Consider the following 71,150-nt stretch of genomic DNA (forward strand, 5'->3'; position numbering starts at 1 on the left):
GAGAGAATGTGCGCTGCACGGCGCAGGAAGCCCAGGCGTTGTTTGGCTCGAGTGGCAACCTTCCGGAGATGAGTGCTGAATGACAATGTGCATAAAAAGTGTTTTGTCTTCACGCTGGATCTAGGCAGGCAGGCAGGCACCACATTATTATTATTATTATTATTTTAATAACGAAGGTACGTGTTAGGTCGTAAGTATCCACGCAAACACACATCCAGTCAAAATAAGGCACTTGTCAAAGTATCCGAACGTTTTCGGTCCCTTCTCATCAAGGATTATACAGGGAATGGCTCAAGTTGGAAAGACTAAAACTTATATAGCGTAAAGATATGAGATAACAACACTCGTGACAAGGTGAAAAAAGTATCAAGTTCAGCACGACACAAAACTCGAAGGACATAATAATAGCGACAAGAACATAGTGAGCAAATTAAGTTACATTGTTAACACCTCGACGAGGAGTAACACCAAACAATTGTAGCGACAACACATTTTCTTTTTGTACGCAAAGTTCAGGATCTAACTTACGGATATACAAAGCTTCTAACACAGCCAGATGCAACGCACATCTACCACGTGACAATATTGAGAACACATTATCACTGTACAACTCACGACAATTGGTACGGGCTGACAGATGTTGCTTGATGGACGAAGTGCGATTCTTAGCTCCGTTGGGTGTAGGCTCCTCCAATGTCCCGTCATCTCGCCTCTTCGCGGCATCACCACTATCCGTCTCTTTGCTTTTCCGCGGCCTTCCACGTTTTCTGACACTAGCCGTTGTGTGCGCGATGCCCAGTGTCCTTTCAGCTACGTCTCCTCCATTGCGGATTTCTATTGATCTTCTTACTCCAACTTGTCCGGTGTTCGATATTGAGGTTCGTTTTCGCGGTCTACCACGTTTTCGAATATTGACTGTTGTTGTCACTTCCGTTGTCGTTGTACGTGCGTCCTCACCAGTCCGTATTTTTACTTGGCTTCGCGTAACCCTTCCCGACGCAGACAGATCCTTTGTCAATTTCGGTGGTTTACGTGTCGGTCTTTCACCATCTTTCACGCTGTTCTCAGCTGGACCCTGCGCTATACACGCGGAGGAGGACGGGCATGCAGCCAAGCCAAGTAAAAATACGGACTGGTGAGGACGCACGTACAACGACAACGGAAGTGACAACAACAGTCAATATTCGAAAACGTGGTAGACCGCGAAAACGAACCTCAATATCGAACACCGGACAAGTTGGAGTAAGAAGATCAATAGAAATCCGCAATGGAGGAGACGTAGCTGAAAGGACACTGGGCATCGCGCACACAACGGCTAGTGTCAGAAAACGTGGAAGGCCGCGGAAAAGCAAAGAGACGGATAGTGGTGATGCCGCGAAGAGGCGAGATGACGGGACATTGGAGGAGCCTACACCCAACGGAGCTAAGAATCGCACTTCGTCCATCAAGCAACATCTGTCAGCCCGTACCAATTGTCGTGAGTTGTACAGTGATAATGTGTTCTCAATATTGTCCCGTGGTAGATGTGCGTTGCATCTGGCTGTGTTAGAAGCTTTGTATATCCGTAAGTTAGATCCTGAACTTTGCGTACAAAAAGAAAATGTGTTGTCGCTACAATTGTTTGGTGTTACTCCTCGTCGAGGTGTTAACAATGTAACTTAATTTGCTCACTATGTTCTTGTCGCTATTATTATGTCCTTCGAGTTTTGTGTCGTGCTGAACTTGATACTTTTTTCACCTTGTCACGAGTGTTGTTATCTCATATCTTTACGCTATATAAGTTTTAGTCTTTCCAACTTGAGCCATTCCCTGTATAATCCTTGATGAGAAGGGACCGAAAACGTTCGGATACTTTGACAAGTGCCTTATTTTGACTGGATGTGTGTTTGCGTGGATACTTACGACCTAACACGTACCTTCGTTATTAAAGTATTATCCGCCTCCGACTTCTTGTAAAATTATTATTATTATTATTATTATATGCATTCCCGCGGCAGCGTCAACAGTGCAAGTGCAAGTCGCCCATGCACAAACACAGTCCACACGTTCGCTTATGCTGGACATGGTAAGAGAAGCAGTTGTGATAGGAGACATAAAGACAAACAAGCACAAACGTAGCTGTAAATCCCTTGTGTTGTGTATAGAATGTTTAAAACATGTATTGAGCGATATTTCCGTGATCTGGGAAAAAGGTGACGGCGCGGTTTCATCGCCGCAACCTCTACTTGCAGATCATATCCAGTAGCTGCCTCCATTCGCTTCGAACTGCAGCTACGTCTGATAGGCGCTCCAGATCTTCCAGGCTCTGCAATCGCCTGCACGCAGCTCGGTGGAGGTCGTCGTCGAGCTTCACCGGCAGGGTGATGCGAGGGCGGCCTCTCCACTTGTGGTCATCACATTGAAAGTAGCTGACCATGCTTAGGACGGCGGGGGCATCACTGGGAAGTCGAAGGATATGGCCAAATAGCCTCCACCGAGCTCTGGTGATGATGCGGCTGATCAGCTCTGCCTTGCACCTGTCGTAGAGTGCTGTTGTTGCGATCTTCTGCGGCCAGACAAAGCCGATCAGTGAACGGAGCTGGCCGCGGTGGAATGCGTCGAGTCCACCCTCGGCAGCTGCCGTGAGTCCCCATGTGCCGGCGTTGTATGCCAGCACTGGTAGTACAAACGCATTGTAGAGACGAAGCCTCAGTTCTTCTCCAACGGTACTGCGCCGTAAGGCATCACCTTACACACAACACAACAAACCGTCTCTAAACTCTAGCACATCTTGGAATGCACACTCCAACAGCCAACAGTGTTGGAAGGTTTTACTTAAAAGAATCAACTAAGGAGGGGAAGGAAGTGCTATTCAACTTACCAAGGAACACAATGATTACATTGCACTGAGTACATATCCCCAGTCTCTCCATTCAGGGCAAGAAACACGTCCAATGGAGTGGAGGACAGTGAGCCAGCCACTCCGTGATTCTGCACAAAGCCATCAGCGAAAAACCTGTACGCCTTGAGTGACTTGTACGCCTTCATTGCATGCATGTGAAACATTTTGCTGCGACCATACACAAGGACGATGTATGCCAATAAATTCATAAAATGTAAAATCTGCCAGAATGTTCTTCGTTGTTTTACTCCACACGTCAACAGAAGAAAAATTTGGGAAGAGACTTCAGCACTGCTTTCACTTCCTCGCTGATGCAATCGAGAGCAAGTTCCACGTCGCCGTCGTCGTCATTTTGGGACCCATTCCGAAGGCTTCCCAGTTTTGCCACGGCTAAAATTGGTTGCACCATATCGGATTTTTTCGTTGCAGCTGACAATCGAACTCTAGTGCCCTTGGCCAGCCTGTGAAGCTCCGACACAAGCAGGAAGGAGAGCTGTTTCTCCATTTGGGCAGAGCATTCTTATGAGCAGCCTTTGGCGGACAGTAGAGCGTCCTTCAAGTCGGCAGCCGTCTCAATCGACTTACGAACAAAACGAAAACTAAATAATACTTACAACCGTTGACATTTCATCTGACTAGCTGATCCGTACGCAGACCAGCATAGAAGCGCAAATACCCAGGGAAACTCTGACCGGAAGAGGGACGTAAAGTAGGATAGGTAGAACACAGAATGAATGCTGCAGCAGGCACCTATCAAACTGTCAACAACAACGCAAAAGTACCAACTGTCATTATTTGAAGTACAAAGAATCAGTACATTCCTGAAGTTTCCGAATGCTAATACCTACCAAACAAGTATTGCGTGCTTTCGAAACCATGGTGACGAAGCGCCATAAACGGCGAGGGCGAGGTCAGGGTGACATAGAGTAAATTCCAGGAGTCGTAAAATACCGGTATTTTACGACTCTCTTTTAAATACTTCATACAACTTGCCACTTTGATTTTCTATAGTTTATCACGAGATGACATTGTATATCCGGTGCATCACTAATTTCACCATACTAGCAGATTTGCATGTACTACATGTTGTTTGTTTGTTTGTTTGTATTCTTTTTTTAGGGTGGGAAGTCCAAAACAGGCCCTAGCCTAATAACAATGGTCCCACTAGTGAGGGAATGCTGTATATCTGTGCATAAGTATCAGTGAGTGTACAAGTCATGTACAAGTCATGAACATGTACGTGTACATGTACATGTACACGTACATGTACATGTATGACTGACACATGGCACATGACTGCGCATGAAAATGATGTGTACACTACTGTCACTAGCCGTTGGCGGACTATGCTCGGCCAATCGTCAAAATCTCAAATTATGCTTTTGATTATGCCACAATTACATGTATGCCAACTAGGCCTCGACCAAATATGCTTGCGCATATTTCCGCATATTTTCTGAGACAGTTCATATATGGCATATTGAGCAACAAAGGGAATATTGGAATGAAGCCAGCATATAATTCAAATATTCTGAAGAAAATAAGGACAAAACATTCATATTATGGACAAAATACGTTCAGAAATGCCTTTTATGGATGAATTTGGAATGGTTGAGGCGTTTGCTACATTTCCTCATGGATGCACACTATCGCTACGGTTGCTGGGGACACACACAAGCCATACTATTCCGCACGTGTTTTGATTTGCACCATAAGCATGATAGCCGTGAAGCCAATGAATATTGCAAGGTTGTAATTTTACTGAAATGATCTACACTTTCTGCTTATGTCGAGCATATTTTGGCATGTTTTGGCATATCTTTTTGCATATCTTGCTAAGCCTTTGGCATATTACGGACGTTTTCCCTGATATGCGACGAGCATAATATGCTTTTTTTTAGCATATTTGGTCGAGGCCTAATGCCAACAAATATTCTGAATTATGCTGAATTATGCTCGGTTCTTCCGGTGCCATACATTGACGACGTCGGTTAATGTTTGCGATAAGGTCCAAAGCGCACAATTATACAGCAAGGCAGGCAATATCAGGCAGGAAACATAAACAGCCTGGAATTCAGGTTGTGGCGTTTCCATGGAATGCTTGCAAATGCCCGATTTGCAGCAGACACTCTGGCTGGTATGTCTTCTGCTGTGCCTAGCATACTCCCCAGCAGCTTCACCCATCATTGGTATCACGTACCCACAACGAATCTCGAACACAGCGCTGTATGCCAGAACCGAGCAGACCCCACTATCCCAAGTCTGCAGGCAACGGAGACTGCTGTGGTTCGGCCATGTAGTGAGGGAAGGCGAAGAATCGTCCTCTTTCCAAGCCTTCCTAATGTAAATCAACACAACAGACATACGACGACCCCGAGGACGACCACGTCTGAGACGGATCGACGTTGTCAAGAAAGACTTACAATGCATTAATCTGTCGCTTCTGGATGCTGTGCAATCTGCTTCTGATAGAGCTGCTTGGCTCGAAATTGTTAACAGATGCGTTGACCTCATGCAATGAGTGAAATGCGAACTGTCATTATTATTATTATTATCATTATGCTCGGTTCCACTATGTATTCACGCTGTACATAGAGGATTGAGAAACCACGCATACACACACGGCCATGCCCTATTAAAGCATATTTTTTTTCTAAACCGAAAGATTATGCCGACCTTACACGTTGGAATCCGTATATTATGCCGGAGCATAATTTTTTGACGAAATCCCAAGATTATGCCAAATATTATGCCGGTATAATCCGCCAAGGGCTAGTGTACACACTGGAAAAAGCATGCTGAAGTTGCATGCATGCTCCGCCGCGGAGTGTGTAGCTTTGACAATGATACATGTACATGTGTCTGCTCAACAGCATACAGAGACACCTGTCAAAAATCGAGAAATTTCGCTCAGCCACATCTGCTGCCAGATGCATCCAACACTGGTTCAGTTTTGGGAAGAAGTGGACTTTATTGGAGGAGCATTTGTTTTGTCATCATCACTCTAGTCTCGATCATTACTAGGTGCATGTACATGTACATTAGGCCTTGACGGATTATGCTAGCATAATTTTTCGCATAATTCCTACCAAAATCGAATAATCGCATAATTCGAGGCAAATTGCATACGAATCGCATAAAATTGGAATATACTGCCTGCTCCCATCAAATTCCATACAGTTGTACATGTTCTACAAGTACAAGTACAAGTAGATGCACTAGGAAGTTGTAGGTTTACGACTCCCTTGATAACATGTCCAGTCCGCTACAATCGGTGATGGTCGTAGCTAGGTCGGACAGTGTGTTCACCCCGTTGAACTTTTGCTGCTACAGTACAACGCCCTCTACAAAAAAATTCCCCTGTTATTTTGCACAGAACCACTATGCATTAGCAGCGTATGTGAGCATAATGCGGCATAATATGATACTTTTTAGCATAAAAATAGCATATTTCTGCATTTTTTTCAGCAATGCGAAAAGCATAATTTCACGAAAATATTAGCATAATCCGTCAAGGCCTAATGTACATGTACATGTACATGTACATGCGATATTTCCCTGTAAATTTGGTGTGGTTTGCTTCCTGAAGCCCTCGCGTAATACTAAGTACATGTATATCATTAGTAGACATTACACCCACTTAACTTTACAGTATAAACGATACATGTACTCACTGTATACTGCGTCCCGTACATGTACATGTATGCCACCAAGGACACGGATCCAGACGTTCCGCACTTCGGAGTTCGGACTGCGCTGGGTTACAGTCACGTGACGATTGTACTAAAGTAGCTCAAGTACACCCTCAAAACGCGCAGTGTCTTTGCGTGGGTGTCGGCGCATTTCACTGTATGTAGTAAAGTGGTTCGCTCATGCCGGGCACAGCATTAGCTAGCACAGTACACGCTCCCTGCTCCTGACCTAAGCCAGCGCGCGCGGGTCTCGTACTCAGGACATTGTGAATGTGATTTGCAGGCAAGCCCACAAGGCACAACCACTCGGTCAAAGCGCTGGTCTTGGGGCGAGTGTGTGGAATCTATCATTCAACCTAAAACTACATAACAACATTAGGTAGGAGCAGGCTCGAGAGGATGCGAGCGAAGAGCTTTGAAATTCCTAGGTTCAAAAAGTAGGTAGCTTGTTACGTCAGCCCGTACTCGTGGCTCCACGCCAGGCGGAGGAGGGGTTTAGCGGAGAATGTTTCTTGCTGCACAGCAGAAGTGTCGTGCGTTGGTGCCACTGTGCATTGGCCTCACGTTGCTGCTTTTCTTCAGCTCTAATCCGTTTTCAACGAGGCAATCCAGTCGAGTCCAAGACGAAAACCGAGTTAGGGAACATCCTGAAGAGGAAAAGATCAGCCCGCAGGTACAGAAAGTGCTGAACGTTCGCGTACTATGCTGGGTAATGACTGGAAGTAGTACGATCGCCAGGAAAGGTCCGGCAATCTTGGCGACCTGGGGCAGGCGATGCGACAGACTCCTGTTCATGACTAGTGGCGAAGACAGGACAAACCTTTCAGGTCGAGTATCGCTGCCGGGTGTGACAGAGGGACGTCCTGCTCTGGTGGCGAAGTCTCGCGAAGCGTGGAAGTACGTGCACGAGAAGTACCGATGGTCATATGACTGGTTCTATAAGTGTGATGACGACACCTATACGGTGGTGGAGAATCTCAAGTTCATGCTGTACACAACAAATACCACGCAGCCACGTTACTTGGGCAAACATCTACAGAGTGGAGGTATTGAGTGGCTATCTGGCGGTGCTGGTTATGTCCTCAACAGAGCAGCCCTGGGCAAACTGAACGAGCAAATTGGAAAAGGCTGTATGACGAACGCTCGTATAGAGAACGAGGACATGCTGGTATCTATCTGCCTGAAATCAGCTGGAGTCGCCATCTCAGACAGCCGGGACGCAGCAAGGAGCCGGTTCTTGCCCCTCAGTCCAGAGCTGCACCTCACACCTGGCGCTGTGGCCAGTTCTGCGTACAAATGGGTGCTGCAGTACTCTGTGGGCAAGTCCGAGGAAAACGAGGGACCCGGCTGCTGCTCTGAACTGGCGGTTTCGTTTCATTATATTTCACCGCAATCGCAGTATGCTCTAGACTATCTTATCTATAAGCTGCACACGTTTGGCGCATGGTCCAGCGATCTTCGGCGACTCGAAAATAGCTAGCAGTATCCAGAGTCACGCCCCCCCCCCCCCCTCACACCCCCCCCCCCCCCCCCCCACACACACACACCCACACACCCACACACACACGTACAACAGACGTTACTTGCTAGTAGTTCACCTGCATCTAGAAACATATTTTAAAACGTGGCTGTTTCAACTTCGGGTCTTCTTGCCAGCACCGCACACCACAGGCCAGTATTTTACTAGTACAATGGGTTTTTGTTACGTGGGATGACCTGAACTCCTACTAGTCCTAGGGCTGATCACATTGATCGCAAGTAGAATAACAATCTTAGTACCTTTTGTTGCGTGTGTGTGTGTCTGTCTGTGTGTGTGTCTGTGTGCGTGTGTGTTTGTGTGTGTGTGTGTGTGTGTCTGTGTGTGTCTGTGTGTCTGTGTGTCTGTGCACGAAGGGCATGGCGGTGGGTCAACGAAAATCAGTTGATCCCGTTCAACTCGGTGGTAACAGCAGGATTGACATGGTGGACGGGTTCCGGTACCTTGGCAGTGTGCTCTCTGCTGACGGAACGGTGGATGCGGACCTCGCTGCTCGTTTGGCGTATGCGTCCAGGCCGTTCGGCGTGCTCTGGTCTCCGATATTTCAGTGCGTACATCTCTCGGTCCACACCAAGCGGCTGGTGTATCGTGCTATTGTCCTTTCTGCTCTTCTCTACGGTGCGGAGACATGGCCCATCAAAGTGGGTCATATTCACCGATTCAACACCTTTCACCAACAGTGTATTCGCACAATTCTCGGTATCTCTCGTCGTGAGCAATGGGAGGAGAGATTGTCGTCAGCATCGCTGAGTGAGCTGGCAGAGGTGGAGGAGAGGTTGCCGTCGGCCTCGCTGAGTGAGCTGGCAGGGGTGGACGCCGACATGGCCGATGTGATCATGAAGTAGCGCTTGCGGTGGCTTGGTCATTTTGCACGGATGAAGGAGACCCGGCTACCCAAGCAGATGCTGTTCGGCGAACTGCCCTGCAAACGCCCGCAACATGGTCCCAAGAAGCGCTGGCGGGATGGTGTGTCCTCGGACTTTACTGTCATCGGTTTGTCTGAAGCGGACTGGTATGACACAGCGCAGGAGAGATCCACCTCGTTTCAGTGTTGTCGACAGAGGGTCGAGAAGGAAGCCCCAGACATCCCGTGCCCCAACTACCGCTGTGACAGAGTGTTCCGTCGTCCTGGTGACCTCAAGCGGCATGCGCCATACTGCAGATTTCGAGTTTAGAACCTCAGCGTGAGGAAGCCATCGCTATCATTGCTACGGCAATGGGCGTTCAAGGTTCAAGGTCAAGGTGTGTGTGTGTGTGTGTGTGTGTGTGTGCGTGCACTACCGTATTTAGGCATGTGGTGTTATGGACTGGCCTGTCCATGTACACGTACATGTATGATGCTCTCAGGTCAATCATTTGCATAATTTCAGCATACCGCAATGTAGCATAATAACTGGCATAATTTGGGCATAATGGAAAGCAAAATTCAGCAATTTACGGAGCATAATCCGCCAAGGGCTGGCTTTTGCATTTCCAACACAAAAAAGAGAACATCAGATTCGACAGCATTTTACTAACATAATGACTGTCATTAATGGGCTAGATGTTAGCAAGTGGGCCTACAATGTACATGTACATGTAGATACAAGATTGTATTGGTGTGTCTGTCTGCAGTTTGGGAGTCATTGTGTTTTTTCGTGTTTGTGTTTTTCTACAAAGAACACAAACCCGGCTCGAGACGAAAATAAGAACAAGAAAGGTAACAAAGTTGCATGCAGGGAGAACGAAGAAACGACTAGAACACAGAAGTTGAGGGTTGACAGAACAAACAACTATTGAGTCGGGGATGACTACTAGTATCCACTAGCGCAGCTGTGTAGGTGTGTAGGTGGGGCGTTGTGGACTCCTCTGACCAGAGGTCTCGGTATCCTTGCACACAACGCGCACCAGGGGGGGGGGGGGGTAAAAAAGAAAGAAAGAAGAAAGCGTTAGGCCATCAGGTAGTATGCTAGTCTGTGGTATACACGTCGACAGCAGTCCCACAAGTTTGCTCGAGGAGGTACTTGTACACTGCTACTTTGAAGCCTTGCAGCGCTGCCTTGGATGGGGGAGCGTTCAGGATGGCAGAGGGTAGAGCATTCCATGTTGTTAGTAGGTCGAACGAGAAGGATCGGTGTAGGATGGCAGGACCTGTGGCGGGGAGTGGGTTTGACAACTGGAAGGCATGGGAGTGTTTCACTTGATGTTAGTGGCGTGTTCTGGGGCGGGCGGGCTCAGGGGAGAGCAGGTGGCAGCATGTCTGTCAGCTGGGCTGGACCGGAAATGTAGTGCAGCTTGAACAGGTAGCACACCCCGAGACTTGCCGACGCACTAATAAGCTTGGGAGTATGGTCCCAGCGCCAATGCTGCGCATGCACCGTTGCTGGATGCGGTCAAGATTCGCAAGGTTGGACCGGGCTGCGCCTTGCCAGACTAGGGGAGCATATTCCATGGTTGGGCGGATGAAGCCTTTGTATACGCTGAGGCGACCATTGCGATCGAGTACTGGGCACACCTTCCTGAAGAAGCCAAGGCGCTGGCTGGCTCTGACTTCAACCTGGTGGAGATGGCTCCGGAACAGCAGTTTGCGGTCGAAGGTCACACCAAAAAGCTTAACGGGGACGTTAAGGCTGAAATCAAAATTTCACCAGTTGTAGTCTTCGGGGTGCTGAGTCGAATGGCCTTGGTCCGAGAAAGCTGAGACGCTCCCTTCCTGCTTTTATCCCAATCGAACTCGCGCACTTCCACCGAAACTGGGTGACTGCGCCCTACTAGATGGGGATTTGTATGCAAAATGTAACTAAAAGCACCATTTCGTTCTTATAAAAGCACGGATGACCGCGATTGGCCCATATGTTGTACTCTTTTGGACGCTGGGTCGACTGGTTTTGTTCGAAAAGGCTGCGATGCAGCGTTCTTCCTTTATTCCCAATCGAACATGGTTGAACAAGCGGTCACGTGCTCCTGGGTGCCCAAATCACCTGGTCGCCACGCCAGCAGGCGACAACTTTCACACCAATACAAGGTTCAACTCGAGTTCAATTCGAGTGACAGGACTGCACCCAAAAAAGGTCAAACAGGCTAGTAAGTTGTACCCTGCAGGCACGGTGACCAGGAAACTGGTGTACGCAGGAGCACGTGACCACTTGTTCAACCGTGTTCGATTGGGAATAAAGGAGGAACGCTGCATCGCAGCCTTTTCGGACCAAATCCAGTCGACTCAGCGTCCAAAAGACTACAACATATGGGCCAATCGCGGTCATCCGTGCTTTTATAAGAACGACATGGCGCTTTTAGTGACATTTTGCATACAAATCCCCATCTAGTAGGGCGCAGTCACCCAGTTTTGGTGGAAATGCGCGAGTTCGATTGGGATTAAAGTAGAAAGGGAGCGTCTCAGCTTCCTCGGACCACGACCATTCGACTCAGCACTCCGAAGACTACAACTGGTGAAATTTTGATTTAAGCTTCCCCCTTAACATCGGTTTCCTCTCTGATCACGGTACCATCGAAGCTGAGAGAAGAGGGTGGGAGGGGTGTTGATCGTCGGGTCATCGACATTCCCTGGCACTTTGTCGGCTCCAACTGGACCTTCCATCTCGATCTCACAGCTTGGAGCTCATCGAGGGAGGCTTGCAGTGAGTTAAAAGTGGCGGGGGACACGTCATCGGCACGGATCAGGTAGTACAGTGTTGTGTCGTCTGCGTACGACGCTAGCTGGCACTCAGGGGAGACACCATCAGAGATGTCGTTGACATAATAATATAATAAGGAAGAGCGTTGGTCATAAGATGCTACCTTGCGGAACACCGGCTTGGATTGGGAAGTGCGAGGAGGTCTGACCACCAACAACAGCCCCTATTTTCCTTTCCTGAAGGTAGGAGCGAAGCCAAGACAGAACTGACCCGCCAATACCGGACATTTCAGCTGTATGCAGTATACCAGTGTGCGAAACTTTATCGAAAGCACCAGCTATGTCGACTGCAACAAGCCGAGCGATTCCATTGCGACCCACTATGCCGGACCACTCATGATGGAGGGCAGTGAGGAGGTCGGCAGTTCCAAGTCCACGGCGGAAGCCAAACTGCCTGGGAGATAGGACCATTATGACGTTCAAGGTGATTGACAATTTGCCTGTTGATGATAGTCTCCATAATCTTTGACAAAATGCTCAGAAGGGAAACAGGTCGGTAATGTCTTACTGCTGCTTTGGAAGCGCGCTTGTGGATAGGCACGACGTGTGCCGTCTTCCAGGGGTCAGGATGATGCGAGCAGCGTAGGCAGAGGGCAAAAAGCTTAGTCAGAGGGGGTGCAAGCTCTTTCGCACACGTCCACTTCTCGCTTGGCTGAGGGATTACCTGACTGATCGTCACTTGAGGGTTGCAGTTGGAGGTGAACTTTCCAGTCCGTACCCGACCAAAGCTGGCGTGCCGCAGGGCAGTATCCTTGGCCCCACCCTGTACATCCTCTACACCAATGATGGCGAGGACCACCTCCCACCAGGTATGGAGCTAGCAGCCTACGCTGACGACACCACTCTCTTCCACTGCCTCACATCAAGAGCTGACATTGACTGTGGCTCCGAGCTCCTCCAGCAGGGCATTGATGCGTTTTCCCGTTGGGGACATAAGTGGAGGATCAAATTTGAGCCCTCCAAGACGCAGGCTATGTCTATAGGCCACCATCGCCAGCCCTGGGAGCTCCCTCGAGCAACATTTGACGGCACACCGGTCAGTGAAGAGAGTCGGCTGAAACTCCTGGGAGTCACCTTTGACGACACCCTGAGCTACTCCTTCCACCTCCGCTCCCTAGCTTCCCGTGCTAACCAGCGGATTGGCTTCCTGAAGCGAGCGTCTCCCATTCTGGACGCCGAGAGCCGCCAACGCGTCTACAACGGCTTTGTGCGACCCACACTCGAGTATTGCCCCTTAGTGTGGATGGGCTCACCCTCGTCCCATCTTAAGAAGCTGGACCAGATCCAGCGAAGGGCCCTCCACATCATCGGAGCAGGTACTTGGCTCCCTAGCCTGGCACTCCGTCGCCTGGTAGCTGCACTTGCCTATACCTACAAGCTCTGCTATCTAGATGCATCCAGCCCTCTGAAGCAGATGCTGCCTAAACCAGCCACTCACCGTGCCCCCGAGACAAGACCTACCCGTCAGTCTCTCCAGCTGCAGGATTCCCATCCATACCAGATGACAACTGACCTGCCTGCCAACACCCGGAATAGCTGTCTCCAAGGATTCCCTGCTTGCACCGTTGCAACATGGAATGCCCTGCCACCAGACCTGTTCCACCACCCACCCGCCCAGCCTCACATGCAAAGCTTTAAGAAAAAGGTGTACCGTCACCTTCTTGCTCAGGACTGGCTCTCTGCTACTGATGCACTTTGAATCTGCTCGCCAACGCTTTCCCTGTTCTTATTAGTGTTCAGCTGCTTACCTTATAACCCTGCTGCCATCATCACCAATATTCTGATTCTCATGCACATATCCCAGAACCTGCTATCCTTCGCAGTCCCCATCACCAAGAGCACTGTGCTCTTCTATCTCCCAGCTCTCTCTCTCTCTCTCTCTCTCTCTCTCTCTCTCTCTCGCTCTCACTCTCTCTCTCTCTCTCTCGCTCTCTCGCTCTCTCGCTCTCTCGCTCTCTCGCTCTCTCGCTCTCTCTCTCTCTCTCTCTCTCTCTCTCTCTCTCTCTCTCTCTCTCTCTCTCTCTCTCTCTCTCTCTCTCTCTCTCTCTCTCTCTCTCTCTCTCTCTCTCTCTCTCTCTCTCTCTCTCTCTCTCGCTCTCTCTCTCTCGCCCTCGCTCTCTCGCTCTCTCGCTCTCTCTCTCTCTCTCTCTCTCTCTCTCTCTCTCTCTCTCTCTCTCTCTCTCTCTCTCTCTCTCTCTCTCTCTCTCTCTCTCTCTCTCTCTCTCTCTCTCTCTTCTTCTCTTCTTCCCCCCCCCATCTCCCGATAATTATTAGCCCCCGTTTTCTTTCGACGCGTTTGCTGTGCAGTGAAGCCGAGACCCTAGGTCGGTGGAGCACATCAGACCCCGTCACCACGTCCACGATTCATGCCTGCGATGCTGCACCGCTGCTTTGCATGTCATGATTGGAAGCTGTGGCCTTAGTAAAAAAAAAAAAAAAAAAAAAAAAAAAAACACTCTGGAAGAACCCGTGCTGGGAGATTATCTGGACCAGTGGCTTTGTTGACTGGGAGCTTGCGGAGCTCCCTCTGAACCTCAGCAGTGCGAATTAGGCCTTGGCGGATAATGCCGGCAGAAAAATTGGCAGAATTCGGTACTTTTTCTGGTAAGTTTCATGCATGTTTGGTATGTGGATAAAGAAATGGAGCAGAATTCGAGGAATTGCCCGCCATAAGGTTTGTATGACTCTGCCAATTTCACTGCTTTTCGAGCAGAATCTGCCACCTTTTCGAGCAGAATCCGCCAAGGGCTAGTGCGAAAGCGGATCATGCCAATTGTTGCTGGTGGGTTGTGTTGCTTGGCTCTTGGAATGCTGGACGGGTCAATGTCATTGTCTCCAAGACTGCATTTTTGTGAGAAGAAATTCCCAAAACATTCCAACTTCTCCTTCGCGGTGCGGCGCTCTCTGCTGTTCTCATCAATGAGTGTGGGAATATCAGACTGGTGTCCAAAGCCACCTGCACGCTTAATGGTACTCCACCTTTCCTTGTCTTTGAGACAGCCAGTTGTAAGCTTAGTGCGAAGCACCCTATCTCTGTAGCGCCCCACCATAAACACCTTGGCATTGTCATAGATTCCGCCCTCTCCTGGTCTCACCATGCTGATCATGTGTCGTCCAAAGTATGCCGATCTGTCGGCATAATGTCAAGTCACTTGTCCCATTTGCCCAAAAATTGCCGGATTAATTTTTATAAATCATACATTCTTCCCCTATTCACGTACGGCTTCCCTGCCTGGTCCACCATTAACAAAACCCACATAGGTAAATTAGAAATTCTCCATCGCCGTATACTGCGAATCATATTTCGTACTGATCGTTATACATGTATCTCAAATCTAGACTTGTATGCTGCTGCATCCACTACCACTCTGCAACATTACCTTGATGCTTCCAAGTGCACCCTGGCACATTCAATTTTCCTTGGCCAGCACCCTGCTCATTTACAGTCCCGTAATTGGTTCAATTCAGGTGGCACCACCCGAAGCTGCGTTCGTCTCCCCCTAGCTAGGTCTACCCTATTCGTAAATTCCCCTTTCTTTTCCTCCTACTCCACGTGGCTCCAACTGCCTCCCAGTGTTAGGCAAGCTCCAGATATGCCCAAATTCCGTACCCTCGTCAGACAGCACTTCAGTATCTCCCAGTAAACAAAGTCACAGTCACCACTTCCGCTGCATAGCTCGCTGAGCATCCCATTGCTTTGTAAGTTGCTAATCCCTTCCCACTTTGTGTACGTGCTCTTCATTTTCTTTTTTCTCTTCTTCCGTGGTTGGTCTCACCCTCTCCTCAATTCAATTGGCTGTCTTGACATGCCACGAGGTGCAGAAATAAATAAAATTAATAAATAAAATAAGTGTAATCTGTTCGGCAGCTTGTGCTCTTGCCATTGTGCGAATATTCTGTTCCACGGCATCGGCATACATACATGTACGTTGCAACTGTTGTGAGCCTGGATTCCGCTGCCACGACTTCCAAGCTCGTTGCTTTGCGGCGACAGCAGCATTGCACTCAGGTGTCCACCAAGTCGGATTCGATGGGCGTGCGGTAAGTTTTTTTGCTTGGGATGAACATTGCCATGCCCTGCTGAATTTGCTGAGTCAGGCGTGTGCACTGTGCAGGCCTCCTCTGGGTCATCCTGTAGAAGGGAATCCCAGTCTGAGGTGCGCAGGAATGCTCTCAGGCGGCTCCAGTCAGCAAGGTTGTAGCGCCACACACGCCTAGACGTGGGAAGCTCCCTAGCGGATGCTGCTGAGACAAAGGAACATAGTACAACCTGGTGGTCAGACTTTCCGAGGGGAGGTAACAGGGAGGTACGGGTTTCCGGATAGTCGGAAAGGATTAGATCTAGAGTATTGAGCCCACGAGTGGGAGCGGATACATGCTGGGTGAGCTGGTGCCCAACAGCCACCTCTTCCATGTACTCACCGGCTAAAGTTGTCTTCGTGCTTACAAGCCACCTGGCATTGTGCACATTGAAGTCCCCTGCGAGGATGGTGTGAGCAGCGCCGTGTCGCACAAGGTCGATTGTGGTGTCAAGTGTAAAGGGGATACAGTGAACTTCGCTAATAACGACTGCGGATATAACGACTATTCGCGAATAACGACATAATTTCCATGCCCAGAGCAAAGTCCCATCCAACTGTAATACATAATTATAATGAGACTTCGGGTATAACGACACTTTGTGAATAACGACACTTTTCTGATGCCCCGCCGAGTGTCGTTATAAGCGAAGTTGACTGTACACGTACTGGTAGGGATGGGCGTGCCATGCCCGGCATTGGGTTATTAAAACGTTCTAAAACACATGTACAAATGTACATGTACGTGTACTAGGGGTGTGCGGATAATGCTCGAAAAGCAGTGAAATTGGCAGAACCATACAAACCTTAGCGGGGGGGCTCGAATTCTGCTTCATTTCTTTATCCACATACCAAACATGCATGAAACTTACCAGAAAAAGTACCGAATTCTGCCAATTGTTCTGCCGGCATTATCCGCATATGCCTAACATGTACATCCATCTGAAAGTCTTAGGAAGTGCTTCAAAATGGCGACAATGTCAGTAAAGAAGATCAGGAAATATTGCGTAGATACAAAATGATTATGTACATGTACATGTACATGCATTTCGGGTATGCATGTTGACTGTTGAGTATGTATGTGCAGTATGCACGCCAGGGCGCGAAGTCAACACTTCGTCTCCGATCTCCCCTTGTTGACTGCACGTGACCCTTATACTGCACGTGACCCTTATACTGCACGTGACCCTTATGACAGACTTTATCATGTACAGTAACACACTGAGCTGAGCTCAGAACATCGCATGCTCTATTTATACCACTAAATACTATCAAAGTATCAAGGCTTTAATATCAAGCCCGCATTTTTCTGAGCTACATGTATTCCGTAGACAGACTGTGTGTGTCATTCTCCTTCGCAGCGTGCACGTGTGCCGCGTCGCCGCTTGACGTCTGTGATTTCATTGGTTGCCGAGATGCACTCGTCAACTCCCGGGTTCATGACCCCAAGTGGAAAGTGTCAAAAACCATGATTGTGAAGCTTTCGGTATAGTCTCAGACGGGGACCATGATGGAGATCACATAGGCAGTGATAGATGCGATAGATGCCGATACACAGTCATCATCGGCTGCTGGTGTAGATCTACATCACTTACATGATTGTACGTGTGGGCTCTACCAAGTACCATGATCACGTGTACTTGGTAGCTAGTGAATTTTCAGATACATGTACGAATAGAACACAAGTATTACTCTCTAGTGTTCTCAGTAAGTAGTTGGGAACGCGCCGTTTTGCGCTTGTGTAGATCTACCATACAATGTACAATGTATGCAGTATTGCATCTCGAGCAGGCAACGGCTATCCAATATTTGGCGCTCTCGCCTCTTCCAATGCCCTGTATGATTGCTTATGAGAACACCTTCTAACCAACAAGAGAATTAGGAGCTTGTTTTCGTGAGATCCTAGTGCCCCGTGGCACAACCCTCGTCACAGACACAAGCTCCTAATTCTCTTGTTGGTTAGAAGGTGTTCTTTATTCATCCGTCCCTGTTCTCGGGAGTTGTGTGATTATAGGAAAAATAGTGTGGAAAGTGAGTCGGACATGTATGGAAAAGTGTTGTATCGTGCTCTTTACAGTGGGTGCCCAATCGGGCAAAGCACAAACGAAAAGGGTGCCGTAAGTCAGTGCTGTCATGCAGCAACATTCTCCCCCCTGGTTACGAACCGTGGGAGAGTTAACATAAACATGCAAAAAAGAACAGAAGAAAAGCGAAGAAGACTGTATTAAAACCTAGCAACCATCGTGTTATTCGAGTAGAAATAAGGGTGGACGGTCCATGGACGCACGAAACAAGAAAAAGGAAAACAAGAAAAAAAGAGAAAAAAAAACAGCGCAGCTAGCTGCAGCTCAGAAGTGCGGGAGGCATGACAGCTCTACGACCGCACGTCCAGTACACAAATTTTCGCGGCGGGTCGGCGAAAAACGCTACCTGATGCGGTCTTGACGTCGACAACACGGACAACACCATCGCGGCCTGGATGGACAGCTGAGACGACACCTTTGGGCCAGGAACCCCGTGGTGCGTTGTCATCCGCGATAATGACAATGTCGTTTACGACGAGCTGCTTCGTTTGGCGGTTCCACTTTGTGCGGCGAGCGAGAGTTGGAAGGTACTCGCGAACCCAACGGCGCCAGAACATATCTGCAAGGGCTTGCGCAACGCGCCATTGGCGCCGCAGCGAGACATCTCCTGCCTGCGCGATTCCTTGAAGAATGGCACACGAGGAACCGATCAGGAAGTGGTTCGGAGTCAAGGCCTCGTCATCGGCGGCATCCAGACTGACATGTGTGAGAGGTCGACTGTTCACGAGTGCCTCTGCTTCTGCCAGTGCGGTCAGGAGGGTCTCCTCCTTGGGATGGCGCTCTTTGAGGATGGCGTGAAGTGCGGTCTTGATGGATCCAACGAGCCGCTCCCAGGCTCCGCCCATGTGGGGTGCCGCCGGCGGGTTGAACGACCATGTAATGCCGTCATGAGAAAGCTGGTCCTGGATGCGAGCTTCATTCAGCTCACGAATGGCCTGGCGGAGCTCTTTGGCGGCGCCTTTGAAGTTGGTTCCGTTGTCTGAGTGGATCACCAGTGGACAGCCTCGCCTGCTGATGAATCGCCGGATGGCCATCAGCGTTGAGTCTGTGGACAGGTCGTGCGCCAGCTCCACGTGAACGGCTCGGGTGGCGAGACAAGTGAAGAGAGCGCCGTACCGCTTCTCATGTCTGCGCCCAACAGTGACAGACAGCGGGCCGAAGTAGTCCAGTCCTGTCCGTGTGAAGGGTCGCTGAAAGGCGTCAGTGCGGCACTCTGGCAGGGCCGACATGATTGGTGGCTGCGGCTTGGCACGGAGATTCTTGCAATGCTGGCACTCGCTCCAGGTGCTTCTTACCGCTGTGCGGATACCGGGTACCCAGTACTTCTGACGCAGCTCGTTCACTACGCGATCCTGTCCTTGATGTAACGACCAGACATGGTGTTGCTGTATGAGCAGCCTAGTGAAGGCGTGCTTCGGCGGGAGCAAGACAGGTTGGCGCAGGTTCTTGTTTTCAACCTTTGCGTGCCGTACGCGGCTGTCGGAGCGCATGATGCCATTGTCGTCGATGAAGGGTGTCATCTGGACCAGGCGGCTGTCCTTGTTGACTGGCTTGCCATTGCGGAGCGCGGCGAGTTCTTCTGGGAAGCCTTCCGCTTGTGCAGCTTTCCACCAAAGACTCTCCGCGGCTCGTAGCTCGGGGACTGTCAGCGACGGCTTGGCAGTGTCTCTTCCTCCGTGTCTCAGGTGGCGAGTGAAGCGTAGCACCCAGGCGGTTGCTCTTACCAGGCGACACCAGCTTGAGAAGCGCTCGATCTCTGGTAGTGCTGAGTTCAGGCTGGGTGGCTCTGAGCTGTCTTCGGCTGCTGCGTGGACGCCACTGAACGCACGCTTCAGCTCGAGATCATCCGGGTCCGGCGTACGAGTCTCCTCGGCGGGCCAGTCTGCTTCGCCTTGCCTCAAATAGTCCGGGCCGCCAAACCAGCGATCGTCCGGCTGCAAGCGCTGGGCAGAGATGCCTCTGGAGAGGTCGTCGGCTGGGTTCAGTCTTGTCGGTACCCAGTGCCACTGATCTACTTCTGTTGTGTCTGTTATTTCCGCGATCCGGTGGGCCACAAATGGTTTGAATTGCCGGGCGTCCGAGCGTATCCACAACAGCACCGTTCTGGAGTCTGTCCAGAATATGACCCGTGGAATTGAAATACGCAGCTGCTCCCGTACGGTACAGGATAGGCGCGAGGCGAGGACCGCAGCCTGGAGTTCCAGACGGGGTATCGAGGCCGGTTTCAGTGGAGCAACGCGTGCCTTCGCTGCAACTAGGGACACTGCCAGCTGAGTACCGTGGTTCGCTACTCTCAAGTACGCAGCGGCGCCGTATGCTTTCTCGCTTGCGTCAGCGAACACGTGCAGCTGGATGTCTGTAGCGACTGCAATCAACGGTGTGTAGCACCGTGGCACTTCTACGGTGGCCACCTGATCTAGCTCTGCAGCCCAATCTGTCCATCTCAGTGCAAGAGATGCAGGGAGTTCATCATCCCAGCCTATGCCAGCTCTCCACACGTCTTGGAGAAGCATGCGTGCGATGATGGAGTGGCAGGACACCAGGCCGAGTGGGTCGAATACCGACATTGTGTGTCGCAGGACGCTTCGCTTCGTGACTGGTGCCTTTGGATCTGGCTTCGTGCCGCAGGAGAAGCCAAGAGTGTCCTTCGCAGGGTCCCATCGGAGGCCCAGGGTCTTCTCGATGGGGAGGTCGTGGCTGTGGACGTTCACGATTCTTGGTGACCTCAGATCTGATGGAAGGCTCTCGAGGACCGTCGGAGAGTTGCTCACCCAGTTACGGATCACAAACCCTCCCCCCTCGTGGACGTCCATCACCTTGCGAGTCAGTGCTACAGCTTCCTCGGTTGTTGGGGTGCTGTCGAAATAGTCGTCGACATAGTGGCACTCCTCTATGGCTGTCACGGTTCGCGCATCTCCGGAAGCCAAGTCGTGCGCATTGATGTTCTTCGCAAACTGGGCGGCGGTTGGTGAGCAGACTGCACCGAACGTCATCACGTCCATCTGGTACACATCAGCTGGTCTGCTTGCATCCATGTCGCGCCAGAGGAAGCGTTGTGCATGACGGTCTTCGGGACGCATCTTCACCTGGTGGAACATCTCCTTGATGTCTGCACCAAAGGCAACCTCATACAGTCGGAAGTTGTACAGAACTTGTGTGATCGGCGTCAGGAGGTCGGGGCCGGTGAGGAGGAAGTCGTTTAGAGACTTTCCATGCGACTTTGCCGCGGCGTCAAACACCAGTCGCACCTTGCCTTTCTCTTTGTTGTACACAGCAAAGTGTGGCAGGTACCATGTCCGCTCTGGCTGGTGGGTGGCCTCCTCAGGTGACAGCTTCCGGGCATACCCCTGTTCCAAATAGCTGTCGATCTTGCTCTGGTAGCCTTGTGCAAGCGTGTCATCCTTCCGCAGGCGCCTCTCCAGCTGCTCGAGACGCTGGGCAGCCGTTGCCTTGCTCCGTGGAAGGGTGATGTTGTCCTCCCGCCAGAGAAGCCCCGTTTGCCACCGGCGTCCGGTACGCGTGGTGAGAGTGTCTAGCAGCTGGAGTGCGCGGTCGTCAGCCTTGCTGCGGATTTTCGCAGGCTTGACCCCGAGGGAGTCTAGGGCGAACGACTGCTGGACCAGGTCATGGAGGTCGCTGTCGAGACCCCAGGTGGAGAGGACCACGCCTTCATCGATTCTGCAGCGGTCGGCGATCGTTTTGCCATGAACAACCCACCCTAGCTTGGTCTGTGTAGCTACGGGTGCGTTTGGAGGGCCCTCCGCGATCACCCGTGGTGCGATCAGGCTGTAATTATCCTGTCCGATTAGGAGTCTGGGCTTGGCACAAGACAGCGTTGGTAGTTCAAGTCCCTCCAGGTGGGGGCAGTTTTTCAGCCGTTGAGGGTTGATTGATTGTGTTGGCAGGTTGAACTTGGCATGAGTGTGGACGTTTGTCAAGGTGAAGCTGTCCTGTCTCTGCCTGCCAGCTACGCTGAATGTTACTACCTTGGAGCTGGACTCCTGGTGCTGCTTGCCATCCGTCCATGACAGCCTCAGGGGCCGCGTTGGTCCTGCAAGTCCAAGTTCCTCCGCCAGTTCGCTTTCAATCAAGGACACTGTTGAGCCTTCGTCCAGGAGTGCGTATGTATCAGCCGCTGTGTCTCCGTTTCGTACCGTGACCGGAATCACCCTCAGCAGCACCCTTCCACTGTGTTCCGACACGTGGGTTGCCGAGGTGTATGTCGTCTCTGACATGCGTCCTAGCGGTGCTACACTTCCGCGGCCATCGCGGTGTAGTAGCGGATGGTGGGGTTTGCCACACGAGCAGGCCTTCTCCTCGCATACCCTCGCCAGATGGCCTTCGCCAAGGCAGCGGAAGCACAGCCGTCTGTCACTAACGAACTGCCGACGGGCGTTAAGTGGCTCCGCGGCTAGCTGACGGCAGCTACTTGTGGTGTGCCCAGCTTTGCTGCAGAATAGGCAATGTGGCTTACCGGCGGTGGCCTCCACGACTGTGAACATTTGGCCTGTGCGTGGAGTGGCATGAGTGACGTCACATGGGCTCGGCTGAGCGACTAGGCATGCAGCCTTGGCCCTCTGTTGAAGCCAGGCAGAGAAGGTGTCCAGGTGCGGGTCTGTGCCGGTTTTAAGCACGTACTCTCCCCACTGGATCCGAAGCCCCCCAGACAGCTTGCCAACTAGCTCCTTGACCAATTGAGGGTTGTAGAGATGGCCGGTGCACTTTGTGCTTCGCATAGTGGCCACAAGGTTGCGGCACAGGGCGCTGATTTCAATCAGTACCTCGATGGCCTCCTCCGACTTCATGCCTCTCTGTGATTTCGTCTTCAGAATGAGATTCTGGACAATCTGGTCCGGGCGGCCGAACCTCATCCTCAAGATGGAGATGACCTCCCCTACATTGTCGGGGAGAGTCATCATCCCCTGTACAGCTTCCTTTGCCTTTCCGCGCAGCGCCTTTTGCAGTCGTCCAAGGTTCTCCCCGTTCGAGAATCCGCACTCTCTGGTCGTGTGCTCCAGGGCGAAGATGAATGCTGGCCACTCGTCAGCATGTCCAGAGAACTGAGGCAGGTCCTTGGCAGTGGACTGCCTTGCCATGAAATGGTGGGTGGTGAGATTCATGGGGTGTGACTGCCTTGCACTTGTAGGGGTAGGACGTGTGCCATTGGGCTCGTTCCCTGAAGCCCGCTCACCTTGGACTTGGTGGTCCAGTAACAGATCCTGGATTTGACCATTGGCTTCCTCAAGCGCTGCTCCCATGTTTCTCTCCGCGCGCTCGGCGCGCTGTGCGCGCTCAGCTAGGCTAATGCGATCCGCGCTTGTCAGCTCGGATCCGTTGCCGGTCTCCCGTGATCGACGGGACGAACTTGATCGGACGCTGGCATTACTGCTGCCGCTTGACCGGTTTCTGTTTAACTTCTTCTGGAGTTCTAGCTTCTTGCGGATCAGCTTTCGTTCTACTTCTGCAAGCTCCTCCGCGGCGATACGTTCCGCTTCCGCGTCGAGTTCGTCGATTGAGCGGAGCGAGCGCCGGCTGCTGCAAGACGTTGCTGATGAAGTGGTGAGTGAACGAGCGCTCATCGACCTGCTCCCGTTTTGGTACCCTGCGCTGGCTGCAGCAAGGCCTGCATTTTCGCCGATCTGCGCGTCGTTTGTGTACTGGACACGCTTTTGGTGTGCATGAGGCAAAAAAGGAACAGCGGGGGTCACAGAGCGCGTGTGAGTGTCATGCAAATCGGAACCTAAAAAGGACTGGCCAGCGTACGGCTGGTGAGGTGCTAAATCTACAGCAACATGATGTGGTGCGTGTACGGGATCATTGTTTGCATGCATTTGTGAGGTGCGTGTGTGCGAGTATGAAAACGGCCTACTTGTAGAGGAAGCATTACATGTTTCAAAATTGTTTTCATGACTTTCATGAACAAACTCGTTCGTGGAACTACTAACATTAGTATTACGAACAGCAGAACAAACAGGCATATAATTATTTGGTGTGTGGAGACCAGGACCTAACTGGTTGGTGCTTTCTCCAGCTCCACCTCGAGTGATTTCACTTAGCTCAGCCTCTTGTTCCGTCTTGACGATGTCAGCCATCTGCGTTGACTTGCCGGCGTCGTCCTGGGCTGCCGCTGCTGCTGCTGCGTTGTCGTCGTCTCCGAATCGCGTCGGTGCACGAGACAGACGGCCACTCCGTGTGGTGTACATAGGTTCGCTGTGGCGTCGATCCGCGACGCTCCTCAGCTCTCTGGTTGGTTCGAGTATGGCGATGCCGGACCCTCTCCGCAGAGAATCCGGCTCGAAGGACCAATGTTTTCGTGAGATCCTAGTGCCCCGTGGCACAACCCTCGTCACAGACACAAGCTCCTAATTCTCTTGTTGGTTAGAAGGTGTTCTTTATTCATCCGTCCCTGTTCTCGGGAGTTGTGTGATTATAGGAAAAATAGTGTGGAAAGTGAGTCGGACATGTATGGAAAAGTGTTGTATCGTGCTCTTTACAGTGGGTGCCCAATCGGGCAAAGCACAAACGAAAAGGGTGCCGTAAGTCAGTGCTGTCATGCAGCAACACTGACCTTTCATACAAACTTCCAGTCAACGTGCCCATCATGCTGGCGGTTTATACTGGGCATATAAACCTCATACAAACCCCATATAGACCACCACCATACAAACTCCTTTTTAGAGAGTGAGAATGTATGAAGGTCAGCACAAGTATAATACATCCCACCACTAGTAGTCTACACTTGTACATAATTAATTATATCATACAAACCTCGGCTTCGCCTCGGTTTGTATGTCGGTTTATATTTCACGTACAAGCGTACTGTTGGGGTCATATTGGCGTTTGTGGGATCCAAAGCTGGGGTGCGACACGCAACACACTTTGAAGTGTACAATGATGTACATGTACATTAACTTGATTAAGGTCTGGTTGCGATGGTCGATTCCGATTCGCAGAAGGATCACAACAATTATTGTCAATCCCCTAGTCCTCCCAGAAACCTCTCCGTGGCCTCCGTGTAGATCTACTCTTATCGAAGATGATAACAGTAATTCTCGCTTGAGGATAATACTGATCAATGCTGTGTGTTATACGCATTGGTATTACCCTGTGTGGAACCAGTCAGTGACACAGAACGACACTTTAGCCTGTAGGCATGCGGGTGATCCCAAGCTTACAATACATCTATAATCCTTGAACACCAATGCTTCTTGATTGCATAATGCTGTAGCGGGCCGCAGTCTCTCTCGGAGGCAAATGCACACGGGTCTCAGTGAACACACTGTAACTGGCAATTGAAATGTACTGGCAACGAAATTAACTGACTGGCAACTAAATTAACTAACTGGAAAACTAAATTAACTGACTGGCTACTAAATTAACTGACTGGCAATAAAAGAATCGTGAGCAGCAGCTTTTATGCAAAGGCAGACTCCGTACGCTAATGTACGGGGATACGCTAACGTCTGGGGATACAGTACGGGGATATGCTAACGTACGGGAATACAGTAACGTACGGGGATATGCTAACGTACGGGAATACAGTAACGTACGGGAATATACTAACGTACGGGAATACGCTATACGCTACAATGCCATTATAAATGCTGTCGTTAGATAATACAGTTGTCCCTCCGTACCGTGTGCATAATGAAGTCACAACTGTCATATCTACAATTCACACATGAATGGTTTTGGAGTGTGTGCCGGGTTTTGCTTACCGCAATCGAGCAGGTAGTTTTCCGGCCTCACAATGCACCAGGTCATTTGCCGCCCCCCCCCCCCCCCAAATTCTCACCCTGCTGATCGTGTATCGTACTATCGACATGACTATGACTCTGTGTACAGAGTAATCACGAGTCACGACACAACTTCACAAGTGTTGAATCCTCACACTCTCAGTGCGAAGTAAAAATGTACATGTAACACGACACCAGCGTGTGGTACAAGATGAACCGTGGCAGACTCGAAGAAGATGAAGCCATCCGACAAATTCGTTTATGTGGAATCGCTTATTTGCCATTCGAAGCGTATCCTAAATCATGGTGTGCAGTCTCCACTGCATTGAAGCGTATCACTAGCGTCGATAAGAGTTACATTGCCCAAGGCGAACTAGCTAGTTCCAAAGTTGATAAGTGGTTTACCTGTTTTGGAGCCTGCGGGGCGCGCGATGGCCAGTGTGCGATCGGATATCAGCGAAAATACCAGAGAGACAGAGAGTTTCACTCATGTCATTTGGTGGCCGTGGAGGAGCACGAATTTCGTGTACGAACTCACTAACTGCATGCTATCAGACTGCACGCTGCTATGATAACACGTGTAGATGTATGACAGTTACTTGTTACCTAGCCAGCCTACGGGTGCACAGGGGAAACAAATTGCCTTATGAACATGGCGACAGTGCACTGTGGAGCAGAGGGAAGTCACAGAGTTGAGCACTAAGTGGCCACATCACACACTCAGACACAGTGACAAACCAGGATATGAATCATCTACTGGCTTCAAATTCGAAGACAGAAGAAGAAAACCTCTTCAGCTACTGGCGCAGTGATTTTCACCCCATGCTGACAGATGAATCATAATAATTAACGTCTGCAGGTTTATTGCTCTGGACACTTCTCTTCAAATATTCGAAATTTTATATGATCAATTATGCACTTGGCATGATTCAAAGTATGCAGCATGGAATTCTGCAAATTCAGCGAAGTTTAAAAAAAATTGGACTGTGCCAAAATGAATGGGATGTTTGGACTTGAAAGCGTAGCACTGGCGTGATATTTAAATTGACAAAAGTATCGAGACTCAAAAGTAACAAGAAAATGGTATCGGGTCAATACCATCTAACTTCTCTATTGGAGGATTAAGGTTCATAGTACTCTCTGAAAATAGTCTGGTTGAAACAAAACAATCATCTTTCTTTGTTCATCAAAAACGAATACAGATCACAAATATGTTTTGCATGGTTGGGCATCTGCGTACTTGAAAAAAGGATTCATATCGCACTACATGACACTATTCCGTATGCATAGCCTGGCGAAGAAGGCCTTCAAGTTCAACATTCTCTGAAAGTTCAATAGCGAATTTACCTTCATCGCTGAGCACGGTTGCACTAGCGCCGTGGGATAGGAGTGTACGTGTAATCTCAAGGTTGCCAATAGCCGAAGCAGCATGGAGTGGCGTCCAACCGTCCGCATCCTTAGCATTGATGTCCGATCGGCCATCTTCCAGCAGTTGTAAGAGGATGGTGGTAGCTTCCTCGAGCACTGCTTGATGCACGGCGGTCACCCCACTAATCTCGGCCAGGTTGAGGCCCAGCTCAGTCGAGTCGAAATCACCGAGAAGCTGCTCCACCTCCCGTGAGTTACTGTTCAGTATGGCGTGCCTCAGCAAGATGTTCGGAGAGAAACGTACCGATCGTGATGATGACTTTGGCCCTTCCGCTGTTGAGGGCGCTGCTGTGTCTCCTGGTACTGCTGCTGCTGTGTCTTCTGCTGTTGATGGTGCTGCTGGTTCTTCCACTACTGCTGCTGCTACTGCTACTTCGATGTTTGTCTCTGCTGTTTCTGGTGCCATCGTTGCTGCGGCCGCTACCATTTCCCCTGCACGGACACTCTGATCATTGCTTTCTTGTGCAGGGATGCTGGCGACCTGATGTGCTGCTGCATCACTTTCTGCATCACCTTCTACAAAGTCAACTAGCCCCATGGCAAGGGCCTTCTCCTCATCTGTTGGATTGGCAGTTGGCAAGTCTGCAGCATCGCCACCAGTACTAGCAGCAGTCTCATCATTGTTGTCGTCATCGTCGTCATCATCATCATCAGATGCCTCGTCTTCACTAACCAGTAATGAGCTACTGCGCCTAACTGGTGAGCCGTGGGTTTCATCATCTTCTTCAGTATCAGATTCCTCACCACTTTGGCTTCCACCCTCGCTATCGTCATCGGAAATGTCCGACTCCTCGTCGCAGTCCTCATCCAGGAGTGTTGCGCTTTCCTGCCATGCCCGACGTTGCTTGGCAGCCTTGCTCATGATGTCACGACTGGCATTCTGCAGCACCAGGCGAACGTTAGCATTGCTAGCCAGCATGAGCGGAGTGCGACCATCGTTGGTGGTTGCCAACGGGTTGCTATGGTACTCCAGCAGCAGGTTTGCGATGGGCACGGTGCCTTCCAGAGCGGCAGCGTGCAGCGGTGTCCAATCGTCTGTGTCGCGGCCGTTCACGTCAGCTCCCTGCGCGATGAGAAACTGTACGATGCCACGCTGCCGATTCAACACGGCTAGATGCAGAGGCAACAGTCCTGACGGCAGCATGGTTGTCACAGCTATCCGCGATGACGAGAACAGTCTCTCCACTTCGTCTACATCCCCACGCTGCACTGCATCTTCTAAGACAACATGCGGCACAAACTTAACCTGTCGGCGACGACGAGAGGCCAGTGAGCCTCGCTTCAGAGATCCGGTTGCTGCGACAGGGCCGCCAGTATTGAGAGATGAATGGCGAAGTATTGACCTGTGTGCCGTGTGGTGTTGTGTCCTTCCCTTCGGTAGGACCCAGCCGAAATCAGACTCACTCACCGTATCCCCTCTGGTCACCCCGTGACTGGGTGAGCTAGACCTAGCCTCTGCCGTCCTTGCCGTTGCCTGTGCAACCTTTACACGACATATCACGTCCGAATGGCTCTTGTTCACGATCTGGAAGCCCTTGAAGATGATCCGTCTGTGAGTGTCAGACCAGATATGAATGTCTTCTTCATCCTGCAATGCCACCGCAGTTTGGGACTCGGTCTGATGAAGGTTGCGTGATGTTGACGTACGGTGATCAGGTGGGCATACCGGGGCAAAGCGGAATTCCTGGGAAACGGGACTGCTGGCGTCCTCGCATGATTGTGAGCTCAGGCGCTGCCACATGCGTACACCGTCAGCCAGGCTGAGTGCTGTGGACGACAATGTAAGCACTTCCGTTGGTGAAGGAGTCTCCACAACAAGCCTTCTGTTTCTGCTGCTAGTAGTAGTTGCAGTACTGTTGGTCGCTGCAAGCTTGGCATCTGCACTTTCACTATCCTCACATGCCACTCCAGTTGTGCCACGTGCTGCGGCTGTTGATTCAGCAGTACAAGCAGTGCGGTGATGTAACAGAGTGAGATCATGATCTATGGGGTTGGCATTGTCTGAAGTACACTCTCCGCAGCTTACAGGCACAAGTCTTTCCCTCTGCAGTTCACAGGCTGCGACTTGTGACCGCCAAGTACCCAGACAGGGCATTGGGCAGGAACTGGGCTGCCTTGATGACTCAGCCGCTGCCTCTGCAGAGCTGTCATTTGCATAGGGTAACTGCTGGTCTTTAGGATCAGGAGTAGTAGTACGGCTACTGGCACTGCATTCATCGTCTTCCCAAGTACAGCTCATCAAGGACAAGACACCGTCTTCATCCTCACTGAATGATCCCACAGATGATGTCCCAGTGCCGTAGTCTGAATCTTCCGCTTCCGAAAAATCACATGCCAAACCAGCGCGGTGTTGCGCATACCCTGCCAGCGACATTGCACTCAGTAACAAATCCTCCATGCCACAATCCTCCGTGCGATCGATGGGCAGAAGGCCTTCAGCATCCGTCGCCGTTGGATTTGCACCCTCTTTCAGCAGCCATCCAGCAATCAAGCAGTTTCCAACCATTGCAGCTGTATGCAATAGTGTACAGCCCTCTTCATCACGTGCATTAACGTCCCCACCAGCTTCGATCAGCGCAGACAACACTGGAACGGATTTGGTGAAGATGGCCTGATGCAGCACAGTCAAGCCCTCCGAGTCCAGGGTCGAGAGGATTGATTTTCTGTAGGCCAGCCTGTCCGCGTGTTCCTCTTCCTGCAGAACACTGGGCGTTGAGATAGTACTGCTACTGGGTAAGTCGAGCATGGTTCGAAGGCTTTCCACGCTCTTAGCCAGTACTGCCTGACGCAGACTTTCGAAGCATCCCGCACCACCACCAGAAGCAGGGGCAGCAGCATCCACCTTCGCCTCACCATCGTACTCACTCCCACGGCTAGACGCCGTAGAATCCAAGGACACATTACACTGCTCGTGGCCTTGGCATGACACAGCGCTTGCTACCAAGGCGTTGCGCTGCAGCTGTTGCGGCTCCATTGCCAAAACTTCTCACTGCTGCACACAAACACCCACCAGTCCAACACTCGTTCCGACACACACAACGACCACGAAAGTCGTGCAGTGCAGTGCAACGCTGCAAAAGAAATGAAACTGCTCCTGAGCGTGGCAAGTGTTTTGACGAATTATCACCAGCAACAGTTGTACGGTGTACGATGCTGGTAGCGCAGCCTGTCCAAACTCAACGGAAATCGACGGTTAGCGGTAGAGCCTTGGTACGGCACTTGTTGAAACTGCGCTGCTATCGAGGTGGGGACCGGCAACGATCACTAGCGAGCAGTCCAGCTGACGCCAGCGCAAAACTAACGTATTAGCAGCGGGACTGATTAGCTGAGCAGCGCGAACTAGCGGCCAAGCTGCAGGCTAAAAACATCTAGCCAAGAGCAGAGTGACTAGTGGTACTGATAGTACGTGGACCTACCGCACTTGCGAATTGCCTCACCTTTCTACAGCTACTCGTACAAATGAAAAGGCGCTTGCGAAATCTGCGGCCGCGCAGAGCGTTGCATCAGAGAGAGAGAGAGAGCTAGAGAGGGCAACGCGTTGGTTTTGACTTCCTGGCAGAGTGCGGTAACGGGGTACGCTTGACAGGGTTCTATCCTGGGACTAGAAATGGGCAGCACACTTCACGTTCACAATCATAGCTAGCCTTGGAGCGTTGGAAGCGTTGTACCTCGCTCTAGCTCTGCAAACAGCACTGAACTGACTGAGTATATTATGGCAGGGCTAAAGCGCTGACTTTCAATCTGTAAGTGCGAAATGCGAGCAAGAGGAGGGAGGGCCTCCGCCAACAGATACAGCCACACTGCCACACACCACAGACAGCGAACACTATAGTGTATAGTATACAGTGCTTGTGTCACATTTACTGACTCGCTGGAAACGCTCCTCTTTGGGACTCTCCACACGCGGCGGCCTCACCAAGCCGAGGCTAACAGGGTCCCTGTTCAAGCAATAGTTGCTGGGGCTCGTATCCAAATTTGCAGGTCTGCTTGCCTGGGGAAATCAAATTAGTGGTTTTTGTTTTCGAGCGATACTTGGCAGCGCTGAGAGGCTCTTTTTTTTTTTTTTTTTTTTTTATTTACTTGAAAAAGCACATAACCACCAGGAAGGCTGACAAAGAAAAAAGAGTAAGAAAAGACAGATAAAAAGAGCGCTGAGAGAGAGAGAGTTGGGGTACGGTTAGGGGAGGACTAGACATTGAATGGTGGTCGCCACAGTCACAGATAGTAGCAGTGCTGGTGAGGCTACAGGCACTCCACTGACCATTAGGTCTCAGTATCGCCATGCCGGTAACGCACCAAGAGACAAAAACGGAAGAAAATCTGAAGCGCAATACATGAATGGTAATTACAATATAGGTAATAGGGAGAGTGGTGACCAAGAGAGGACAGTATAGACCGTTAGTACTTGAAACAGAGGAGTATGAGAGGGAAAACGGAGGGCACTCGGCCGTAGGTGTCGGGTTTGTTCAGGGCAGAGTACAGTGCATCGACTACAAAGTACAAACACTATCTCAGAGTCTGCCCAAAGTAAAGACAATACGGTCTGTCTTTATAACCCCACCACCGCATTACCGATCGTAAATAGCGGGTCCTCATAATGGAGATTGCACTGAAGATTCGTATCGCTAAGCACACGCATGGCGCGTGGTCCGTGTATTTGCAGGCGTATGTTGTGTATATGTGCGGAATAGATCTACATGTACATGACATTGTTTACAGTACGGACTGTCACTTTCCGTATCACATGTATCGCAAAGCCATACCCAGGTCTTGGAGTGTCCAGGCACCTAGGCCAGGCGTGTTGGCTTTGTGAAACTGGAAACACATGGTTAAATTGCCACCCTGATCACTTCTCGGTCGAACCCTGTGGCCTAGGATTTTTCTACTCAAACTGTCCTTGCACAAATCATAGCTGAGTAGCGGAATCATCGACTGAGCAACATTCTGGTCACATCCGACCTGCATTATGCACACCCCGGGTCACCCAGGACAGTACAGTGCCGTTTTAAATTCTCATTCATTTTCACCTATCACTCCGCTCTGGGCTAATGCTATCCGTAATAGGACCTTTGTCCGTTCCATGGGGTAATATTCATTCAATTTTACTTCAAACTGCGATTTGGCACTTGTTAGGGTGGTGTATCGACATGTCCAGGTCTTGGGCATATTGCATGATAGGAAAATGTCCAGCGCCAAACGTTCTATTCTATTTTAAAAAATTGGTTCTATTTGGAAGCTCCTCGTTCACTGTCATGCAGTCCACGTCTGTGTGAAATTACCAGCCCACATTCGCCCAAAGTCTTTAACTACGCTCTGGCGCAAAACTATACTCGTAATACAGGCGCGAGGTCGTTCAAGAACAATAAAGACAACCCACGCCATGGATAGTCCAGGGAATGATCCACATAAATGGTCTGGGTCATTCGTACGGGCCAGGACTTGTACACAATTAGTCAGCACACTTGCAGTGAATTCATCTGCACTACACTGACTGAGAGTGAGAGCCCAGTCTAGGATCATCAAGAATAGGCAGAGCTTTGGTGCGACCCTAGGCCCTGTGTCAAGCAAGTCGAGCACAACGCGTCATCACCATGCACCAGCACTTATTACCTAAGCAATGGCATTACCTCAGGCAATAGTGTTTGCGCTATCGCGCCTCATGGTGTATTACGTAATTGCCTTATAAGCAACCCATTATGGGATCTCTTTGGCCAGATCGTATTGCTGCTGTAAGCAATACCTTGCAGGCAAAGCTGAACGATCACTATCGATATGGAGTGTTGCAGTGAGGTGTGGCAAGACCTGTGTATAGCCCATTACTATGGCATTAGCTCAACAAATAATTGGAGTACTACTACTAGTGGTCGGAGCCTAGCTTGAGCGTAGCAAATTTGAAGAACATGAAGTGATGAAGTTCGCTAATTTTTGATTATCTCAAGAGTACTCAGTAAATAAGCAGGGAGCTGACATGTACATGTATGTAGTCTTAGTAATGTACATGTAATGTGATGTCTACTCTATTGTGTGTGTGTTTGGTGTGCATATGATTGTCATGCTTGCGTCCACCCACACCACATGCACATGCATAGACGTACACATACTTCAAGTAGCGCCACACCTAATATTAATAATACTTACTACGTCTGAACATGCATCTCTTTTCACCTCATTTCACAGTCATTCTGGCTATCCACTACGACAAGTCATGATTAACAATTCACAATAATGTTTATGCTGTATGGGTAACGTCACGTCATGTTCACACTGCGGAGTGCGGACTGCCGACTAGACTAGTACGTACTGAACTGAAGTAGCGTACTCACAATGTTTGTTTGTTTGTTAGTATCGTGAACAACACAACATTCCTGTGCGTGTGACTGTGCGTGTGACTGTGTGTTTATCCCAAGTAAGGTTCTAGAAAGGTTTTGTTGAGACCTTCCACGCGTGGCGGTGACTTGTACTGGGTACTTCGTATACATGTATTGTCTTTACTAGCTTGATAGCGTCGAAATTGGTCTTTATCGCGCTCATGAATGTCTTATTATCTAAGCATGTCATTGTGTAAGGGGTGACCTCTACCGCCTGACATACTGCTGCTTGCATCACATTTTAAACTACATGTACGTACTTGACATTTACATTTACATGTAAATGTCATTGTACATTAGTATACCTGAAGTAATTATTATAATGTACATGAACAGCAATGCTGTGATGGCGTACAGGTTTCACAGGTACTGTTCTATCCATCTACAGTGTATTGTACAGTAGCAATTTGCAGTGTCAGCGTGGCCGGTAGAACCATGCGGAGGTCATTACAGCGACGGCTGACAAACCAACTACAATCGCTCGATGACGGCTTATTATCCTTTCCTAGAGTGTGAGGGGCTGGACATATTGCACACTAAGAGCATGATGACCGGGAGTTATCAATTACGTTCTGTTTTTCCAACGCGCGATCGTAGCTAACTCGCTAATAATGTAGTTTGAAAGCTGTCATTTTCCAGCATCGTGCAAGTGTACATGTACATGTAGCAAGCGCAAGGTTAAGTAGAAAATTACTCAACAGATAGTGATCATTACCGTCGAAATTATCCAGGAAATGACCTCTGGAGCCCGCCTCGCATGTTCGCACTTATGTTCGAGAAACATTCCACGAAGAAGGTTGTTACATGTACATGTACATGTACATCACTGAACATAAGGATGTACACGTATTCGTGTTCACTTTGTTGAAAAGGAAACCAAGGCACTAAAGATGGTGCGTCACGCTGGGCACACGCGTTCAATACCTTCTTGGGGTTTTCTCCCTCTTCGCCTAGTGCTCTTGTTCAGGTGTGATTTCATGGTAACAGCAAGTACCGTCTAGACTTGACCCAATCTCTATCTTACCTATGTCTGCCTATATGTTGTGCCCGTGTAACAGTGCATGTCTTCGGGCTGTTTGGGTTCTATACTATACTATAGCGTTCAGAACGGGAATGCTTCAAAAAAATAATTGAAAGGAAAAGTGGACGCAGTGGCTACTGTAAATGTATCAACACTGGAGGTAGTGGAGGTGTTTTTCAAACGAACTCCTTGAGATATAGCGGCAGATGTGTTTCATTGTGTGCGAGTGTGGTGTGTTTCTTGTTGATTTCCACAGGGTGATAGTGTATGCTAGTATAGATGTGTCTGCCATGCTGTGTCGACGTTTTCCGCCCACTGTTCACGATACAGCTGCAGCCAGATACAGGTAAAGCCTCTTTCGGACATGTAAATGTACTGTGTGTATGAATGGCGTAAGAAGCCTCCGACAACTGGAGCAACAGACACAAAGCCTTCAAAGGACCCATTGCTGCATGTACATGCACGGTGTAAATACTAAAATCTAAATGGGTTTGCAACGTACGTTACTCCAACCTTTCTTTGCCTCTAACAGTTTTCTGCGCCATGTAATCGATTGTGCAAGTACTGTAGCTGTGTCGGCTTCAACTGAATCACGTGACTAAGAGAAGGAGATCTGGGGAAAGAAATAATAATTATTTGAACTTACGCCAATTGCGGACACTTTTGATGTAAAGCTGAATGGCACACGCGCCCAGACGCATAATCATGGCCATGAATGGCAAACTGACTATGCAGTGTCAGCGATTTCTCAGACGGCTTCAGAACTGGGAATGACAGTTGCAATGGCTCATGAAAAGCTGGATTACTGTAAGTGTTACATGAATGTCTCTACAAGGGCTGGACAATTGCTACTACTTGGCCACATTGAATTAGTACAGAACATTGACATTGTATCGACTGGCGTAGGCTTTTATTGACTGTGGATTCACTTTACTGCACTGCATCGCGTTTGTGAAGATTTTCACTTCTGGGATCTTTGAACCGGATGTTGATCCTACAGTAGCTAGACTGGGGTGATTTTGCCCGCAATGAGCCACGCTGTCGCTTGCACGTCAGATCGTTTCACAGGACATAACGTCATAATAAGCTACTGAGGAAGACGTGGTTGTGCGCAATGTTGATACAGTGAGCATCACAAAGACGCAAGTGATCCCCTCGACCAGGGCTCGCCGACCATCTCTGTCCAACAGCGGAATTCACGTGGTCTAGTAAGAAGTACAGGTAGATGGGTAGACAGGTAGAGCGGTACAAAACTACAATGTATAGAAGTAGAGTGCTTTCCAATAATTATAGTGCAAGTAAAAAAAGTGCAGTAATTATATTATCTGTTCCAAAAACATTCCAGACACAATGAATTCCTGCTTCCCTTTCTTATGATCCGGATCTTTGCTCTATGATCTAGCAGTCAAACTGGCATACCCCCGATATGATCCGTCACAGGCTCATGTACATGTACATATACTATGAGTAATAATATTATGATGTACAGTCATGTACATGTAGCTGTAGCGGTGCTAGAAAGTAACCATGGTAACCAGCTGAGCAAACAAATCTCACTATAATTACATGTACTAGTATCAAGAGTAGATAAACAAGAGTGTGCAACTCGCGGATGGGTTGGCCCACGGCGGAATTTTTTGTTGACGTAATCTTTTCGACGACGCACGCGCTGCGAGCCTTTCGGAGAGGTTTCCCTCGTGCACTTGGCGGGGCTTGCACTACAAGGTCGGTGCCCAGCACGTGCTCTCACACTGCTCTGCGGCAAAGTCCGCGTTTCCCTGAAAAAAAGGTGACGTCAACAAAAAATTCCGCCGTGGGCGGGGGTATCTGCAGATTGTGCAGAAGAGATAGGGAGTTGCACACTCTTGTTTATCTACTCTTGCTAGTATGTACAAGGCTATCAAGCCCATTCGTCGTATGTTTATGGACATACTGGTAGTCGCGCTGGTCGTTTCAAAGTGTGATTACTACCCCTCTACTGCACTAGTACTAACCCTAAGTTTATTATCAACGCAGTCGTGCTGTGAGTAGTGACTTGCCGTATATGGTATAACATGGGCAACAGTCTCAAACATGATTTAATTGTGTAATGTAATTCTACACTGTAGCTGTGCCCGTTGGAGGTTCGTGCCAGACAAGACAACATCAAGAGAGCACGTCAACAAAAGCTCCATTTCGGAGCCCGGAGGTGATGGTTACATTGATGTCTACTAGTACTTGGGAGAAAAGATCACACGCCTGCACTACAGTCGGCGCACAGTCGACTCGACACAAAGCTCAAAATTAATGATGGGCAGGTACAAGGACTTACAAGTCGCACTGAAAGGTTCTCAGGATCTTTGCTATGGATTGTGGGCGCTGGTCGGCCGGAGGGATTTACATGTGCTAGGCTCATACTCAAGTGACTAAGTCTGTGGGGATGGTACTTGGAGGTAGATAGAGTCGTGTCACATCCAACCTCCAAGTCACATGACGATGGCCACATGGAAACAGTACCTGTGCATTATGCATTATGCATGTACATACGTAATATGAGCCCATGATTTTAGATGGCCAGGACCTGGAAGAGTTTCAGACTCCTTCCATTACTATATTGCATAATGTCGGCCTTGCATACATCTACCCAGAATGATCTATTTCAAGAGCCAGTTGGGCTGGGCTGGTACGCGCAGATCACTTGTAAATTGTTTCTGCTGGGTATTCAGCTCCACAGGATGGTGAACATTCTTCTCTTCCGCACTGCGATTCGCCTGTCTGTACTGCATGCGAATATCATGCCTTGCAGGGGATTGGCCACCATTGTGGGTTGCCAATGCACGCCATGGAATGTTCATCTTCTAATCGATCTAATACAGATCGATTAGCCAGCACTTGTAACACAGATATTATCTATACAAGCCACCCTAGTCTAGCTAGTATTACTCTTCAGTTACACTCTGTAGGTCTGGTCTGGTATGCATGAACAACAACAATGAAAATGTTGTATCGATGATCTTGTAGGAAATGTTGAGAACAAATCGGACACTGGCGTCTATTGAAATTTCTTGGTGGTTTGATGTGAGGCGGTCGGCAATTCGTCCTGAACGCCAATACCAAGAATGCCACGCGGGGTGTGCTATGCTCATAATGGTTGGTGGTATTGAGTGTACACCTGCATATAGGTGTTCAATTATCTTCTTTCCACCCAGTCCAGGGCATGCAGCACACGTACACATTGGCGTGGGAAATTGGTGGTTTTTTTCTTTCGAAGCTTGAGCCTCTCGTACGGGCAAAATAACACATTTGTGAAGCATCAACACAATTGCACGTCTGTTAGCAGTTAGAGTGCTGAGCCTGTAAGCCACTAATACGTTTGGTGAATGTCACGTATACGTAACGTTAGATGCGACTGAAAACCGAGGCACATGCTCACATTCATATACATGTACATGTAAGTACATCATTTGAATATTATTATCCACAAGGCAGTACCCTCATCGGCTCTATTAAACGTATGCATACTCACAGAAATATCTACGCTCGTGTATCGATATGAGATCCAGCAATCGGTCTTGAAGCCAAACACTTACTCTTAACATACATGTACATGTCTATAGATTGTTATGACAAGAGGTCGACTAGCAATACCATACTCTGCCGGTGGTCCATTTGCGGGATTCGATGCCCGATAATCGCCTCATTAACTCGATTACTGAGTACATCCGTTGCTGCGCGTCATGCTCTTAGCTTCTTTCCATTTTCTGTCTACGGTCTCCTTTTATCCGTGGGGAAACGATGACATCATTTTTATGTCGGTGTCTTTGTGACATGAATTGCTCTTTGAACTACTCCACATCGAATGCACAGTGCGTTTAACCGTCACCTCACGATTATACACGACTGTACTGTACACGTCGGTGAGAGAAGAGCATGCCAATAAACACACTCAGATGATGTCTGAGGATTGAACCACATGTACATCATGTACACTGTACATGTATGTGCGTAATACTCGGAGTGTTAGGTCAATTTAAACACGCCACTTTCCCCTATTTCCCCTATATTAAAAAAAAAACGTTCTCCTATTTCACCTTGCTCTGTTGTAAGCACATATCCATTATACATGTGCCATGTTCACATACAATCTCGCTTCGAGGACGAATTTACTATTACCATGCTCCTCCTTTTAGGCAAATGCAATTTGTATACTAGTATACACATGAAGTTGGTGTTTACCTCGGACCTTGGCTTGAGCTGAGGAAAGGGCATCCGCGATATAATAACTATCTCTTCCAATCCTTGACAAGCTAAGTCGAAGTTGCCGAGTTGAAGGCTGGATGGACTTCTTGGATGCTCTGGATGGCAGTATTGAGTCAGCCAAGTGTCAAACTAGGTCGGCGGGAAAAGCGCGATCTCCGGTGTAGGGAACAACCTACAGTAAACTTCGCGTATAACGACACTCGGCGAGGCATCAGAAAAGTGTCCTTATTCGCGAAGTGTCCATATACATGTACATGTACCCGAAGTCTTATTATAATTATGGGTACAGGTAGAATAGACTTTGCTTTGGGCATGGAAATTCTGTCGTTATTCGCGAATTGTCGTTATATCCGCAGTCGTTATTAGCGAAGTTGACTGTACTTCCTTAAAATATTATCACCGGGGTCGCTACCACTATTCTTTGATAAGCTGCATGTACATGTACATATAGTAGATTCGAACGCACGATTTCTACGAGCTGCATTACATACATACATGTACATCTACATGTAATGTGGCCTGTCAAGCTAATAGTAATAATAATGATACCGCCACGTGTCATCATCATCTTCATACATGTAAACCGTTCATCTTTTCTCCACCATATGACACTGTATGCACATCCAATTGCTATTTTGGGTTTGCGTTCTAATCCTTCGCAATGGTCGAGTGATTTGTATTATGTTTGCCCATAAAGGAGGCCTCATCATCATCAACATCATCATCATCATCATCATCATGATCCTGCAGCCCTGAGGCCCCCGTATGGGCGGCAGAGAACAACAGTTAGCAATAGGGGGAAAGGAAATTCTCAAATGGTCAACTGCCGGTGTAGTGTAGTAAGAATGAGCGAAGACAACGCAAGTCTCTTTCCTCTACCTAGTACTGCTGCAATGTATACATGTACATGTGCATTTTGCATAGCAGGCATGAAGAGCGACGATTCGGTACGACCTGAAGGTAGCGGATCTCTCCGTGGAGAGCTACCAACACTGAGTGTGGCCAATTCTCAGGAGTTTGTACAAGTGCTGGATCTACAATCAGTGGAGGTGCAGAACAGAAGACAGATCGATCTAATTATGTCCCCTCATCCCCTAGGCACCCCTGCACCGCGGATCCTTCACCAACACATTATAGTCTGAAGTGAGTGGAGAATGGAATATGTTTCGCCCAAGGTAGCACGAATGGCGCCTTGTGAAAATTGGATTTACAAGCTGGGTGTGTGAAGCTGCAGGGAGCAGTCTTAGCACCTGTTTTAAATGCGTTAGACGAGGTGTTTCAATAGCCTACACTTCAGTAAAGCCGCGTGGCCTGGCTTGCCCAGATCCATGTCGCGTCAAGCATCTCGGGTGCACGGTACGCGGTGTAGAGTCCTAGTACAGTACTTGTAAAAATGTACGATATAATACATGTACATGTATTATAATAAATATATTATCGTACATTTCACAGGCGCTACACTATCAATAATTTAAAAACAAAAAGGGTGTGTGGTACTCTACTAGTCTCTAGTTTACTTGTCCATACTTTCAACTTTCAACTTCATTCTCTACCAAGAAGTTAGTAGTAGTAGTTTAGTCGCATAATAGTTCTTTGTTTTTCTCGTTGCTGGTCTGGTAGGTTACAGCATGGGTAAGTCATCTGTATTACTTGTACTCTATTCTCTCTAGACTTGCAATTTAGTGCGACGCGTACAAGTAAAGGTTATGTGAATCCTTTCCCAGTGGGCATCGTGTGGTTCGTTTTTCTACATCACTATAATTATGAGTGTTTCTAGGTGCATGTCCATGCAAACTGAGGGACCTCCATCTGAGCACAATCATGAAGGATAAGCCAAGGTAGCACATTCCCAATCCCGGTATAGTTTATGCATGTACGTTTGGTGGCACACGATGTGCACAAACGCGACTAGTCGTTTATAATAGTAGCACCAGTGCCACAACTATTCCCTACCTTGCACTGTCAGCTAACGGCGTGCCGATCTGCCCGCTTGGAATGGATGGTAGGTCGATAGCCCGCACGGTCGTCTCATCAGTACTGCCGCTACTAGCGCTCGATCCGAGCGGCTGAGAAATGATCGAATTGCCCACGCCGCGGAAGAGAAGTGCGGCGGCGGATCGTGGATCGATAGGACCATTCACCAAGATCGCGATAATTATCATCCAGACAAAACCCTTGAAGCAAATGTATTGTATCATACAATATGCACTGTAGAAGACCATGTTGAAGCTTAGACTAAGTTAGAGAGCGATAGAGTGTTCTAATACCCTGGAGTTGTTTACATCGATGTTGTTTACTTGGATAGGTCAATGCGACAGTAATAATTCGTGATCACTTTATTGTATAAACACAAACAAGATAGTAGGTGGGATACGAGATGAAGTGGATAGGATGTGCTGTTCTTGTGGAGGTCAACGTTACTTGCGCTGCTGGAGGCGGTTGCATGGGAGAGGACTTCGAGTACTGCAAGTACTAGTGCACAGTATTATAATTATGATAGAGAAACCCTGGCAGTGCTGCAAGTGCTACGGCACCTGTGCATCGTTGGATGATATCTTCCTATCTACACTATGATCGTCTGGAAGAGAACTTGCGAGCGGGGTTTTATTAATTCTTGTATCTTGCCGATGATGCTAGAGAGTAAGACGTGCCTTTCAAACACACACTACAGTACACAATCATTGATGGCTTTGTGGTGGAAACCTATTCTCACCTCCAAACCGATCAGAAAGGCCGAATAATGTTTGACTGCATGGCACGTGGGTGTTGTAAACTGTCAGTTCAGCTGCCTGCATGCACCCACGAGGAATACTTGCAGCAGCTGTGGTGATGTTCTGGGCTACAAACCGCTCCAAGAAACCGGCACCAGCGCAACTAGCCGCCCTCCCCATTGGACTTGCTCGACATCGGGCATACGTCTGCCAGTTGGTGTGGTTCTATGCATTGACTTTATCCACCTGATACATGTATGTATACTGGTATAAGCCAGTTATCCCCCCGATAGGCTATGCCTTTGAGAAATCCTTTAACCCTCTCACTACCAGCCATTTAAATATCGATCCACGTGGATCGATGCAATTAAATAATAAAATACAAATTTATACGTGTACGTGGTGTGTTATCAAAGCCAAAGGAGGCACATGAACGGGCCATCATCATGCTACGCACCTTACCCTTGCATTTCAACTACATCTGTACATGTGTATGACCGGCAGGTGGTGGAAAGATAGGAACCTTCACCATCACTCAGTATCATTGAGAAAGGTTCTGACCTTTTTCCAGGACCATGATTAGTAAAAAGATTCAGTAGCAGTGCGCATATACAAGTCATGTACATGTACATGGCACATGTACTGATTGTATGTGCATCCAAAAGATTGTAACCAGTTATGTCACCACTACCTATACACGCTTGGAAGAATAGATTAACAGCAAGAGCAGTGTACGTACAAACAGGCAACTACATCATGTAGAGCTAGAGATGAAGGCGACGTATCCCGCTTGTCATGACCATATTCTATACATACAGGCTTACAGGCACTCATCTGGCCCGGGTGTACATGCCTGATTGTGTCTATATTTACCCCACTGCATGCCCAGTTACCTGGGCATGGTTCAGTGGTCAAGGCACTGAAGTAACAATGTTACACAGGATGTTCAGTGAGGAGGACGTGTTGCAGTGTGAGTCGTCACTGTTCGTGTGCTATTTCGTTTCATGTAAGTCATTTGCCAGTCGAGCAGAGCTTCCTTCACACTCGGTCACATCACAGCAATGTATTGTTCCGTTCGCGTGGTGCTTTGTGATGCATGCAGATTTCATTCCCTTTCACTGCTCAAGTCATCCAGCAGACACGTTAGCCCCAGGAGGTTCGTACGGCGTTTTCGTGTGGATACCCGTTGAATGCTAGGATATGGTGGCGATGTTGGTGCGGCAGGGTAACACGATTACTATGTGATCATCGTTGTTGGCGTGTGGATGTTGACGCGGGGTGTTTCCTCACCTCTGCGGCCAACGGAAGTCACACAACACTTGACACATATATACATGCATAGTCACATACATGTACCCTCAAAACGTCTAGTATCGCGAGTGCTGGGAATAGGATTGCACACACAGCAATGGCCGCGTATCACCTGAACTCGCATACAAAATGGAAACGGTGTTCAGAAATAGATCCTGACTGCCTCAGTTTTAGCTACCATCACCCTGGACGTGCTTCCTGCGTGTGGTGCTTGGCTGGTTATGTCGCAGTATACCCATGGGAGGTAACCATGATGGCATACAGCCGTAGGTGATGCACAGTGTCACAGTGGTAAGTAAAGTTTCTTCCTGCATCACGCAACGTTCTCCTCTCAGACCCCTTCCCTCCTTCCATCTTCTTGTTCGCCTTTTCACGCGATACCTCTTTCGAAGCCAATCGTCTGTCCCCAGCTCTTCTCTGGACGTCGGAATTGCCAAGAAGGGGTATTAGGTGTATGGGCAGCCTGGTTGTAAACGACTCGCCTGGAGGTCATTCAAAATAGTCTCCTGTGTATACAATGTGTCTGGAAGAGTACTAGTAGCTTACATGAAAACAGACAAGTACACTGTACAGTGTAGTGATAGCACGGCGAAGAAAATCCTATAAGGCTATAGGCTATATGGACGTCTACACTGATAGAGAAGTGGTTAAAGTGTCATGACCTGATGACTGCTCCCTCCTCCTCCCCCCCCCCCCACCATACCTGTATGCATGCGAAAACAGGACGTGAACTCCTGTAGACCTAAACTAATTCTGGCATACTAAACCCTTCGAGAGTCTCACTGCATGATTGATAGCAGGTAACCAGGAGCACATAACCCCCTGGTGGTTGGGTACTCAGTCTCTTGTTGATACCTTGCACGCGTGCCAGCATACCACATTCTACACTTTGTACCTTCAAACATCAATACAATTATTATGTTCGTACAATGTTCCTGTACTGGCTGTAGTTACTCCATAGCGGCAGACTACTAACCCGGCAATCAAACAATGTGGTTTGCTGGTGACCCTCACAAAGGTTTCTTGCTAATACCTGCTTCATAGCATTGTCCTCCGCAGCAAGGGTACATACATGTAGCTATTACAGTGGCTATCACTGCCATACCGTCCGTTTCTGTTGAACTCCCCATCGGCCATCACAGCTGACACTTCAAGAAAGGGAATGTGCCCAATGTCAAATGTAACGGTAGTGACCAGCAGTGACAGGTGTGTCTGTTATTGGGACACTGACAGTCCCATGCATAACCATTGCTAGTGCCAGTAGTGGACAAAGGTGGGCAATGGTGCGGTAACACTGATCCACGCACGAACTATCGGCGTGCACCTTAGCATTCTTCACGTACGTGTGCATGTACGCAGGCCTCAGGTCAGTCTAGTGACAGTAGTAGTGTTCCTGCATGCGGCGCCACAAGTGCCATCACTGACATCAGTATACCTGTACAATGTACTTCGAAGTAGGTTAATCTCTATCTTCACATCTCGTACCGCCGGGTTTAACCAGCATAGCACTGGTTCAATAAAGGTTCTGGACTAGCATAGCACAGGTATTCAGTGGCAATTTCCCCACACCACTGACTACGGTGCTGACTTTCTCCGCCCCCTGCATGCTAGGTATGCGGAGAATGATGCGTATGTACTGTAGAAGTGTAGTGTTGGAGACAGCACTCAACACTGCACTCTGCACTGACGACTTCCACCATCCTGTGACCAGGTCACCAGGTCGCTAGTCAATGCTGTCCGTCTGGGCAGATTGTACCACGTTACCTGCGAGACACTAGCCACCTCCAATGCGCCCTGAGGCCCAGGAGCAAGGTCGTGAGGCTCTTGGGTATTATGTGAGGCTGGTGACTGAGAGAGGATATTAACTAACAAGGGGCACAGTCAGTAGCATCGACTACGAATGATCACATCTTCAGTTTGAGCAAGGTGTCAATGCCGTGATAGGGTGCTGTGTTGTTGATGACGTAACCGTCGTTGAATTACTTGTAGCACTGTAGCTATGGATGTCAAGAGAACATGGATGTCCTTACCTTCTTTGTGTTAACACCTTCCGGCCTTTTCAACCTGTCCTAGGATGCCATGCCCGCCTTGTACTGCCAACACATACACTGCCTTCCAATGACGGGCAACAGGCAAATCACAAATGCACACACAATCGATAAAGCCAGCCACTAGCTGTAAGCATGCCTCCCCCCCCCCCCCCCGCATTCCCCACCACACCATGTTCTGCCCCTTCTTGTTCTCAAATTCAAAGATCCACACTCCATACGGTGACTTCATCAATTATTGCACTTCAGCCTTGTAGCACAATGTGTGCAGACAGTGTGTGCAGAAACACATTGTTATTAGAAGAGTACTAAAGGAGAAAAACACACGTCAGGCTCTTTGCCAACCAGGCTCGGTGGAACCGGTCCGGGTGGTCAGGCCATGGCCGGACCAACTTTTTTGGCCACCAACGTGTGTTTACTACTGAGGAGGTCATGTGACTACCCTCCATATCATACACAAACTGTATGAAAGTCATTTGACTACCCTCCATATCATACACAAGCTGTATGAAAGTCATGTGACTACCCTCCATATCATACACAAACTGTATGAAAGTCATGTGACTACCCTCCATATCATACACAAACTGTATGAAAGTCATGTGACTACCCCGCTACAGGCGCGTGCTCGGCGATGGGCACGGGGGGCACGTGCACCCCCCAAAAATTTTCAATCTGGGTAATTGCAATTGTAATGTATGCAAACATGCTCTAAAATTCAAGAAAGGTTGCAAACAAATTGCAGAAAATTGCCGGGGGGGGGGCTCCCCTCGGCTCCCGTGCACCCCCCTAGTTGGGGGGCCGAGCACGCCCCTGCGCTACATATCATACACAAACTGTATGAAAGTCATGTGATTACCCCGCTACATATCATACACAAACTGTATGAAAGTCATGTGTATACCCCGCTACATATCATACACAAACTGTATGAAAGTCATGTGACTACCCCGCTACATATCATACACAAACTGTATGAAAGTCATGTGTATACCCTCTACATATCATACACAAACTGTATGAAAGGCTTGTGTATGGCCGGACCAATCAATAACTGCTTCCACCGGTCCTGTCGACATCTTGATAGTTTTTGAGGATATACCTGTACTTTCAAGCCTGCTCGTCAGGTGAAATAAAGGCAAAGGAAAGGAACACAAACAGTGGATTAAGTACAGTAGAGAGGTGATAAAACAGCACAAAGAAGAAGATACATGTACATGTACATGTAGCTAAAACGAACAAAAATGCGTGATCTATACACATACACATAGAACTAATGACACAAAGGTTCAAGTGTGAGAAAGCCTAGCAAACTTGACATGTACATGTAGTGCGAGACGAAAAATCTTGAAAGTACATTGTATACTCGTGAAAACTCTCAAAATGTTGCCAAAGGGCCTGAAAACTCGGATGTTGAACCAAAAGTAATATGTCCAGAGAAAAGGTACTAGTTACGTTTTCGAGTTGTAGTTAGACCGGTTTGTCCAATGGTCTTACCAGTCTCGTCATCATCCTCATCATCATCATCATCCTGTAACGTTCGACATTCTTTGTTGTCGAGGGACATACATGTAGCTCGTCCACATCTTCGTGGCACATCCCTTCCCCTCATTGGACCTTCCCGCACCTGAGCCTTCCAAGTTGGAAGGTTTGCGCTTCGTAGATACATGTATGTTGACGCTAGGTGTCAGGTAGTCGAATATCTCAATATCCTTGTCAGTTATGTGCCTTGTTTTCGCACTATCTGACTGTATAATAATTATCTCGTTACCTTGGTGGACTGTCAATCCCAACTATTACCTTATAGGTCCTTTTCTCTTTGCAAAGAGACCACCTGCGATGATGATGATGTTGGGTTTTCCTACTTCGAAGTAGTTGTGAAGTGGCTGCAGTGCCGATTGCGAAAGTTGACAGTGTACCGTGGACTCTTTGTGGTCCACTTTGAAAGAACAGCACCAACAACAACAATAACAACACACAGAAGTCTCTGCTGTGAGCACGGTGGCTCGGCAATGGCGTTGTTGGTGTTGATCTACCGTCTACCGACGTTTGTATTCTCTGTGCGCCATGATTTACAATCATGTACTAAGTCTGTCAGTCGCTAGTCATGATGATGTAGATATACCTGTCTACCCAAGGCCAAGTACAGACTCAGTGAGTTAGTAGCCCTAGCAGTAGCCATGGTGACGGGGAGGCGGTTACCCTGCCGCTAGCTGCTGCTCCAGGCCAGGATCATCTGTTTCAGAATTCCTGTCGACAAGTGCGTGACGGGTGCGATAACGGATCATGTCGACCGTCGACTGTTGGCAACAGTCAAACGGTGAACGTTGCTGAGTGTGTTCGCCTTCCGAATATTTGTGTGTTCTGAAAATGAGCTGTTGATTTCGCTTGCATGGTTCACCGTCAAGGATCTCGCTCTATGCTATCCACGACTTGATCACTGTGGTCTTAGGCCTTCCCAATCGACGTTTGGAGAGTGAAGCGCTGACCGGCTGAGTGCTATTGAAGCGTAGGTTCTCCGACAATGTCGGATACAGCAGTCGATGCTGACAACGCCGCCGACAACCCAGCGGCACAAGATGAGGGCGAGCAGGCAAATGGACAGCCTACTGTGGATCCGAGAGGCGAGCTGGAGAAACTGAAGCTGACCATTGAAGAGAAAGAAGGCGTGGAGAGAGAAGAAGCAGAGAAAAGAATTCAGGTTCGTGGCTTAGTGTATTGAGTAGAATCATGCGATCGGTAAACGCACACCGTCATTCTGGTATTGTTGAGTTCACTTCTAACACTTCGTCAAGAATATGCGAGCAGTGCTCATTGTATGGGGTATTATACTTTGATTGCTAATTTATTGAAGGTTCAGAGCCCTCGTTGCGGCCATGGGTGAATTCGTTGCTGAACATCAGGCTGCTAGGCACGTTCAACCATGACGATATGAAATCGTTTGAACGGTCTCAGAGGGGTGAGGGACTGGGTGTGTCTATATTCCAAAGATAATTGCAGCAGAGTTATTGGTGGGACACGAAGTAGTAAGTTCACTTCTCACAATTAGAAATTTAGAATCAGATTTCACTTCTCTAGGTGGAATTCAGTTACGTATTGTCTTTTCTTGTTTGATGCGTTTGCACGTAAACATTGTATTGGGAACTGGGTGTTCTCCGAAGTGGGTACTTCTAATTCACAACGATTGTAATTCAAAAATTAACCAAAGCAACAACGTCTCTCTCCTCACCCTTGTGTTCAGGAACTGGAAGCGAGTCTTCAACAGAATGAGGAGAAACAGTCCGTACATACACAAGCCAGCAGGAAATCCGTGCACGAAGACGCGGAGGCAGATGCTGCAGGTGAAAACAGTGAGACTGCAGAGGGAGCGGCCGATGCATCTGCCAATGCTCCACAGGCGGACAACAAGGATGAAGAAAAAGAAGCTGGTGAAGAGCAGCAAACAGCAGCGGATACTGCACAGGATGAGGACGCTCCTGAAAAGGTAATCAAATGTGCTGGATTGCATCAGTAGTTCATTCGGGGTTCTACTCAGGTAAACATAGTGGGGGGGGGGGGGCAGGGGAAATAGTTACCCCGTAACCCATTGTACCGTTTTCTTAAAGCGTCTTGCCATGCCACATGCAACGTTCTGGGGCGAACCCCCGACTTCACCCCACACAGATGTGTCGTTGTGAAGTTGTGAACCCTCTAGTAGTGACTAGAGACTGCATTGTCGTTGAATGGCATGAAAAGACCCAAAAATCGACAAATGAGTAGGGGGCGCTCAATCGGAGGGGGGGGGGGGTGCTGTGCTCCCTACCCCCCCCCCCCCCCCCCCCGTGCTAGAACCCTGGTTCATTGCTTCCTCCATACAGTAAACCTGACACATTTTTCTACAATCGCCACACCCGGTGAGCTGAATTTAAGTTCCGGAGGAAGTATATGCAACAAGAGATCAGTTACCCGAAGAGTCCAACCCGAGTGTTTTTCTTCTTCTGTTATGTGCCAAGAATACAGAGCATTCTGTATCATCACATCGCCGTCACCTATTTTGCCGTGATTCATGTATGAGTAATGTCTTTTAGGATATCTGTTTCCTTCATAACTCCACTCACAGCCATTGTATCGCCACAGTGATTTGCTTTGCCGTTAAAGATTACATTAGGTGGGTAGAGTGTCCCGCGCATTTATTGATGACCCTGAATGCTTTATCTGATGTTGATACTCAGGAAGTGGACTTGAAGCTGAAAAAAGACGATGAGCCAGCAGCAGCAGCAACGACCACCACAGAGGCAGCAGAACAGGAATCGGAAAGCAGCGCAACTCCTGCCACACCAGCAACGTCTTCGAGGAAGAAATCCGGACGAGACTCATCCCGCTCTATGTCGCGATCAGAGAGTCGCGTGTCCACACGCAGCGGGAAGACGCCATCACGATCGGGGAAGGGTCGCAAACGACAAGCATCAACCCCGGATGTTCTGCAGGACATCCCGCAGCTCAGACGACGTGGTGCCCCGGCCGGTATTAATCAAGCAGTCCCGGAAGATGAAGAGATGACGAGTCCCATTGTTTCTAACCCACTGGAGAGGGTTGTTGGTCCCATTTTCCGACGTGCGGACGTCAACGATGACAAAGTCCTGAGCTTGGAGGAGATCTTCAGGGTAAGTGACATCAAAGGAAGCTTGCCTATATATTGTGAATACAGTAACAAGCCTTTGCTATGCAGTTTTTGTTTGTGTAATTGAGCAGCTTTCAAGATCTTGTTCTGTGTGTGTATGTGTGTGTGTGTGTGTGTGTGTGTGTGTGTGTGTGTGTGTGTGTGTGTGTGTGTGTGTGTGTGTGTTTGGGTGAGGTTCTCTGCGCGAACGTTTGAAGGCATAGTAACTATGCCATTTAAGTCCCTGAAGCTGAATTCATCAGCATCACCATCCATGATGACTATCACCCTGACACTGAAATAGCAGCTTAGGATTACTTGACTCCCTCATGACAACCTTTCAGATTCACCACAGATGTCATTGTAGCCATAAAATGAGACAATGGAGCAATTTTCGGTAGTTTTGTAGCATGAACCTGGATTTGATTGCCGGGTCCGACTTGACACTACGCATTTACACCTACGAAGTTGAGATTATTTGATTATTTGTCGCATTGTACTCATGCAGTTGTATTCACTCCTTCTCCAAGATCAACATGCAGTGCAGTGTTAGTGTCCTGCTTGCATAGTATTACACTATGAACTGTGATGGGAGCGGATGGTTAAGACGGTGCGGTTATGATACTACGCGGTACATATTTCTGTCTGCTTGCAGGTATTCCGTTCGCCTGAGCTCGGCCTGAATCTCTCAAAGGAAGACTTGACAGTGGTGAAGCAGTCTCTTGGTCTAAATGATGTAAGCGTTTGTTCTTCTCATGACAAGGTCTTCTTTCCAGACTTGCAAGTAGTTGCTGTAGCATTATGGAATGAGCTCATCGCATGGTTGTATCGAGTGGTTTTGTATCAAAGGGAAAGGTTCTAGTTCTATTTAGATATCATTGGCAAATTTGCCGATAGTGCTAGTTGTGAGTGGCAAACTAGTGGGTGCATACTACCTTGCCACGGTTTTGCTGCTCCGTGCAAAATATCTCAAAAGATGACGTAATTGCATAAAAACCGTAGGAGAAAGACTTTTAAAAATGAATCTTGCCTTTATGTTATCTTGCTTCGTATTGTTGCAGGAATCGCAGCTTACCTTCCACCAGTTTATACCTCTGGCCCAGCGTATTCTCATGCGTGTTTATCAGCAGCAAGATCCGGATAGTCTGGTGAGAAAGTACATGTACACAAGGCACCTGTAGCGTAGAATGTCACCCAAAGTACCAGCAGCAACAGCACAGCGAGCAGGCATACTGCGATAGGTGTTCATCCTAACATCTTCACCAGGTGATGACACCTGTGTGCAGTCAACTTTGCGTAGAACGACATTCGGCGGGAAATCAAAAAAGTGTCCTTATTCGCGAAGTATCCACCTTATACCCGAAGTTTCATTATATGTATTACAGTTAGATGAGACTTTTCCTCTGGGCATGGAAATTCTGTCGTTATTCGCGAATTGTCGCGGTTATATCCGCAGTTGTTATTAGCTAAGTTGACTGTAGATACATTGTGATAGACGTGGCAATAGAGAATCCACACTACACACTGTTCTGGAGAATCAGGGAGGTTTGTAGTCAGTCATGATTCTAGCCCAGTATTCACTGACTTTATACAATACCGTGTAGTCAGTCTGCATCCTAGCCAAGTGTTCAATGACAATGACTGTATAGCAGATGTGAAGTGGTTCTGATTATCTCTTTGCTTGCACTGCGTGGCTGCAGGATGAGTGGATAGAGCTGATGACCAGTGAGGGTGACATGGTCTGGTTCAATCGATTCACTGGTGAAGCAAGGTGAGCATAAGTCTGGCTGCTAGAGTGCATACATGCACCTTATACATGTATATCCAATCTGCGGACAGAACTGTTTCGTCCTTTGTGGACTCATCTGTATTCACTGTCCAGACCGTCAGTCATGAGAATTCAAAGAGGTATGCCGCTTTCACTTATAAAAACATGTCTCTGTACTGTTGACTGTAATTAATCAACACCTTATGCCTCCGATGAAGTAATAAGTTGGTGAATACAACACTGGCGCTTGTCCACATTAAGTCATTAACTAACCTATTTTCCCATTAGATAGAGGAATAAGTCAACATGAACATTCTTTTTAAGTCCGCATGTTTGTTTCTGGATTTTGCAGCTTTCAGACACCTGAAGGATATACAACCGAAGGCGGAGAGAGCAACTTGATTGAAGACGTGATTCGCGAGATATTTGCAAAAGCTGACATTGACCAGACTGGCTACCTGAGTCGGGATGAGTTCATAAGGATGCTGCAGTCTCATGAGCTGGGACTGGTCTTGACTGAGAGTGATATCATACAGGTTGAATCTACGTTTGACATGTAAGTGTCCACGATGGTGTGTGTCCTGGTTTTGTGTATGCTCTGGGTGTGTGTGTGTGTGTGTGCCTGTCTGTGTCTGTGTGTGTGGTTAAGGTTTTTTGTATCAGGATATAGTAGATCCTATGTGTTCACTAGGGAAACCTCAGTAGGTCTTGTTCGTAACCCTAGGAACAACGATGTGCTTGTTACAAAGTCCAAAAGAGACCTACAGCTAGATGGCAGTAAGCTGAAAGAATGTTACACCAGTCTGTGTGTACTTTAAATGTATGTTTGTATGTTTGTATTGGCTTGTACTTGTGTGTGTGTCTGTGCCTATGTTGGTGAGTATCCCTGTGTTGGTCTTACTGTGAACCGTGCAAATCCCCACCAAGTGCACGTATGGAGAAAAGCAGAGGCTACACAATTTCCTGGTAAATTTCCAAGACTACAATGTTGATAGCTAGAATTTCCTTGTTATCTGTGTCTCGCTGTGCAGTAACCAAGATGGCAAGATCACATTTGAGGAGTTTGTGCCGCTCGCCAAAACTCTCATCATGGCCCTGTATCAACGCCGGGATCCATCACCGGTGAGATCTTAGCCCCTCAGTCAGCAAGCTTGTGTGACATATCTTTTCTAGCATTGTAGTCAGAGGAGGTGTCCCTTAGCAGAAGCACACTGTTTCCTTTGTTTTAGACAGAGCACAATATAGCTATACATTTACTCATCATCGGTCTCCTTATAAGTCCTCGGAAACATAAGGCAGAAATCCTGAATCACAGTTTACCATTTGGTCAATGATGTATTTGCTATCACGTTAATATCATTGTGTTCCTAAACAATAATTATGTCCGTCGTCGGCGGCGGTTGTTGCTCTTCTGTAGGGAGACTGGTGTCGGTTGAGCAGCAAAAAGGCAGGCCTGTTTTGGTTCAACAAGAGAACGGGTCAGTCAAGTCGTCAGCCCCCAGCGGAGGTTTACACACAGGCCAGAGCTGAGGAAGAAGCTAGGTAAGTAGTGGTGATGACGTGGTCCGCGTTTTCCGCTATGTAGCTACAGTCAACTTCGCTAATAACGACTGCGGATATAACGACAATTCGCGAATAACGACAGAATTTCAATGCCCAGAGCAAAGTCCCATCCAACTGTTATACGTAGAATGAGACTTTGGGTATAACGACACTTCGCGAACAAGGATACTTCTCTGATGCCCCGCCGAGTGTCGTTATAAGCGAAGTTGACTGTATGTCTGGAGGGAGCCAAAGTGCTCTAGAGCAATCAAGCCATTCTATTCCAGGTTATTGCAGTTGCAGCCCATGTGTACTTGCGAATCCGAATATTGAAATACATACAGATACAAGCGTAAACTGATTCTATTCCTCACAATCCAGCTCATCATGCCTTTCATCATACCTTTCCGATCATGCCTTTCATCATACCTTTCATCATGCCTTTCTGCTTTGCCAAGGCCTTCACAAAACTGAATGTGTACTGTATCGCTGGGCACGTTGGTGGGAAATGCTTAGGCATAACGTGTTGATACTCACGTGGGACCTGATCCATTTCTGTGCTTTCCGGTGCTGTTAGGCAACAGAACATGTTGTTCGTGGAGCAGGCCCTGTCCGACTTGGAAGGTGTTCAGTATGAGCTGCAGGCCGAGCGAGAGCAACGTGAGGTAAGGATATTCAACAAACTGAAAGGGTGTTGATTTATTGCATCAGTTTGTAGGGGTTAGGCGCCCCAGTTGCCACTGGGTTTCCTAGATGTTAGCGGCCGTGGTGAGTTCCCTTCGGGAATGGACACGCTAATTTAATATTTTTATCATAACAGCTATAGGAGTTAGTGGTTGTCCAGGACATGTCAGGGAACTGACAGCTGTAGGTTTCCATTATGTATGTTATTATTCAAGGTCTTTCATCAGCTGGTCTGTTGGTCTAGGGGTATGATTCTCGCTTAGGGTGCGAGAGGTCCCGGGTTCAAATCCCGGACAGACCCAACTTTTTTTTCACCTTCCATCTTGCAAAATCTTCAGATCAAATTTTTCCCATGACATAATGTGGTCTGTTAGTTCAGGGGTATCCCGGAGTGATGAAGCTGGAAAGGCGCCTGTCTGCCATGGGTTATTGGGGCAAATTGATCAAATGTGCATGCACGAGTATAGCACACAATGAACACTCAACTGGTCAGGTACACACCTATGCGATTTTGTACATCGGTCCACCATGCATAACACTTCACGAAAATTCTCGCTGCGAGAGGTCGTGGGTCCTAATCACGGACAGACCCAGTTGTTTCTCAGCTTTCATATCTCTTTTATGTTTATGTATCTATGTCATTCGGATCTTCCCAAGTTGTACAATGTACTGTTGAGATACCGAATTCAAATAAATCAATACCAAAAAAAATCAATACCATACCATCTCCAAGTCTTCAGATCCTAATTTGAACAGGCTTGCTGTCAGCTGGTCTGTTGGTCTAGGGGTATGATTCTCGCTTAGGGTGCGAGAGGTCCCGGGTTCAAATCCCGGACAGACCCAACTTTTTTTGCGGGTAAAGTAGAAACAACATGCTGTGATTATGTTCATATTCTGCTATCTCCGAAACAGAATGACTGTAATAATGTTACCATTAGGTAAATCTCTTTTTTTGGCCAATTGCCGTCTTCTTACGGTATCATTGGCTCCCAGAATATGTACATTTTTTAACGTTGGAAATGGGCATTGGACACACTACAGTCACTACATGATTGACCATTCTGCTCTTTGCCACAGGTTCACGTGAATGACTAAAATAGTATGCACCAATTTGGGTTCTGATTTGGGCTCTATTTATTTGGTTTTGCGATTGATTCACCCCTTGAGTACATGTACACTATTCTGCAGATAGCTGACCGTACTACCAAAAAATACATTCTGACGCTCCTGGTTGGAACCTGCACTTCTCCTGCCGAATGACTTGACACGTGACATTGGAAAAATCAACTTTTTTACCATTACAATGTACTGGCGAATTTCGGCTCAACATCTTACTCCCAGAGCAAGTCAAGAGCATGGAGTGGCTGTATTGTCTACTGTACTTCTCACAATTATCAAGGATCTTGTCACATGTCCGTTGGCATTGCCCGAATTATCTGTGTTTGTACGTGTGTGTCTGTATGTGTGTGTGTGTGTGTGTGTGTGTGTGTGTGTGTGTGTGTCTGTGTGTGCGTGTGTGTGCGCATGTTTGTGTGTGTGCCTGTGTATGCATCCGTGTGTGCATGTGTTTCCAGGAAGTGGAATACCAGCTGCAAGAGGTGGCACAGGAGGCAGAAATTGCCCGTTCGCACCTAGAGGAGACTGGCAAACGTCTGGACGAAGCAAATGAAAAGGTCAGATGTTCTATAGTTCAGCCATTTTCCACCTCTTTCACGGGATAGTATCTGGTACAAGTGTCTGGTATCATCAGGCTGTCTAATGTGCTTTTCTGGACACGAAACTCTGATTAATGGCTGAAAAGGATTTCGTTGTGTCCGTGATTGCTGTCTGTGTACTGTATCTTGTATTGTGTAGATGATGTGAGAATCTTGGCAAAACACCACATGCATTTCTTTCCAACTTGTGCTCTGTTTTACTCAAGCACCTGAAAGTGATGTATTTCACCTGATGCTCTCTGTCCATTTCATCTTTATTACATCCTCAACCCGTCACCACCATGCGCTCTTAGCCGAACCAATGCACAAAGGATAAATACACCAGCACAGCAAAGACACTTTCGTGTGGAGTATGGAGTGGCGTATGGCCGAAAGTTCTATCGCAATATTTTAATCCATTTCTTCTGATATGAAATTGTTTCTTCAAAGCAGCATGAACATCATGTTTCCATGTTCTTGTTTAAAGCTAAATGAGAATGAAGAAGTCATTGAGAGCAAGGAGAAGACCATTGATGAGTGCCAAGCCAGGATAACTGAACTAGAAGAAGAAGGTAAGACAAGCATGTATCACAATTTAGAGTTTGTTCATAGCCCAAATCAAACAGTCTTTTTTGTCTCTGGTGACACGATAGTCCGTGTTTTCAACACGACCTGAGATAATGTAGTCGAGTCGGTCTGGGATTTGAACCCGGGACCTCTCACACTCTCATGTCTTTGTCGTGCTATTATGACCTTGGCAATAATCATAACCCTGGACCAACAGATCAGCTCCTGATTATATAATACATGTAGTTTTGACCAGAACTCTGATCCTTGAAAAAAGATGATATTATTTGAAAAAGGAAACAAAAAGTTGGGTCTGTCCGGGATTTGAACCCGGGACCTCTCGCACCCTAAGCGAGAATCATACCCCTAGACCAACAGACCACTGCATGATTCCCTTACACATGCTTCAGGATCTCTACTTGCAATCTAATCACAGAGCCACACACGTAAGTGTGTAGGGCAAGGGTGCATTTGTCCAATATAACCTCCCTTTCATCAGTGTGAATTCCCCCGTCTCCGAGCATCAAGAAAGTTGAAGCTTCAACTTGCCACACAGCGGCCGTAGATAACAAGTATGTTGTCAGATGGTATACATTTCTCTGTGCTGCTTTGCCTTCCCATTGGTATATTTTGATTTTTTTACTTGAAAGTAAGTATTCATAGCCTACTCCAGGAGTATGAGTCGACTGGGTACATCTGTACTTGTTACTAACTTCTGAGCCGGCACATCCAACTTGATCGGGATTAGTCTAGACAAGTAGATGGTCCTCAAGGACCGGCGAAAGAACCCAATTGGTCAGCCCAGTCCACACACCCTATCAACTTGGCCACTGAGCCTGCTAATCTGGCTTTGGAGCAGGTACAGGTAGAAATATGCCAACAGTGCTCCTTCATTAGTGTAGTGTCTTAAATTCTGCCATTCCCCTTTCCTGTGTGTGTGTGTTCAGTCTCGCAAATGGAAACTATAAAATCGGAGCTACAGACAACACACGACAGTCTTGATGAGAGCAGGTTAGTGTCTTGATCATCAGGTCACCTCCTCTCTCCCCTTGTCTCTCCCCTTGTCTCTCCTCGTGTCTTCGTTTGCTATGGCTGGCTAGCAACCCTTCATACTTTCTTAGAAGTTGTTTCCACTGAAAATGAACTGTAGAAGATAATACTACAAGAAGTGGATGATCTACGAAATGGCCATGTGTTGGATCTGAGCTTACGAAGGTGATAAGTTAAGTGACTTCACTACTTTCTATAAGATTTACAAAGGCTACGTGGAGACAATAATCTTAATATTGCAACGAATAAAACTATATCGAAGGTTCGATGGACTTCTCATGTGCTCTGAATGGCAGTCGTGAGTAAGTCAAGTGTCAAGTCAAGCCGGTGGAATAGCGCAAGCTCAAGTGTGGGAGCAAACCCATTCCTATAAAAAATTATCGCCGAATTCGCAACCACTATTTAACTATAACTATAATTAATAGCAACGAATAAATTGTTCCAGAACTTTCTATAATTGTAATAATAAAGCGATTCCACCTCCACTACATACGCTCTCTGGTCAAGCTGCTGCTTGACTTCATATCACTACTTTCTATGTACCAGAAAAATGTTACCCAAAGCTGGTGTCTCATGTTCCTCTATGTGCAGAGCTGAAAGCTCGGAAAGAGCGACAACAATCAATGACCGTGATGCCAAAGTTGCAAGCCTTCAGGAACAAATAGCCAAGCTGACTGTGGAATTGCGAGTAAGTTGGCGTGGGTCGATATGTCATTGTGGATACCTGAGACATGTCCATAGTGCACTACGTTGAGACAGCATTTTCTATAAAGCAAATGAGAGTCTTTGTGCACTGTTTGCTTCTTCACGGCTATATTTTATCTATTATCCGTGATTATAGTTGCATTTCCAATGTACCTTCCTGCACTCATTGTAAACACAAATGACAGAAACGCATTGTAGGCCAATCGAACACATGAAACCAGAAAACCGGAAGGCGGAAAATCGACCTGATTATTTGGTGACCATTGCATGCTGTATGTCTCCCTCCCATGGCACAGAGCAAGACAACAGTTGTTCAGGATCAACACGCAACTATCGAGGACTTGTCTGAACGCCTGGAACAAGAAGAAACCAGAAACCGCCAGTTGGAAGAGGTAAAGACGCATATATTATGACACATTGCCATTGCTATTGTTACTATATCCACTCGACATGGGGAACATTGTGAGGGTGAGGGGGGGGGGGGGGAGGGGGAGGGGGTCAGAGGAAGGCAGAGATTGACATGAATGGTCTCTATAACTTCTGTCATGTACTGGGTACCCACATGTTGATACAAAAACCCAACAAATGTTGTACTCTGCCTAACAGGGAAGACAGTGGGGGTACAAGTTATGCATTAGAGTCCACCAACTGAACCAGATTTTTGAACAGTTAGATGTGCATCATGTAACAGGGCCTTGTTTTTCCAACTTCCATTGCTGCTGGGTATAGGAGCTGCTTCAGATGCCAGTGATGGAAGGCGAGCTGCAGAAAACCGAGACCGTGCTCATCCAGACGCAGAAGCATTTGGACGAGAAGGCCACGGCACTCACTGTGACCAGGAAGAATCTGCGGAATGTCAAGGACAAAAACACGGTAAGAGAGACAGAGAGAGAGATCAGTGAACTGCAAGAATAAGAAAATCTTGTGTGGAAGCCATGTTATTACATCTTGAAAGATAAGCCTGAGATATTTCAAGTGGGGTTTTAAACCCCGTGACTTGTAACATTCATTAGAGCGTGTGTGCTGAGTGTTCTGGTGCTGATGGCATTGACTATGAAATGTTCTCGCCCTTGGGAAAAATTAACGGATAATCTTGCTTTTTTTTTACTGACTAATGGGTACTCTCCAATGTCCGTGGCTTGTGACTATAGGAGCTGGAGCAGGGCCTGAACATCGTATCAGAGCTGAGGGATAAGCTGCACGCGGCACGCTGTGAGGTGCACACCCTGCGACAGTTTGTCGGCGGCAAGACGGCACTGGTGCTGCAGCGTGAACGCGAGCTCGATGCCGTCAAGCAGCGCATGAAGGAGATGGAGGAGAAGGACAGCCGTCGTGCTCAGGTCCTGGCTAGTGTGCTAGAGAAGACGGCTCGACTGCAGCAGGACTCTCGTAGCAAGACCACTGCTGCTGGTCATATGAGATCTCAGTCTGTGGGTGATGACGAGGGACTAGCTACAGATAGGTAAGTTACTAGTAGACAGTATTGTATTCGAGATCTACTACACTATACTATAATTGTCAGTCTGTGAGTGATGACGAAGGTCTAGCCACGGACAGGTATGCTAGGTAGTGTTGTATTTGGAATCCACTACTCTGTACTGGTATGGTCAGTCTGTGAGTGATGAGGAGCTACAGACAGGTAGGCTAAGATACTATAGTGGACATTGAAAGCCGTTCAGAAGTCAAGCGGCCACAGGGCGCTGGTCTTGCAGCCGTGAGCACTGCTGGTCTATTTGTACAGTGTGTACTTCACACAGCTCTGGAATTGTTCTGTTTGACTTTTGAATAACATTTGTGCCATTGTCTAACCTGGTTACTAGCTATATACAAACCGGGAAAAAGCAACTCAGACGAATGAGTACGAAATAGTGGTTGCAAGCTCCGGTGTAGGGAGCAAACCTTTCAGACGAATGAGATTGAGTTTATTCAGAGTTTTGTTCATGAATCAGAACACTGGAGATTTTTTAATAATTACCGTCTCATCATGTTGTGTTTGGTAGTTCTGGCCTCTCATGTCCGGTGCATGTACATGTATAGTTTCTACACCGGGCTTGTGGGCATGACTGTATGACCTGCTCCTGTAAAGAATGTGAATAGTCTGGGGGTGACACTGATTTCTCTTGTTATCGATTTCACACAGACCTCTGAGCTGCCCAGCACTGGTGCCAGTCTCCGACGATTTTGATGAAGAGGACTACGCCAACACGTTTGACTACCCTGCTCAAGGTCCCCGAACTGCAGCAACCGTATCCAGTACAGCCACCAGGGGGTTGCAAACACGCGGTGGCACAATGCAGAGCATGAGAGTGAGTACAAATGCAGAACGTTTTGTTGCTGCAACCAAATAGTAGATATTGAAACTTGCTCTTGCCTGTAAAGCAAAACCTGTAAGTAACGACCACCCCTTGGGGCCAGAGAAAGCGGTCTTTAGTTGCAGGTGCTCCTTAGTTAGAAGTTTGCACCGCATAACCATATATGAATGTGAGACCTTCCGAGCCTTGCGAAGTGGTCTGTAGTACCAGGCTGGTTGCTAGTCACGGTGGTCTTAAGTTAAAGGTTTTACTGTATTTCACCTGAAGGGAAGGCACGAAAGTTTACTTGTGAAAATCATGTTGTTGAAGAGCCTGAAATTTGTGCTACTACTGTGTGTTATTGAAACTTCACTGCAATTTACACTGTTTACCCTACGGACGGTTGTCTTACCAACTGTGGGTTTACATGCCGGTGATGTCTTTGAGTTAGGTGTCTCATTCCCTCTGTCAGTTTTGTACCCCGTTGTTGGTCGTACTTGTAGTGCATAGTGTTTGCCGCCGCATTGTCTCTCTCTGCACTGTCAGGCCAAAACACAACATTCCTAACAATGTATCATCTGATTTCACTGGTGGACTCAGACTGACTGTTGCTTGTAACCTGTTCTCCGTTGTTCTCTGGCATTACCTCATGCAGAGCCCGTCCAAACTGCCACCAGTCAGCCGAGTATCTCGCAGGCCCAACACCCGCGCACCGCCAAAGCATTTTGCACCAGTTACGCCGGCCGACGTCAAAGCCAGGCAGCATGTGGGTGACGCAAAGTTCACCGGGCCCATGTTCCCGGCTAACCTAGAACCCGGCAGAACGCTGGCGTCCATACCTATCAGCTATGCACTTCCCGAGGACGACGAGGCCGCCGCCGATTCTGTAGCGGAAAAGCAGATCAAGATAGGTGACAGGGTCTTGGTGCGACGGAAAAGAATGCGTAAGTGAAAGAGTTTGTAGTGCTCTGTAGGCTTTTGATAGTTATATTTTCATGCTGCACAGTGTTTACATCTAGGTCAACAAGGCACCAAGTACACATGATTTGGATTTGGAGCTTGCCAAATCTTGGCTCACTTTATGTAGCCAAGTTGCCCGTTCTCACCTACAGCTACTGTATGTCTTGTTGCTATAGAGGTTAGGCACTTACGTCATCAGTTTGAAATGCAATTACGTCATCAGTTTGAGGTGCAATTACGCCATCAGTTTGACATGACTGTGGTAAATTATCTTTGTACATTGTATTCCTTGTTGCACAGCTTGGGAATCAGAATCCAGCAAGTCATCGGGCATAGTGCGCTACGTTGGTCGTGTTGACAGTGAATATGTAGACAATCGTATCTATGTTGGCGTGCAACTGGACACCGCAGGTAAGCCGGGATGATGATGACATCATCTTTTGTACCAATGTAATCATCACAGTCTCACAGGTAGTATGCTGACATCATTATGATTGTGTTAGCCATGAAATCATTGATGCTATAACCGTAAGCTTCTTATCATTTCTTGGCATGCTCCTTACCTGAGAGATTCATATCTTATAACCCACGGATTCTTGATCTGCTAGTACGCCATAAACGTGCTAGAGGTAGCAAGCCGCAATAGCACAGCGTGGTCAGTTTACTTTGTAGATGAATTCGTTTACAACTGTTGACCTACAATGTTGCCGCTCCTGTGTCTTGTATAATCTGTCCAGTGCATGGAACCAGTGCATTAGGCCTAGTGTATGGACTTTCCTGTGGACATGAAACCTTCGTGACTTCGATCACCCTGCCAGTACTGTTGAATTGAGCTCTGAGGAGTCGAGTAATAGTGGTTCTGAGTGAAACTCGACTATCGCCATTTTTGTATAATAGTGCACGCGTCAAATAAGAATATACACTCCCTGTATCTAACTGTTTGTTCCTGAAAAAATTTCCTGAGCACAATAACTCCTTAGGATGTGAATAAGAAAGTCATGAAGTTTTGTCTCTGGAGGAAATACTACTCAAGTCGTCAGAACTTAACTTACACGATCTTTTTGTTCTTCCCGTGCGTGCGTCTTTGACTGCCTGCAGATGGAGACAATGACGGAGTGGTGAAGGGCAAGCGCTACTTCAAGTGCGCCCAGAACCGTGGCATCCTCGTGCGCATCACCGAAGTTCTTAGTGTCTTGCCGAAGAAGGTATGTAACACTGGAGAATTGGATTGCATGGCACAGACCTTGGTGGGAACTACATATTACAAATGTCTTGGGTTGAAGTAGTCATGATGGTCATAAGGATATGCAGCAGATTTCGGCCAACTCATCATCAGCTTAGCTCAACTCCCCAATACATGTGCTCTGAGGTCGACCTGTTTACCACACGTACGAGGTCGGCTGGAGAGCACATGTGGTTGTCACGTTAACTCAGCTTTTACTCAGTCGGTAGAGCAAGAGCGTACAGTAATGGGTAATGGTTCAAATACGGAACTGCACACGCATTCCCGTCAGGCGAAATTACTGGTCAGTCGGCGACACGCATTTTTCACAAAAATTTGCGTTTCACCTGCTGGGAGAGTATGCGTGTACTCGAGTCTCATCCTGAGCACGTTTTTTTCTTCTTTTTTTTCAGCTCCAGTATAGCTGTATTTTTCATTGCAAAGCCGTCCTCGATTGTTGTGTTCGTTGTTCAAACGAAGTGGACATTCAATCATGAAGGTAGAGGACATAGGGGCCTGATTGGAGTTTCTCGTGGCATAGGACGGCCACACAGAGACACTTTGGGATTTTCTGAATATAAAATACCGTACGCACGATGCTGAGATCAATTTGTGCGATATCAAATTGTTTGTGATCTACCACATCGAGCAGAACGGGATCCAAACCCAAGCTTACCGACGGTTAGGCTGCCGACCTGACTGGACAAATGATCCCTGGCTTCACCAGACGCCAGAAGTCGGACACCACGGTCCTTTGCCGCGATGTCCATCTCCAAAAAGAACTCCATCTTCGTCGTGAAAAGGCTTGAAATACTCAATATTCAACCGAGATTCGCGGTCTCACCTTTTCTCAGATCGAATCATTTTTTGTTGTAGCAGTTGCAGGGCAGATCCCCGCCACTACTTCAACAGAAGATGGCTCCAAAGCATGCCTGGAACAAGCCATATCGAGGTTGCAAGCCACCCCTCTCAGCACTTTTTTTGAAGAAATTCGAAATTTCAATGGTGGAAGATATACTATGAAGAGAATTTCAAAAAGTATGTTTCGCGGAGCGATCGCTCAACCTACGTCATTCAAACTTTGCAGGATGGTTCAGACGTACATGCTAGGCATGGAACCACAGAAGATGATATCATAGCTGACACACAGAGTCACACACACAGCAGATTCGTGTGCACAGACACTAAATTAGTGGACGTCGTCATCTTCTTCCCGCTGATCTCCAATGTACTATGACGTGCTATTTCGCCTGACGCTATCCTAACAGTTGGGTGTTTCGACTAAACTAGTGATGTAATGATGATGTGCATATGTTTTGAGGATAAGTCTCAAAAGAAAGTCTCAGCTGTAATATTATTTAAAATTATCTTGGCTCTGTAGACGTTCTGCCGCGAAATCATTGTGACTCTGCAAACAACTGGGAAACAAGAGTACGGGTACTCCAGTGTATATGCTCATCCCATTGTGATTATAATATCTGGTGTTCATTTGTTTCCTTGTTCCTGTATCGGCAGAAACTGGACTACAGGCCACTGATCTTCAATGAGATGGCGACCAGCGCAATAGCAACATAACAATTGGAACTTGATGTTAGTAAAATACAAATTTGATGTCGATCTGGAATGGGTAATACCCAGTCCACTGAAGATAGCTCACCGCTGTAATAGCATGATGTGCAGCTTCATACTCACCCATTTTCACGTTGCTGTTTCTGCTTCATACTCGAATTCCCTTACACTAAAAGTTTACTTTATCGATCTGAATCACCACTTGGGCTTTCAGCTCCAATGTTTCAATGCTTCAAATTTTGAATTTCAAATCCAAATGATTGTGCTGCATGTACTGCTGGATCTAAACCTTGAGGAAATAATTCGTTTTCATGACCTTGATTGCCTTCTTGCGCATAGAATTTGCCCCTTTTCAGCTTTGGTACTTGCACAATGACATGCTGCATATGCCAAGCTCTTTATGGCATATATTCTCCCAGAACGTCATATACATGTATCATGATGAAAGATTCAGTGGCCCGTGTCGTTCGCATTGGCAATTTGCTGCATGGGAATTTCCTTGAATGTGCTCAAAAATTCGATGGGTTCATAGACTTCACGTCAGACTCAAGAGTGATGGCTATCTCCTAGCACTGAGTTCCCACGAAAGCAGTATGCGTGCACTTACTGCCTGTGCCATTTCAAAGGGTGTGTATTGGCCACCATATTATCAGTTGAAACACAAACTGGTATTGAGACATTCAACGTTCAACGATGATGAAATCCTTCAGCTTGTATTCAGTGATGGTCAGCGCTACGTGAGACTTGAACCGTTGCATGGCTGTGGAGCCACAGTGCTGGCAACTGAAATCCGACCCCCCCCCCCCCCCCTAGCGTCTCGTAGGAATCGCTAACGCGGCTAGCGCACCGCTAGGAGGGTCAGATTTCAGTTGCCAGCACTGTAGTAGTATTTAAAAAAAGCAACAATTACCTGCAAGGCCTGCTACATAATCATTCATGGTGTGCAAAATGACACGTGATGACTATGACTCTAGTGTAGTCCAGTATGACGCTATGAATGATCTGAGTATGATTATGGCGCTCAGTAAAAGTGACTAAAAATGCGATGACGCATCAAAAAGTCTTTTTGCAAAATCAATAATATTTTGCTCTAAAAAACAATGACAAAAAAAACAAGAAGCAACAAGGTCAAGAGGAATCATGTACAGCTGTAGCACCTGGATTTTGCCTCCATAATCATTGTAAATCTACCAGCTAGCGTGTTGTTATGCTAAGGACTTAGTCGCGTTCTCTTGTTTATATCATCAGTTGACAGTTGTACAATATTCCCTGATCCTGGCGTAGATCGCTGAGAAATTGCTGGCTATATGCGTGCATAACAGTTTGTTACAATCGCAACAGTTTTGCTGTGGTACACGGCAGTAGTCTGCGAAATTCAGTGCCTATCATAACTTACTTAGGTAAGAGAATGATGTACATGTATGTGCAAAAAAGATGATGTATGTTGAGGAAGCAATTGTTGGCTGCTGGGCTGATCGCGTTCGAGCGAGTGTTTTCCGGATTTCAATGAGGCAATGCCATACTGTGTTGTATCAGACATGCATAAACTGGGCACACTGTCCGACTATTCAGCCGACGAGAAAAAGGCGAGAGGTTTGACAAGTCCTAAAACTAGGACAGAACGGGTACATGTACATGACTGTACAGTGTTGCTCATTGAAATCCAGTCAGCGAGTTTCTCAAGTACGTGCTGGGCGTTGCGCAGCCCTAGACCTGCGAACACTGGGCTACGAAATGATGCAAGGCCCAAACTTAAGTGACGCGACTGGATTTCATTGAGCAGCACTGTAGCGTAGGGGACTCATCTATCCATCCTTTGTTAGGCCAGATTGTCAGGGAATTCCAAAGTGTTTGGCATGTTTGTTTCCAAGTCGAACCTAATATACCATGTAGCGATAATACAGATATTTGCATTTTGCTTATAGCACCAAAGAATTAGGTTTGCGAGTCATGTCCGTGGCTTCATGGTTGAAATGATTGAGGCAGTAAGTGTTGGTCAATGAAATCTGGTTCATGTTGAAGAAGAAGAAAGAAATGCAGGCAGGCATAGTGGGATGGTCTAAGACCATGATTGAGAAACAGAGGGTACCAGGTTCAAGTCCTGCTTGGAAGCGGAAGGATTTTTTCCAGCCGTGCTGCGACCCACAGTTAGTTGGGAACTCGTGGCCTGGCACGAGGGAAACATGGATGCAGTTAATGGGATTTCGGTCTTTGACCACTTTGTGGTGGGTCTGATCTACTCACCTCCCACCGCTTAGGAGCTGCATCTGCGCCTTGATCCAAGAGGGTGGTGGCGTTCCTGCGGATGCGGAAAACTGGGCCTTTGGCCGAGTCTCACGAACCGTGAAATTTTAATTAATTAATTGAAGTCAGCTAGTACTGGACAGTACGTAGACCTTCCAAAATTTTTATATTTTTTTTATGTATTTTTTTTATCACATTGCGCATACCTACGGAAGAAGGGGAGACAAAACGAAGACGAAACAAAAAGACAACAATGGGTGTGTAGGCGCTACATGAGCTGCGCTGGTGAGATGCAGTGGACTCCCCCGACCAAGGGTCTCGGGATCGGCGTACACAGCAAGCACCATGGGAGAGGGGGGGGGGCGAGAGAAATGGCGGAGAGAGAGAGAGAGAGAGAGAGAGAGAGAGAGAGAGAGAGAGAGAGAGAGAGAGAGAGAGAGAGAGAGAGAGAGAGAGAGAGAGAGAGAGAGAGAGAGAGAGAGAGAGAGAGAGAGAGAGAGAGAGAGAGAGAGAGAGAGAGAGAGAGATGGAGGGAGGGAGAGAGAGAGAGAGGAGAGAGAGTGCACAAGAAAGAAGAGAGAGAGAGAGAGAGAGAGAGAGAGAGAGAGAGAGAGAGAGAGAGAGAGAGAGAGAGAGATAGAGAGAGAGAGAGAGAAAGAGAGAAAGAGAGAGATGGGTAAGTGAGGGAAAGAGAGAGGAAGAGGTGGAGAGATATAAGTATAGAGAGAGAAAGAGTTCTGCGGCATATCGTCGTTATGACTATTATGCTACTTTTAGAAGAGAGTCAACGTAATGATTTGCGTCCACTGGTGGCAGGCCAGTGTGATACATGTGCATGGCTAGCACCAGTCATGAGCAGAGCACCAGTCACTTTGTTGCAGGTGACGATATGCAGCAATCTTGAAGCTCTGCAGGTGTTTCCGGGCTGGCTGCTTGTCCAGAATTGCCTGTGGCAGTCTATTCCACACTGGCACGATGCAGTATGGGAAAGAGCGGAGATGGTAATCAGGAGCTCATGGCGAGAGATTCAGCTCGAGCTGGTGGGGATGGTGCTGTGCTTGGGCTGCTTGTGTGCGGCGATGACGTGGCAGTATATAATTGTGTTGTGCACTGCTGTATGGAAATGTATTATTCATGATCCAGAATTTTATCCAGCACGACTGTAGATATTGCATGTATATCTGATGTGTTGTCTGTTTGTGTGTGTGTGTGTGTGTGTGTGTGTGTGTGTGTGTTGCGTTGTGTGTTACTCTCTACAGACCGGCAGTACGAAATCTTCAGACAATTCCTCAGTAATCCACTCCATACGCTGTACGCTACACACACACATGTGCTACTGAATAAACAGCATCCCCAGGAGAACATGTTTGCTTCAAAGTTATATGGCAATCTCAGCAAGACATTGAGCAAGTTTGCTCAGCGTGGTTATGCTGTGAGTGTACAAGTACAAAGCATGGTAGCCCAGTCAACCTGCCGATCAACGCTATGTTGTGTTGCTAGCAAGATGACTCAGACATCACCACAGTCCAGGCAGTCAGTCAGTAGTAGGTGGAGATCAGATCAGCCTGGTCGTCAACCCACTACAGTACGTGATGCCTATGATGCCGTTGAGTCAATATTTGACAGCATCGTGACTAAGCGCACGTTTCAACCTAGTGAGCTGATCTCCCAATGTTCTCTTATCCAACGACATGCGAATGAACTACGGTACCCAAGCAAGATCAAGGCTATCCTGCACGCATGTGCTCTTATCACAGAGGAGAACACTGACGTAACCACATTGGCAGTATCTTCACTAAATCAACTAGCCACCCTACCTACTGGTGTCTGGCAAGACTACAGGCATCAACCCAAACTCAGATGGTCAGTGCACTGGGCTGCAAAGTGTCAATGCATGACTCCAGAATTCAGGAAGTTATTAGCACAGCAACTAGATGTCCTGCGTCTTGATCAATGTAGAGAAGTTGATCAGTGGTCTCACGCACTGTTCATGTTAAATTCACCCGACCGTTGCCTGGCCCAAAACGTGATGAATCGCTATTTGACCATACACAGGTCAGGTGATCCCAAGCATCGTCATACTGAAGTACTCGGACTACTTCTCTACTGTACGCTGTCTGGTGTAGAGTGCAGTGCCTTGATGAAGCTGATCAGTGTTGATCATCTGATACAAAGTAAGTAGTTTATTCTGGAATAAGACTTGTAGTGAATAGAGGCCTAGGTTTGCTGGTGAGGCTTCTGTCACCGTGTGTTCTGCTGATGCAGGCATGATTTCATATAATACTCAGTAAATCTAACGATTTAACGAATTACATTACTTCGTTTTAGTAAGTTCTGTTGAGACTAAGGCATCATAATTATGTGCTATGCGGGGATATGCCTGAAGACCGCAAGATCGTTAAGGTATCTTCTCGTTAACCTATGGATTTTGGACAATCGTTAAATTTGTGAATCGTTATAAAACCATGTCTTACAGTAATGGTTTTTTCATGGAACTTGAGTTACGTGCCAATCACCGTTGTCTGCTATCTTGCATTTTTTTCTTTTCTTCTCTGCCCGTTCTGTCTGTCTCTTGGCACATACGAATATCGTAAATGCGGACGCGCGTATAATAATAATTATTGCCCAATGCTGTAGACAGCAAGCTATTTCGGCCACATTATCATATTCCTCATCATTACAGCTGCGAGCTTTAAGTAAGCCGAGCTACCGGCCATGGTGCAAAGGTCACATCGCAGACATTTTAATGAAAGATAGCTCGTCGCTCTTGCACCAGAGTGCTCTAAATACTAAAGGAAGCGGGCAATGTGTAATGCAGCAGCACTAGAGCAGCCTACCGAGAGTGCTCAACAAGACAAACATCAAGGAGCATAATACTCAATGCTGTAGACAACAAGCTGGTTCGGCCATATAGACCAGCTTCAAGTAGGCCAAGCTCCCGCCTATGGCAAAGGAAGCACCACAGACATCAGTGGCGGATCTAGGGGACGGCGCGGTGGGCGCGCGCCCTCCCCTCAAACATTTAGATTTTTTAGTGCATGCACATGGGCAGTTTCGCAAGTGTTTGCATATGCTGTGACAAGTAGTTTCTAGTGTCAGATAAGAAAGTTCTTCTGAATACGGAGTAGTTGTTCTCTTACTAGACTTTGGTTGACTTTTAGTTTTGAAATTAGTGTTCAGTTGACGAACTTGTATAGCTAATTTGGTGAAGGGGATGGCGCACCGCCCGCCCAAGCGGCTACGGAGCCAACAAACTCTCCACGGATTTTTCGCGAAGCGAACTTGCGCTTTGTCAGCTGCTCAGTCGAGCGATCCGTCTTTGGAGGAGAATTCGGACCACCGCGAAGATCCCGAGATCGAGGTCTGCTCAGACTCTGATCTTCCCCAAATGGAATCCGAAGTAGATTCTGACGACGATGGTGGGACTGTCAGTAGTAGTGATGCGAGTCAGGAGCGTTTACCTGTTGAAACTATCGCAGATGACGACGTTGTGACTGCCACGAATGTGGCTGGTGGCACTGCTACGCAGCGAAGTTACTCGGATGCTGTTGATGCAGCTATTGGCGGTGCAACTCTCAGCGATGCAGAAAAGCGCAACATGCTTGGGAACCGGAATGTTCACAAGGCCATTCCGATCGACCATGAGCGGGTGCTGGACAGGTTCGCTAAAGCCAAACCCCGTCGTTTCCTGTTGTAAGACCCGACTGCACCGGAAGTTGCTTGATTGGCTGTTCGTTCATTCTGACTTGTGTCACATGATCGTACAGAACACGTTACATGCCAATATTTGCTGTAGACATAATTATTATGCTTGTGTATATAAACGCTGAAACCGAACCCAATGCTCACACTACGATTGTTTTCTTGCTAATGTATTTCCACTCCATTCTTACTGCTGGACATGGCCATCCAAGTAATCGTGTATTTTATTATTTTGCCATTGTTCTCGATCTCAGCATGTCTTGAGCTTTGAAGCACTATCTTTACACAATTCAATGTAGTTGGCTATGTTCTACTACAGCCAGAGTCCTCAATGAAGTGGTTGAAAAAGTGGGAGTGCGCTAGTGAGTGCATGTGCTAAAATAGCAAATATACATAACCGCTAAGCCTATGACGTAAAATAGCCGCTATGTCGTAATGTGTACAGAATACATGTACCGCATGGGCTCCCTGTCATGAATATTACCCGCGCCCTCCCCTCGGCTGAACTCTAGATCCGCCGCTGGACATCAATTAAGGCCAAGCCAATGATCATCTTCAGACGTCATCTTTCTCTTAACGTTTTCATTTTCGCATTCTCAAATGTATTTCTTTGTCCGTGTCACTAACACTGTGTGTTTCTCTCAATTCTCTCTGCTCTGGCTTCTGTGCAGAATGCGAGCCTCGCCATCTGCAACTGCTATATTTGCAGAACACCCTCCCTGTCACTAACGACCAGCGGCTGCAGATAATGGACAGGTGTTTAGTGCGGTTCCAGAAGGATGTGACAAGTCAGCATTCAGGTCGAATGTATGATATGCTGTCATACTTCATTGGCCCAAAGTACACCACTGGCATATCTCTGGTTGATGGTGTGAAAGTTCAGGCATTATGCATATTCAACCAAGACCATGAACCAGTGGAGACTGATGCTTATCCAGCTGATGTATACAATGGTGTATCAGTAGATATGACTGCAGCTACGCGTCATGGTTTCAGTGTTGTGGCCTGTCTGGGTGTGAGTGACACTCAGTTACTACGTCATCCTGTACGTACGCCTGACGGATATAATACTCTGCGAGTATTGGCACTGAAATCTCAAGGATGTTATGTTATTCCGGTGAGTTTCAGTGCTAGTGTTTTGATTTTGATGATCAGATGCCTGTCTTGATTCTACAGTGCATGTTGGAGAAAATCAGATTACACATAATACTGAAAGTTTTGAGTGACATTCTGTTGCCCAAGTCTCGTTGTAAGACCAATAGTATCACCCTTCTTAAAATGGCATTCAGTGATGGATTAACTATAGAGACTTCCATCTCCTGAGTGAGCTGAAATTTTGGCGTACTCCACTATTTCTTTCTACGCTGATAGGCGGTACTCAAATATGGCGCTCGGCACTCTCAGAAAAGCAGCCACGTTATCCCGGATTTGCTGATCAATTATCCTCATCACATCACCGTGTTCAAAGACCTGTTATCCTCCAAGCAGTGATGAATATACACACTGATGTCATAGTCTACATGATGGTAAGCCTTTACAGAATGGTAGATAATGCATTTGTGTAGTTTTATTATTTCAACTTCAATGGGTGCAATCGCAATAGCTGATTGCAGAAATATAACGCTAATAATTGTAGTGTTGTGGATTCGGCTACTTTGATGAGGCTGAAGTATGCAACCTGCACGGTTTGCGCCCGGTCCGCTAG

The 71,150-nt window shown here is 47.7% G+C and overlaps 5 protein-coding genes and 3 non-coding genes across 8 annotated transcripts in view; 5 read left to right on the forward strand and 3 right to left on the reverse strand.

Moving 5' to 3' along the window:
• The first annotated feature begins 7,285 nt into the window (after positions 1–7,285).
• Positions 7,286–8,955, forward strand: LOC135816505 (glycoprotein-N-acetylgalactosamine 3-beta-galactosyltransferase 1-like). The gene is made up of 2 exons (XM_065329700.1): positions 7,286–7,888; positions 8,467–8,955. Exons 1-2 carry the CDS (start codon positions 7,286–7,288, stop codon positions 8,953–8,955), a joined length of 1,092 nt encoding a protein of 363 aa, XP_065185772.1.
• Positions 8,956–17,762: 8,807 nt separating this feature from the next.
• LOC135817098 (uncharacterized) lies at positions 17,763–24,502 on the reverse strand. The gene has a single exon (XM_065330215.1). The coding sequence runs from the start codon at positions 24,147–24,149 to the stop codon at positions 18,237–18,239; it is 5,913 nt and encodes a 1,970-aa protein (XP_065186287.1). The 5' UTR covers positions 24,150–24,502; the 3' UTR covers positions 17,763–18,236.
• Positions 24,503–26,528: 2,026 nt separating this feature from the next.
• Positions 26,529–30,928, reverse strand: LOC135817099 (uncharacterized). Its single transcript, XM_065330217.1, has one exon. It carries the CDS (start codon positions 30,082–30,084, stop codon positions 26,956–26,958), a length of 3,129 nt encoding a protein of 1,042 aa, XP_065186289.1. The 5' UTR covers positions 30,085–30,928; the 3' UTR covers positions 26,529–26,955.
• A 16,202-nt stretch (positions 30,929–47,130) lies between these two features.
• LOC135817100 (restin homolog) lies at positions 47,131–63,964 on the forward strand. Its single transcript, XM_065330218.1, has 22 exons — positions 47,131–47,509; positions 48,050–48,292; positions 49,020–49,451; positions 50,103–50,183; positions 50,509–50,595; positions 51,148–51,218; positions 51,568–51,771; positions 52,247–52,337; positions 52,633–52,757; positions 53,335–53,422; positions 55,016–55,114; positions 55,623–55,707; positions 56,650–56,713; positions 57,344–57,440; positions 57,754–57,849; positions 58,187–58,330; positions 58,609–58,919; positions 59,598–59,763; positions 60,404–60,692; positions 61,009–61,119; positions 61,807–61,913; positions 63,446–63,964. The coding sequence occupies exons 1-22, from the start codon at positions 47,333–47,335 to the stop codon at positions 63,503–63,505; spliced, it is 3,228 nt and encodes a 1,075-aa protein (XP_065186290.1). The 5' UTR covers positions 47,131–47,332; the 3' UTR covers positions 63,506–63,964.
• Positions 53,671–53,742, forward strand: Trnap-agg (transfer RNA proline (anticodon AGG)). The gene has a single exon. It is a non-coding gene; the product is annotated as a tRNA-Pro (tRNA).
• Trnap-agg (transfer RNA proline (anticodon AGG)) lies at positions 54,212–54,283 on the forward strand. Its single transcript has one exon. It is a non-coding gene; the product is annotated as a tRNA-Pro (tRNA).
• On the reverse strand, positions 56,012–56,083 carry Trnap-agg (transfer RNA proline (anticodon AGG)). Its single transcript has one exon. It is a non-coding gene; the product is annotated as a tRNA-Pro (tRNA).
• Positions 63,965–64,655: 691 nt separating the features above from the next.
• LOC135817101 (uncharacterized) overlaps positions 64,656–71,150 on the forward strand; it is a 21,173-nt gene continuing 14,678 nt past the window's right edge. The window contains exons 1-4 of the mRNA XM_065330219.1: positions 64,656–64,899; positions 67,003–67,917; positions 70,117–70,562; positions 70,817–70,971. Of these exons, the coding sequence (XP_065186291.1) occupies positions 67,107–67,917; positions 70,117–70,562; positions 70,817–70,936 (1,377 nt within the window). The 5' untranslated portion in view covers positions 64,656–64,899; positions 67,003–67,106 and the 3' untranslated portion in view covers positions 70,937–70,971. The remainder of the gene's footprint in view (positions 64,900–67,002; positions 67,918–70,116; positions 70,563–70,816; positions 70,972–71,150) is intronic.

The sequence above is a fragment of the Sycon ciliatum genome, chromosome 5, assembly GCF_964019385.1.
Source record: "Sycon ciliatum chromosome 5, ocSycCili1.1, whole genome shotgun sequence".
NCBI lineage: Eukaryota > Metazoa > Porifera > Calcarea > Leucosolenida > Sycettidae > Sycon > Sycon ciliatum.

Coding starts and splice junctions, on each gene's coding strand:
- LOC135816505 (XM_065329700.1), top strand. CDS start 7,286: ATGACTGGAAGTAGTACGATCGCCAGGAAAGGTCCGGCAATCTTGGCG. Junction 7,889..8,466: donor AATGGGTGCTGCAGTACTCT/GTGGGCAAGTCC, acceptor CTGTGCACGAAG/GGCATGGCGGTGGGTCAACG.
- LOC135817098 (XM_065330215.1), bottom strand. CDS start 24,149: ATGTACACCACACGGAGTGGCCGTCTGTCTCGTGCACCGACGCGATTC.
- LOC135817099 (XM_065330217.1), bottom strand. CDS start 30,084: ATGGAGCCGCAACAGCTGCAGCGCAACGCCTTGGTAGCAAGCGCTGTG.
- LOC135817100 (XM_065330218.1), top strand. CDS start 47,333: ATGTCGGATACAGCAGTCGATGCTGACAACGCCGCCGACAACCCAGCG. Junction 51,219..51,567: donor CGATTCACTGGTGAAGCAAG/GTGAGCATAAGT, acceptor TGGATTTTGCAG/CTTTCAGACACCTGAAGGAT. Junction 57,850..58,186: donor GAAACCGCCAGTTGGAAGAG/GTAAAGACGCAT, acceptor TGCTGGGTATAG/GAGCTGCTTCAGATGCCAGT.